Below are 72,089 nucleotides of genomic sequence, written 5' to 3'. Positions count from 1 at the left end.
AATTCAAATCACCACAGCCTCATGTTGCAACAGGCAGGAGAGAAGCTAAATGAAACCAACAGTACATTGCCAGAAACTGCTGGCAGTTGAAACCATATTTCATCATTTGCTGGAAACCAATAAATCAAGCCAGAGCGTGTCTCAACTTAAAGGTGTTCACAGCACAACATTTTTGTAAGTCGACAATAATCTCCTAACCTGACATCTCAAAACAGATCCCAAAACTGACAAATCTTGCAATCCACAAATATTCTGTGCCAGTGTCCAGATGGTTGCAGCAAGACAGTGGGATTAAAGACAATTAAAATGAGTGGACGTAGATTTCTTTTTAATTCTGCTTCTAAACAAATTTGAGACTCTTACTCGAATGCCTCATCAGAGGTTTTGGCAAGGCTGAGACAATAACCAACCACGCTCTCACCATCACCTCACCTTGCCCTTCTGCCCCTTTAAATCCAACATTTTATTCACAAGAGTAATGGCTGCAATTGAATAAGTATTTTTTTAGAACACAGTAAAATAGCCATCCATGTGTCATATTGAATGAAACTGATCCATTGCCTTTTTCATGAAGCTGAGCAAGGCACACTGAACCAAATATTGACTTGTGATTCATAGACTAGGATAGCAGGCCAAGTTAGGACTGCAGCGAGTTGTCCCAGGCCCAGATAAAGGACCCACGCTTAGGGCTATGAGCCTTGTCGAACAACAGAATCAGTGAATTTCCATTGGTGATGGCAGAAGAGATGAAATGGTAATGGACAATGACAGGTTGCAGGCAGAGGTTCCTTCAGCAAGAGGATTTGTGTTTCATTTAAGCTCACCTGAGGAAGGAAATGCAAAACCACCTCATGTATTCTTTTCCCTAGCTATATTACTCTATAGTCACTCAAATTGAAATGAGAGGCTCTTACAAACAACTGAAAAAGGAAAACACAAGACTGCAACAAGATCAGAATCAGAGCCAGCAATGCCCGGGAATTCCAGGTTCTCTGGACATGTCACTTGGAAGTTTTCAGTGAATGCACCATAACGCTGAAAGAAATCATAACAGAGCCACAATTGTTGCACAATTTTGAACATTTTAGAAAACAAAGAGGATTTTCAAAATTCTAGTTTGATCCTAATGTTATGGTTCAGGTCAGGAACTCCAAAGTGTTTTATGGAGCCTGTCTGGATCATAAGTTTTGCACTTGGATTTTGGCTAGGATGAGCACAATGCGTTTCATCTCAAGTATGATTCAAATTACCCACTAGGGAGCTTTTATCAAACAACGTTTAATTAAGGTTATGGTTAATCTGTAAGGGAAGAAAATTGGCAATAGTGTTCATCAAATACAAGCAAAAACAAAAGAAGCATGATAATATATAACCCTTAACAAATGTATCTAAGACGTTCCTATCAAAAAAACCTTATTTTAAACAAAACAAATCCCTTTTCACAGCTTTAACACAGCAAAGGCTAATGTTCATGTGATACTGGAACTGAATCCTTTGGTTGGAGAATTAAAACCCTGGCTTCTTAGCCTTGTAACTTCCAGCAGCCCTCTGGATATGCTCGGAACAGATTGAAGTCAGAACAGCTTCCCAGGACACCACGGATACTCTCTGGTCATGCCACCAACAGCAGATTGTCTACTCCAGGAAGGCAATAACTTGCTTTCAGCCAACAACCAGAATTTCCAAAACCAGAGAGAAAGAGAGAGACATTTCTTTTCAGCTTGATGTACCTTCTATAACTCAAACTGCTGCCAGCCAGAACAGAAAATGAAATCTTGAATTCACTATGAAGAAAAAAGACTGTCCAAAACATATGACCTGCCACAAGTTTTCTTCCTAACAATGCAGGGTCATAAAGGATCCCAAAGTAAAAATGAACAAACTCCATTTAAACCACTGAAGGAGCAATAAAATGACTTCTAGCAGCAATGAAACCAAAAGTATTTATAACTGCAGAGAACGTGATTTTTTAAAAAAAATTGTTAAAGGTATGCTGACATCGCACTAAATATTAGGTTAGCCCATAAAAGAAAGCAAAGCACCTTGTTGTGTCAAGTGAGACATCCTAAAACTCTGCACAGCCAATTAAACGGCATTCTCACCACAATTAGACTTGTACAATGAATGTAGCCCTTTCAGCATTGCTTACACCTGAAAACAAATTAATTAAAATAAATTACTTTCTCCAGTTGATGAATAGAACATCTAATTTACTTTTGAATGAAGCTGAAATGGTAGTCAGGACAACACCCTACTCTTCTTCAATTAGTTTCATGTGGCCTTTAGCAACCAGCTGATTATGGCCTTGATTTAGATTTTTATTCAAAGCACAATGAGTAGTAAATTCTACATTGATTTTTCTTGATCCTCTGCAATAATCGCGGCACAAAAATCCCAGAATGATTACTTAAAGCAGGGCATTTATTGACATTCTTCAAAAATTTCAATCTGAAACCAACAAACTGCCTTGGAAATTCAACCATACAGTTTCCAATAACAACACAGTCCCTCAAAACTGCTCTCAAGTATCAGACAATTCTTTGGTGAATTGTTATTAGAGTGATGAAAACTAAACTCAGATATACCAGTTAGATTCAGGGTAATGCTCTTTATATTCTCCTTACAATCCTATTTAATTCAGATCAAGTGGTTGACAGGCAACAACAAGAGCACTAGCAGGGTGGCAGACATGAGAACATGAATGCTGCCATCCTGACAAAGTTTGATCCTGAAGTCACTGTCACTTTCTATTGGGCCGCACCTCAGCAATTGTTGCAATCGTGTTGGAGGACAGATTACTGGAATGCAGTGACACCCTACATAACTCTTTAAACATCGGCATCCACAGCCATGATTCAGCAGCCCAGTCTGCATGGCAATAAGCAGACTATACAAAACCTCAAGCTGAGTTTCCACTCTAACTTCCACTGCAAGTGTGAGGTTATCCACTTTGGCAGGAATAATAGTAGGAGGGATTACTATTTAAAAGGCAAAAAGCTGCAGCATGCTACGGTGCAGAGGGACCTGGGGGTCCTTGTGCATGAGTCGCAAAAACCCAGTCTGCAGGCGCAGCAGGTGATCAAGAAGGCGAATGGGATGTTAGCCTTTATAGCGAGGGGGATGGAATATAAAAGTAAGGAGGTCTTGCTGCAACTGTACAGGGTACTGATGAGGCCACAGCTGGAGTACTGTGAGCAGTTTTGGTCGCCGCACTTGCGGAAGGATATATTGGCTTTGGAGGGAGTGCAGAGGAGGTTCACTTGGCAGATACCGGAGATGAGGGGGTTGGACTATGAAGAGAGATGAAATCGACTGGGTCTGTACTCGTTGGAGTTTAGAAGGGTGAGGGGGGATCTTATAGAGACGTATAAGATAATGAAAGGGATGGATAGAGTAGAGGTAGGGAGATTCTTCCTGCTTTGAAAGAATAGCAGGACTAGAGGGCACAGCCTCAAGATAAGGGGGGGGTGCAGTTTAGATCGGAGTTGAGGAGGAACTTCTTCACTCAAAGGGTAGTGAATCCCTGGAATTCTCTGCCCGTTGAAGCGGTGGAGGCTACCTCGCTAAATATATTTAAGTCACGGGTAGATAGGTTTTTGATAGACAAGGGAATTAAGGCTTATGGAGAGAAAGCAGGAAAGTGGAACTGATCCACTTCAGATCAGTCATGATCTTATTGAATGGCGGGGCAGGCTCAAAGGGCTAGATGGCCTACTCCTGCTCCTATTTCTGATGTTCTTATGTTCTTATGTTCTTAGAACTCCAGCATTGTCAGAAGCTGAAACATTAACCATCAGTTCCTGCATCAATGTTAAGCCCAAAAGTGTGTTGACGGAATTGGCCACCAGCTCTATGTTGGAAAGTATATTCTCTGAACTCTGTGCAAATCCTTGTGCCAAGCTAGTGCCAGATTCCTCGAATCTCTTTGACATGAAGCCATGCTTTTTGGCATGTTTTCCAGTGTACCGAGCATTTTATTGTGGACACCCATCAGCCTTCTACTTCAGCCTGGCCCAGCAAAGTCCGCATCTGAGTCCCCTGCCGCAGAACATTGTTTGAAATCTCTGGTGAGTTGTCAATTGCAGTATCCTTGCATTTCCTTGACTGTTCTGTTGACTGCAACTTATTTACATCTGGTATATAAGCACATGCATATCTCTCCTCTAGGATATCCTCTAAGATGTGTACAGTGTCCGTTTTTGACCTGCTGGCTACAAGCATGAACTCAAATGAGAGTGAGTTTTCATCACCACGTTCTCTTTGATCTTCTCCCTTACGTCATACAAGCAAGTTACAATTTTGGGCCTCCCAATTATGCAGGCAGCAAATGAACAGCATAGTTCTTGTCGTTGCATATAGAAATATATGTGTTACAGTGTGATTGTAACCCCAACAGGATTACAAAGAGGATCCTTACCCAAGGAAGGATATGCAACAAAGGATCATCAGATTGATCCCTGGAATGGCAGGATTGTCTTATAAGGAGAGATTGAGCAGATGGGCCTATGCTCTATAGAATTTGGAAGAATGAAATGGTATCATTGAAAAAATGAAAAATTCTTGCAAGGCTTGAGAGGATAGATGCAGGAAGGATAGATCCCCTCATAGGTGGGTCTAGAATAGTGATAAGCAACCTGGCTAGTGAATACATTACATGAATGGCCCTTCTCATTTCAGTGAACTGCAAGATTGAAATTGGACATATGCAGAAACAATGACCCCATCAATAAGTTTAAATACATTTAATACACACCATATATTTCACAAAAAGTTAGAACATGCTTAATTATTTACATATTAATAGAACTATCATCAACTTCAAATGGTAAAAATGAAAGAAACATTTATAGGTTGGTTGCAAGATGAGTGGGAACGCACAGCTCTCACAATCAATGTTGCGTACACTCAACATGCACTTCACTTCACTTCACTTGCCTTTGCTTTACATACATATCACTTCTGTCATGCTAGTAAGAAGAAAATGTATGAGGACAGAAATCAGTGGAATGTGGCAAGCCTGTACATGGCCAATGATCATCAAAATATCTTGTGGGCCGCAATCACAACCCCGATGGGCCACACGTGGTCCCCGGGCTGCAGGTTGCCCAACCCTGGCCAAGAACTGGGGGACAAAGTCTCAGATTAAGAATCTCAGAATAATTGGGACGCAAGTGAGAAGGAATTTCTTCACTCAGAGAATGGTGAATCTTTGGAATTCGCTACTCTAAAGGGATGCGGGGTCTTGGTCATTGAACAGATTCAAGACATTGATCAATAGATTTCCAGATATTAAAGATATCGAGGGACATAGGGATTGTATAGAAAAATGGCATTGCAGTGGAAGATATGGCCTTATATGTGGTGGTCAACTATAGTGTGGAATCAGTTTAAGTTTATTTATTAGTGTCGCAAGAAGGCTTCCATTAACAGCGCAATGACGTTACTGTGAAAATCTCTTAGTCGCCACACTCCGGCACCTGTTCAGGTACACTGAGGGAGAATTTAGCATGGCCAATGCATCTAACCAGCGTATCTTTCTGACTCGTGGGAGCAAACCAAAGCACTCGGAGGAAACCCATGCAGACACAAGGAAAACATGCCAACTCCATACAGACAGTGACCCAAGCTGGGAATTCATAGAATCATAGAACCCTACAGTGCAGAAAGAGGTCCTTTGGCCCATCGAGTCTGCACTGACCACAATTACACCCAGGCCCTACCCCATATCCTTACATATTTTACCCACTAATCCCTCTAACCTAAGCATGCTAGTACACTAAGAGGCAATTTTAGCATGGTCAATCAACCTAACCCGCACATCTTTGGACTGTGGGAAGAAACTGGAGCAACTGAACGAAACCCACGCAGACAAGAGGAGAATGTGCAAACTCCACACAGACAGTGACCCGAGCCAGGAATCAAACCCAGGACCCTGGCACTGTGATGCAGCAGTGCTAACCTCTGTAGAGATGATGTCTGATTGACTGACATTCTTCCTAATTAATGGCAGATCAAATAATGCTTAAACAATTTGAATATGGACAATCTGCAGTAGCTGTGAGAAGAATTGATAAGAATGTATATTAACAAAACCTGTTTTGGCAATGTCTGAAGAATGCCTCAAAGGCAGGAATGGGGCCAAAAATTTGGTTTAAAGGGACACTGTTTCCAGCAATCATTGTTGCAAGTGGAGTGGAATAGTGAACCACTGAAGACTACAGGGGGAAGGGCCAGGAACAGAGTGACTAACCATGAGTGTTCACCCAAAGGTGATTCACCCTTTTTAAACCAGGAATAACATTAGCTGCTTCACTTCCCTGGATGTTGGTGCTCAATCTGCTGAATTCTCCATGCGTGACTTCTGAGCAACTAACAATCATTCTAACTCATTGCAGCAAAGATGTGATTGGGGACTTTTTCTTTATATCATTATTTGCTATGGTACTGCGCCACGTGAGGAAATACCTGTTTAGGCCCATTTAATTCATTTCCCATTGCATTTGTGCCTTTTCCTTTGCTGTCATGTCCTGTCGAAGGAATAGAGCCAGCTTGACTCCACATTATTATCTCTTACACTGATATCAATTCCCAGGCTGGTAAAGACAGGTATATTTGTTACCTCTATCAAGCACAATACTAGTCTATCTTTCTCACAGTTTGAGGCCAGTACTCCTGCACAATTTAATTCATTTGCAGGCCTTGTTAATTCTGACAAGGCTTTGACTTGACTGAATTGACCACCATGCTCTATGTTTTGAACCCACAGTGCAGTTCAGTACAATTCTTCAGGTGTCTTTGGCCTGGGTTCTTCTTTCACTTGATAGTCCATGTTGCCATCATGCGACAGATGCCAAAGAAAGGAATACAACGCAACTGGTTAACATTGATTAAAAAAAGAAACAAAGAAATGGTTACATAATTAAAAGTGATGTACCTTAAAAAGGTAAAAGATACATTGACTTACATACTTCCATAACACCAAACAGGCATAAGTTAATCACACACTGCAACCCTACACCCATTTTTGGGAACTATCTGACCAAGCCCCCATTATTGCCTTGGCCTTTCTCAGAGTTCTGCTGTTGCTTCAAATTTCACTGACGCAATGGCAGAGTTGGCTGTGACTCACTCATACAAGTATTAGTCATACATCTCCATTGTGGAAATAAATTCATTTATTTGACTGGGCCTGAGGTCTATGTCTTAGACAGGAGAGTGCCAATAATTCTGCTCTGCCAAGTTTCTGGCGGCAGCGGATCAGAGATCCTGAAATCTTTGAAGAAAGCTGATGGGCTTATGATGGTGAATGCGAGGTCCATTGAGCAGCCTACAAGCAAGTTTCAGAATAATGACTCCAAGACTGAAGACGGGGGCTGAGATTTTCTGGCAGTTCATGTTAGTGGGTTTCTCCTGTCCTGCTGCAGAGATTTGGTGGAGCACCAAATTCTCCATCCTCTCTGGCTGTGGTGGTGGGGCGTGCATAGCCAGAGAATTCCAGTCAGTTATAAGTTGCTTTTCTGCTGAGCTCAGAATGAATTTTGCATAACATGGATGAAGTAGTCAGCTTCATGGCCTTGACAATGATGTCCAACATGCTCAAGCATCTCTTGACATCTCACATTGCTGGCATGGAAACTCACATGTCTGCTTTCTTGGCTTTAAGGTCAGTATTGACAAGGGTTTCCTCAGCATCACATCACTCCTGCACCCTGCTCTCATGCTGATGCCAAAGGCATAAAACAGGAGAGAGGCCTTAGCTGCACTGGTGATGTTATTTCCTCTCTGGACAGCAGTATCCCTGTTCCCCAGCCACCCTCTCTGCCATTACTTCATTGGTACCATACAACCGGCAGCACCGGATTCCCCCTACATATTCTGAGTTGCTGTATCTGTTGCAGGGCCACCAGGCACAAAGTAGCTCACAGTCTTCAGCCATGATAATCTAAAGTGTCATCAATGGAAATCTGCAACTTTCAACCTCCCAAACAGCAGCCTCTGTGAAAACATTTTATAGAAGCAGTAACTGAGTTTGGGGCAGGCACGAAGGGATTGCATAGGCTGATTCAGAATTATTTCTGTCAACAGTCAGACACAAACAGGATTCGGTCAGTATATAAATTTGTTTGGTGCTCAGGATTTGGTATTGGTACTATTTTGGTAATGTAGTGAGAGCAAGGACAATGAGCATAGGCTGATGGAAAATAATTCAGTTGTAGCTTTGAAGAGGAGTCATACGGACCCAAAATGTTAACTGTGTTTCTTTCTCCATTGATGCTGAGCTTTTCTAACATTTTCTGCTTTAATTTTAGGATCAGCAGTATTTTGCTTTTATTTCCAATGTAATAGTTGGGACAGTGGTCACAATGGTTGAGGAAGTGTTATTGTATTTAGGATGAAGCAGATGATTCACCTGAGACTCTCAAAGAACTCTGGAACCTAATGGTCCAGGTGGTCAGCATCACTCCTGTTCTTCCTTATTCACCTCTTCTCTCTTCCCCTCCTTCTGGTGTCCACCAGCCTCCTGGCCTTCCTCCTTCCCTCCTTCTCCCTTCTCCTATTCCTTTATCCACTACAGCTCCCTTTCCTCTTCCTCCTCCTTTTTCCTCCATCTGTTCTTCCATCTGCTCTTCTGCCCTTCTCTTCAATCCCTCCCCTTCTTCCTGCTCGTGTTCCGCTCCTTCTTCCTGCTTCTCCTCTCCCCCTTTCCCAGCTCACCCTGTCCTTTTCCTCCTGTCCCTCCCCTCCCCCTCCCCCTCTTCGTGCTCATCCCTCCTTCTCCCCCTGTTCCCTCTGCTGGTGAATTTATTTCACTTAGATGCCAACTAACAACTTAAACGGTCTATTTGCTATAGATTATGGTGTACAAGTTGTTAAAGGCTTTTGCATGACTTGTCTCTACTTATACTTTAAATGCATGCTTTAAATCAATGCTTCAGCTCAAGTAGAAAAAACTGTCATAGTAACACATGAGTGTTCATCTGCTGGTATCACCAGCAGTCATTTCTACACTGTTGTCTTTTCACAGGATGTATAGATGTGGATATCCTGTTCCATTTGTTGTTGATGAATAAATTAGAGCAGCCGGAATGTTTATCTGGAACTCAGGTACACTAACTGCCAAGGGGGAACTGAACTCTCGCTAGTTAGTATTTTGAATATTGCACAATGTGAAAAAGAAATCCATTTCGGCATCTTTTGAAATGATTAAATTGTCCCACCTGTGCCTGGCTGCATCCTTATCCTGCTAAGCTCTGAACTGACACCACTGGTTAAGGATCGAAAATTTTGCTGAACAGTGAAAAACATAACATTCCCTCCACACAAGTGCTAGGCAATTACAATCTCTAACAAAAGACTGTTTAACCATCTCCACTTGATGTTCAATGCCTTTGTTGAATCTCTCACAGTCTGCTATCCTGAGGGGTTACATTTGACCAGGCATTGAACTGGACCAGCAAGATAAATACTCAGGCAACAAGACCAGCTCAAAGGTTGGACATTCTGTAGCGACTTTCTCATCCTGATTGCTGAGAGTCTATGCACCATCTCAAAGGCATCCAAGCTCAAAGAGCTTGGATGAGTGCAGCTTAAAGAACATTCAAGAAATGCAACACCATCCTGGAAAAAACAGATCGCCTGATTGGCATCACATACACCATTATAAACATTCACTCTCTCCACCATTGCCATGAGGTGGCAACTGCATCGTCCTGCCATGGTTCCTTCAACATCACTTCCCTAGGCCTGTCATCTCTTATCACCTAGAAGGAAAGGAGATGCAAGAGAACACCATCACCTGCAGGCTGCTCTCCTGACTTGGAACAATTATCATTCCTAGATTAGGAACAGCAAAGGGAGGAAGACGCTGGTGGGTGTCGTCTATAGGCCCCTGAATAATGATCTGGAGGCGGGGCGGGCTGTTAACGCGCAAATAAGTGCGGCATGCAGGAATGGGACGGCTGTAGTTATGGGGGATTTCAATCTGCATATTGATTGGTCGCGGAGGGCTCGAGGAGGAGTTCTTGGAATGCTGCCGGGATAGTTTCCTGGAACAGTGTGTGTTGGAGCCGACGAGGGAGCGAGCTATCTTGGATCTGGTGCTATGTAATGAGGCGGGTAGAATTAGGGACCTTGCGGTGAAGGATCCTCTTGGGGAGCGTGATCATTGTATGGTGGAGTTTCTGGTGCAGATGGAGGAGGAGAAAGTGGGTTCCCGGACACGCGTACTTTGTTTGAATAGAGGGGAGTACGGTAGGATGAGAGAAGAATTGGCGAATGTGGACTCAGGGAGCGCGTTGGAGGGAGGGTCTGCTGAGGAGCAGTGGAAGATCTTTAAGGAGATCTTTCTTGGTGCTCAGCGGAAATTTATTCCGATGGTCAAAAAGGACCGTAGGAGGAGAGGTAATAAGCCGTGAATAACGAAGGAGGTGAAGGAAAGTGTTAAATTAAAAGCGAAGGAATTTAGAGTAGCTAAGAGTAGTGGGCGAGAAGAGGATTGGGAGAGGTTTAAATGTCAACAAAGATTGACAAAGAAGTTGATAAAGAAGGGTAGGAGAAACTATGAAGCTGGGCTAGCACTTAATATAAAAAAGGATAGCAAGAGTTTTTATAAATATATAAAAAGGAAGAGGCTGGCTAGGGTGAACGTTGGTCCTTTAGAGGATGAGAAAGGGGACCTAGTGGTAGGGGATGGGATATGGCTAAGGTATTGAATAACTTTTTTGTTTCTGTCTTCACGGAGGAGGACGTGAATAATTTGCCGGGTGTTAGCGATGGAAAGGTGGTAGGACTGGAGGGTCTTAATGACATTACTGTTGCTAGAGAGGCGGTGCTCAACAGACTGGAGGGGCTGATTGTGGACAAGTCCCCAGGACCGGATGGAATGCATCCGAGGGTTCTGAAAGAAATGGCGGAGGTGATAGTGGATGCCTTGGTGGTTATTTTCCAAACATCGCTGGATTCCGGGGAAGTGCCGGAAGATTGGAAAACGGCTAATGTTACGCCGTCGTTTAAGAAGGGTGCCAGGCAAAAGGCGGGGAATTATAGGCCTGTTAGTTTAACGTCTGTGGTAGGTAAAATGTTAGAATCCGTGATTAAGGAGGAAATTGCGAGGCATCTTGAAGGGAATTGCTTGATAGAGCAGACGCAGCACGGTTTCATTAAAGGGAAGTCGTGTCTGACAAATTTACTGGAGTTCTATGAGGATGTGTCTAGGGCAGTGGATAGAGAAGAGCCGGTGGATGTGGTCTTTCTGGATTTTCAGAAGGCGTTTGACAAAGTACCTCACAAGAGGTTATTGCAGAAGGTCGAGGGACATGGAGTTGGGGGTAGGGTGTTAGCGTGGATAGAAGATTGGTTGTCAAATAGGAGGCAGAGAGTGGGGGTCAACGGGTGCTATTCGGATTGGCGGATGGTGACTAGTGGAGTGCCCCAGGGGTCGGTGCTGGGGCCTCAGCTTTTTACCATTTATATAGATGATCTGGAGGAGGGAACCGAGTGTAGGGTGTCGAAATTTGCTGATGACACCAAGATTGGGGGAACGGCAAATTGTGCGGAGGGTGTGGAGAGTCTGCAGAAGGATCTAGATAGGCTAGGCGAATGGGCCAGGAAATGGCAAATGGAATTTAGTGTTGGCAAGTGCGAGGTGGTCCACTTTGGTAGGAATAATGGTAGGAAGGACTATTACTTACGCGGCGAAAAACTGCAGCAGGCGACGGTGCAGAGGGACCTCGGGGTCCTTGTGCATGAGTCGCAAAAACCCAGCTTGCAGGTGCAGCAGGTGGTCAGGAAGGCAAATGGGATGCTGGCCTTCATAGCGAAGGGGATTGAATATAAAAGTAGGGAGGTCTTGCTGTGGCTGTATAGGGCATTGGTGAGGCCGCAGCTGGAGTACTGTGTGCAGTTTTGGGCGCCGCGCCTGCGCAAAGATATTTTGGCCTTGGAGGGAGTGCAGAGGAGGTTTACTAGGCTGATACCGGAGTTGAGGGGGTTGAGCTATGAGGAGAGGCTGAATAAACTAGGCTTGTATTCGTTAGAGTTTAGAAGAATGAGGGGAGATCTCATTGAGATGTATAAGATGATGAATGGGATGGATAGGATAGAGGTGGAGAGACTCTTCCCGCTCAAAAAAGACAGTAGGACTAGGGGGCACAGCCTCAAGATAAAGGGGGGGCGGTTTAGAACGGAGTTGAGGAGGAACTTCTTCACTCAAAGGGTGGTGAATCTCTGGAATTCTCTGCCCGTTAAAGTGGTGGAGGCTGCCTCGCTAAATATTTTTATGATGCGGGTTGATGGGTTTTTGATAAGAGAGGGGATTAAGGGTTATGGGGAGAGGGTGGGAATGTGGAACTGAGCCACGACAGATCAGCCATGATCTTATTGAATAGCGGGGCAGGCTCGAAGGGCTAGATGGCCTACTCCTGCTTCTATTTCTTATGTTCTTATGTTCTTTACAGTCATTGGATCAAAAACCTGGAACTCCTTCCACTGTTGATGTACCTACTCAACTGAAGGGAAACAAGAAGATGGCCATCACAGCATTCCCAAGGGCAAGAAGAGATAAGCAATAAAAGTGGCCTTGTCAGTGATGCTTAAGTACGTGAACATATAAAAAGAAACATCTTTTTTGTAAATCAATTTTTCTTTCATTTGCTGGATGTGTTAAGGTGGCAGATCAGACACTGCAAGGTATATTATGAAGTAAGGCAAGACCCCAACAATGTTCTATTTTGGCATTATCTGAGAATAGGATGTTTCACTCCAGATGCGATTCTACTGATAAACTGGGGAGCTTTTATCAAAACAAACAGTATTTAACAACACAGTTTAACTATAATAAATGAACTAACTTCTGTTTTAACAATTAAACAATACTTAAACATGACACGATCCAATTCTCAACTGCTAACCTATCACTATTAGTTCCAATCAAGCAATATTTATCTTATAGACTCAGAATCCCTATTATACAGAAGGAGGCCAGCTGACTGACCTAACCTGCATTGACAACAATCCCACCCTATCCCCGTAACTCCACATATTCACCCTGATAATCCCCCTGAAACTAGGGGCAATTTAGCATGGCTAATCAATCTAACCGCACATCTTTGGACTGTGGGAGAAAACCGGAGCACCCAGAGGAAACCCACACAGACATGAGTGAATGTGCAAACTCCACACAGGCAGTGACCCAAGTCTAGAATTGAACATGGATCCCCGGCTCTGTGAGGCAGCAGTGCTAACCACTGTGCCGCTCTTTACAGGCATGTGTGCTTTTACTTGAATTAAGAGTCTTGAAGCTTTCAGAAAACCTCTGGAGAGAGAAACAAAAATACACTTTTTTCTTCCATCAGCCCTAGGCAGCAACTCCTCTGCATTTTAAAATGAAAACAAAATTGTTTTGTTCCCTGTAAGTTTAGCTCCTCCCATTAACCACATGACTCTGTCTCTGTTAATCAATCTAATCAAAAACTCACATGACTCTGCACACCTAGTCTAAAATCCTAGGAGAATATAAACAAAAGCTCCATTAACACTACAAAGCAACACTTCCCTAGCTAAAATCAGTTATTATCTCAATACTTCTCAACATTTGAACTCCATGTTTTCTGAAGACAAATCAATTCGAAACAAAACATTGCCTCTTAAAGCAACCCCACCTTAAACATAAATAATAGCAAAATAGCACAATATCAACATAGGTGGTCTAACAAACAAAAATAACATAATCAGCAAGTTGCTGTTTAATGTTTATTGTTTTCTTTTGCCATTCATGTTGCTTCCTTGGAGATGTGGTGAGTATCTCTAATTGCTGATGATGAGAAATAGAAAATATTGGAAATCTGCTAAAAGCCTCAGTTTACAGATAAAATAAAACTACATAACAACTGCTTGTAGTTAACCTTCACCTCTACTACAGATGAGAGTGATGCATTTTGTGACTGTAATTTTCACTTTCATTTTATTTGTTATCTTTCTGATATTACACATTCTGCCAGAGATGGTAAGAACACTCAGTGTTAAAATATATTTGAAAGCTGATTGTTGCTTTAATCTGGAAAGAGATCATCTTATTTTCTCCCTTCATTTTCTCAGCAGCAACTGAAGGCAAAGCAAGATTTCTGGTACTAGAGATATCCCCAGTACCACAAGAGCCATTTCTGCATCCACCATGCAAATCGTGTGCTCCCACTGAATGAACCTGTTTTCCAATATAGAAAAAGGAATTCATTCTGTGACTGTCTGGGTGTTGTCTAATTCTAATTTTTCTTTTTGTCTGGAACATTGTGACATTGAGTTATAATCCATGACCTTTGATACAATGACAAAGAACTGTGCAATGTCTGGTGTTAACTCCCTGTGGATGAGTATGAAACAATTCCATCTACAACCAAGTTTCACACCTCCCATTGATGAAACAAGGTGATCTTTCATTCTACAGGGATGAAATAAAGATTCCATTTAAAAGGGTTAGACAGAGGAACAACTGTTGAGTCCCTCTGGACAATATGTATTGAATACTCTTTGCACGCAAGAATCGTGCATGTTTTAGATGTCCTTTACATATCTTACTCCTTTGTGCATTGGTTGTCCTTTGTTCACTTTATCCTCTTGGGTTAGATTATTATCTTTTACACAATATACTTCTCCATATACTGGATGTCTTTTTCACCTTCCTCAATGTATATTTTACAGATTGAGAAGGCAACATTAAAACCAAATGCGCGTATGTTTGCTGTTTTAATGAAATATAGTTATTTTGTAATGTTAAGCTTTTTCTTACTTTTCAGGTATTATGAGTTGCAACATGAAACCATGACTAATAACACTTTACCAACTCCACAAGTACTTGACAGGTACAATGCACTGAAACGTTCCAGGTGTTGTGATTTTGGACTCTACAACGAACCCCAGAGAGTAAGACATTTCATTTTGAGGAATAACCTTTTTGGAAAAAAAAAGTCACTTATTATAATGCAAACTAACAAGGTTTATTGGACAACAAAGATTAATACTTAACAGTCCACTAGTCGAATCATGGCACAGTACACTGTCTTTCCCATAGATCATGTGACTTCTGGGAACTTACAGCTACTTAGGGAGCTGGTTACTGGGTCTAATTTTCATTTTTGTCCCAGCAAGCCCAAATGGTCTTGTGGACATCAGTGTATAACTGTCAGGTTTACCACCAAACTCAAATAAAATTTATTTGCGGTTATTTTTGGAACAAATCTTTGAGGCCAAATATTATCTACATGAATGTTTATCCTTACCTTGTCATGCAAGACTGTCTGCTCTAATTAACAAGGCAACAGCAGCCCCAACATGGCTGCTGCTTAGCTTTTCCACCACTGCCAGACAGGTAGCACCTACCTCCTGAAGGAACCTTGTGCTTATAATTGGGCACAGAGATCACCTCCTGGCCATAAGGCCATTTACATTTAAAAATCACATAGCAGGAGTGACACAGCTCAGGTGTGGGTTCAGGACCAAAAATTCCTTATGGTGGCAGATTTCCAACTCTGCAATGAAAATCATGAATAGAATGCACAAAATTCAAGGGAAGTGGCCGAGTATGGAATCTCCAGAAATCTGCTGGAAATAGCCATCCAGTCACAAAGCCACCCTTTGGCAATTATCTCTTGATTCCTGCCATTGAACTAATTTTGGACTTTCATTTCCTCTTGGACCTTAGAGATTCTTGCTTTCCTCACCTGTATGCCATGCAAGACCTTGTCAAGAGTCTTGCTAAAATCTATGTCGGCTATCCTCGAACAAGCTACCCTCAGCAACCTTTTGGTTAGTGACTAAAATAATCTAATCAAGTTTATCAGACATGACCCTCCTTTATTTGCAATGCCACAAGAGGTCCAATAATCTTACGTGGGTTAATCAAGGTCAATGGATCTTTTCATGACTTCACCTACTCACCATTCCACCATGCTATTCAATGCACCATACATCAGTACCCAAGAGTCACATGAAACACTAGATACCCCAGCTCAGCATCACACACTTACTGATACTACCAGCCTCAAACCCAGCTCTCATTGCCTCTACACACTCCAGCTAATCAGTTATGGTTGACATATCATCAACCAAACACAGTACGTCACAATCACTGAGATGTTGTCCTCTTTCAGCCCAACAAAGGGAGCAAGGCTAACTGCATCTCCTGAGTGCGTTACTGAGCACAAGTGGGTTGTTGCCAGGTAAAGAATCATGGATGGTTTGGTTTCCAGCTCACCAGAGGGTAAGGTTGCAGATGACAGCTAGGGACTCAGATAAGAACTTCCATGAGGCAAATGTGGATGAAGGTGCGCTCAGAAATGTTGTATGCATTGATTGTCCAGCCGGAGAGCTTTCTGTTATCACCATGGAGAATTCCAGTTTTAAATTGGCATAGAGAACCGTGCAAAATTTATCCTGAATGGATTTTCTGCTCCATCTCCCTATCATGGTGCAGACCCAGAAACAGTACCTCTGCATCCATTACCTCCCCTCCCCCCTCCTGCCCCTGACCATCCCAACCCACCCCTGTGACAGCATATAGATATCACCTCTCATTTGCATGTCTCCAGGTTCAATTTGAACTCCAGAGCTTGAGTGCAAAAATCAAGGCTGACACTTTAGCGCAGTACTGAGGGAGCGAGGGAAGTGCTGTTCTTTGGATGAGATATTAAACTGAGGTTCCAGTCACCTATCAGGTGGATGTAAAAGATCCCATTATGCTATCCCAATGAAGAGAAGCAATGCTATCCCTTGGTATGCTGGCCAATATTTATCCCACAAACAACATCACTGAGCTCATTATGGCCTTGCTGTTTGTGAGGTATTGCTGTGTGCAAATTGGCTGACGTCTTTCCTACATCAACAATGCCTACATTCAAAAGTCTTTCACTGACTGTAAAGCACTTTGAAATGTCCAGTGCTTGCAAAAAGTGCAATATATAAATGTAGGCCCTTATTTTTCCTTTCAACACTCCAAAAACACTTCACAGGATGTCCATAGACGCTACAACAGCAGATGTTGGGTGACTGGCTCTTTAAATAACAGCAGTGCTGGCCCCTCTTGCAGCTGGAAGTTAGGCATTATATCAGCCAGTAAGGAAAGGCAACATCATGGCAATACCACTTGACTTTTTTCTGAAGCATACTGAGGGTTCTCCTGTGATTGCTTTTCTTGGGATGGTATATCACATGATTCGCTGTAGGATCATTGATGAGAGGGTGTGGAACTTCCATAGCACCCTTTCCAGTGCATCATAGTTCCAAATTTTGCTCCTTTTTACTTCCTGTCCATCCATCTATCCATCTTCAGTAGAGTTAAAAAAAAGTGTGAAAGGTGAAGGCAAACAAAAGAAAATGAGAAAAAGAAAAGACACAAATTTCATGTGGGAGACAAACAGAAATCGAGAGTATTTATAAAACATAAACATCTTAGGGACCTGGGAAGCTGAAAATTATTTCATGGCTCTTAGTCCAAAAATGTTTCAAACTAACAAATACTATCATATATTATCCAGAACCTCATTATTTTGTTTTTAAATTTATTTATTAGTGTCATGAGAAGGCTTACATTAACTCTGTATTGGAGTTAATGTGAAAATCCCCTAGTCGCCATACTCTGGCGCCTGTTCAGGTACACTGAGGGAGAATTTAGCATGGCCAATGCACTTAACTAGCACAACTTTTGGACTGCGGAAAGAAACCAGAGCACCTGGAGGAAACTCATGCACACATGGGGAGAATATGCAAACTCTGCACAGACTGTGATCCAAGCTGGTAATCAAACCTAGGTCCTGGCCTTGTGAGACAGCAGTGCTAACCATTATGCTACCGTTTTGTCCTATTTTTTGCCAGAACAAAATTGGATTTGCCAAATTTTCTAGAGATGATGTCACAATTGAGTTCACTTCTTCCAGTAACTCTAGTCTTCTCCATCTAAAATTGCCTTCACTGTACACCCCACCAGCGCCATGCCCCCACCTTCAGAATGATTTCTTCACTGTTCCTCTTGTCCAGTGCTCAATGTTTCTGCCTCCATGCATTTACTCCCAGCACTGGCTCTGTCTCATCTGTATTCTCATCCCAGTCTAGCCAATCTCAGATCTGTATGTGCAGTCAGACTGTAGGTTTGTGTTCTGGATTGTTTCCAAAATATATATTCCAGTATCTCTCAAATAGCATTATTCTTTCATCGAGTAGCATCAGTTCATCTCCCTAATTTTTTTTTCCGGGGGAAATAGAACATTAAAAATATTTCTGCTTCATGCGGCATTATTGTTACTTGATTTGTGTTTACATTGATTTTGCCTTCAGCTACACTAGTTAAAATGAAATTAGAAGAAAATTTACTTGCTGAAACCATCAAAATCATTCTTTTAGTATATAGCAAAACTGACAGAGTGATGATATGTTGTAATTAGTTCTCACACTGCAGCTTATAAGCTGAAACAGACATTTATTTATTTGTTCTTGGGATGTGGCATCGCTCGTAAGGCAAACATTAATTGAATTGGCCATCCCGAGATGTTCTTGAGAAGGTGGTGGTGTGTAGCCTTCTTGAACTACTGCAGTACATCCGGTGTAGGTACACCCACAGTACTTCTAGAAAGAGAGATCCAGGATTTTGATCCAACAACAATGAAGGAACCATGATATAGCTCCATGTTAAATGGTGATGAATTCACTTGAAGGGGAATTTGCAAGTGGTAGTGTTGCCATGCGGCAACTGGTCTTGTCCCTGTAAGTGTTGGAGGTTCCGGTATGGAAGATACTGACAGAGCTTTCATGACAGCTGTCTACCTTTACTGCTCACCCTCAGTAAGCATCTCTGAGTAACATTCAAAAGCACTAATTGTGCACCGAACTTGCCTCTAGCCTAATTAGAGTGTTCGCATTTAAAGGGTGTGTCGAATGGCTGACGCAGAGGTGCCACTCATTTGGGCCTAGGAAATTACCCAAGCATCAACTTCACAACCCTAGACTGAAAAATCAAACCTATTAACTATCTTTTTCTCTCCACAGATGCTGCCTGACCCGTTGTGCATTTTCAGCAACATTTTGCATTTCTACTAAATAGAAAAGACTTCTTTTTATTCTACTGATCATCCAGAGTCCCAAACGAATGTGAGAAAATCATTTGTGTAATGCCTTTTCCATCCTCAGAAAAGGTCCAAAGTACGTTTGAGCCAGTTAGTCATTTGAAATGTAATGTTGCCACAGGGAGTGTGTTATCCAATTTACACTCAGCAAGGCCCAACAAACAGCAACATGATAATGACCAGATAACCTGTTTTGGTAATGTCAGTTGAAAGACATTTCCTGGGTAAGACACCAGGGAAAGTCCTTGCTCTTGTTTAAAATTATGCTATGAAATATTTTCCATCTACCCTACAGGGCAGACAGATTCTCAGTTTAATGTCTCATCTTGAAGACTGCACCTAAGACAGCCCTGGACTCCCTCAGTACTGTTTTGAAGGATCAGCCTAGGTTTTGTGCTCAATGTCCGGCATGAAACTTGAATCCACCTCTTCTGATTCTGAGGCACTAGTTTTACAATGGAAAGTAGGACAGAACCCGCTGTTATGTCCAGACACACGTTAAGAGATCTGATGGCAACTTTGGGTGTGACATGTGAAAATGTTTCTTTACTTAGGGAAGCAGAACTGACCCAAGTTCAGTCTGTTTTGTTGATGTCTATGCAGAGTGGCTTGGCTGCACAATACTGAAAAGTAAGTCATTTTCCCTGAAACAATTTGATACGTTTCAGATCTCCTATGAAGTTGGCATGCTGGGCCTCATTTGAAGAAGAAATTTTTTTCATCAAGTTTTGTGAATGAATCCTGGTATGTTCCCATGTTAATTAAGAAGCTGCAACAACAAAATACATTGGCCCAGGTTTTCACTACAATGGAGAAATTCTCCACCATGGCGAAAATACCGGAACAGCCCAAAAATGGTAAGTCCAACTCCTGAACATAAGAACATAAGAAATAGGAGCAGGAGTAGGCCATCTAGCCCTTCGAGCCTGCCCCGCCATTCAATAAGATCATGGCTGATCTGTCGTGGCTCAGTTCCACATTCCCGCCCTCTCCCCATAACCCTTAATCCCTTCGCTTATCAAAAACCCATCAACCCGCATCATAAAAATATTTAGCGAGGCAGCCTCCACCACTTCAACGGGCAGAGAATTCCAGAGATTCACCACCCTTTGAGTGAAGAAGTTCCTCCTCAACTCCGTTCTAAACCGCCCCCCCTTTATCTTGAGGCTGTGCCCCCTAGTCCTACTGTCCTTTCTGAGCAGGAAGAGTCTCTCCACCTCTATCCTATCCATCCCATTCATCATCTTATACGTCTCAATGAGATCTCCCCTCATTCTTCTAAACTCTAATGAGTACAAGCCTAGTTTATTCAGCCTCTCCTTATAGCTCAACCCCCTCAGCTCCGGTATCAGCCTAGTAAACCTCCTCTGCACTCCCTCCAAGGCCAAAATATCCTTGCGTAAGTACGGCGACCAAAACTGCACACAGTACTCCAGCTGCGGCCTCACCAATGCCCTATACAGCCACAGCAAGACCTCCCTACTTTTATATTCAATCCCCCTCGCTATGAAGGCCAGCATCCCATTCGCCTTCCTGACCACCTGCTGCACCTGCAGGCTGGGTTTTTGCGACTCATGCACAAGGACCCCGAGGTCCCTCTGCACTGTCGCCTGCTGCAGTTTTTCACCACGTAAGTAATAGTCTTTCCTACCATTATTCCTACCAAAGTGGACCACCTCACACTTGCCAACATTAAATTCCATTTGCCATTTCCTGGCCCATTCGCCCAGCCTATCTAGATCCTTCTGCAGACTCTCCACACCCTCCGCGCAATTTGTCGTTCCACCAATCTTGGTGTCATCAGCAAATTTCGACACCCTACACTCCGTTCCCTCCTCCAGATCATCTATATAAATGGTAAATAGCTGAGGCCCCAGCACCGACCCCTGGGGCACTCCACTAGTCACCAACCGCCAATCCGAATAGCACCCATTAACCCCCACTCTCTGCCTCCTATTTGACAACCAATCCTCTATCCACGCTAACACCCTACCCCCAACTCCATGCCCCCTTACCTTCTGCAATAACCTCTTGTGAGGTACCTTGTCAAACGCCTTCTGAAAATCAAGAAAGACCACATCCACTGGCTCTCCTCTATCCACCGCTCTAGACACATCCTCATAGAACTCCAATAAATTTGTCAGACACGACTTCCCCTTAACGAAACCGTGCTGCGTCTGCTCTATCAAGCAATTCCCCTCAAGATGCCTCGCTATTTCCTCCTTGATGACGGATTCTAACATTTTACCTACAACAGATGTTAAACTAACCGGCCTATAATTCCCCGCCTTTTGCCTGGCACCCTTCTTAAACAACGGCGTAACATTAGCCGCTTTCCAATCTTCTGGCACTTCCCTGGAATCCAGCGACGTTTGGAAAATAACCACCAAGGCATCCACTATCACCTCCGCCATTTCTTTCAGAACCCTCGGATGCATTCCATCCGGTCCTGGGGACTTGTCCACAATCAGTCCCACCAGTCTGTCGAGCACTGCCTCTCTAGTAACAATAATGTCATTGAGACCTTCCAGTCCTACTACCTTTCCATCGCTAACACCCGGCAAATTATTCACGTCTTCCTCCGTGAAGACCGAAACAAAAAAGCTATTCAAGACCTCAGCCATTTCCCCATCCCCTACCACTAAGTCCCCCTTCTCATCCTCTAAGGGTCCAACGTTCACCCGAACCAGCCTCTTCCTTTTTATATATTTATAAAAACTCTTGCTATCCTTTTTTATATTAAGCGCTAGCCCAGCTTCATAGTTTCTCCTACTCTTCTTTATCAACTTCTTTGTCAATCTTTGTTGACATCTAAACCTCTCCCAATCCTCTTCTCGCCCACTACTCTTAGCTACTCTAAACGCCTCCGCTTTTAATTTAACACTTTCCTTCACCTCCTTCGTTATCCACGGCTTATTACCTCTCCTCCTACTGTCCTTTTTGACCATCGGAATAAATTTCTGCTGAGCACCAAGAAAGATCTCCTTAAAGATCCTCCACTGCTCCTCAGCAGACCTACCTTCCAATGCACTCCCCCAGTCAACATTCGCCAATTCTTCTCTCATCCTACTGTACTCCCCTCTGTTCAAACAAAGGACACGTGTCCGGGAACCCACTTTCTCCTCCTCCATCTGCACCAGAAACTCCACCATACAATGATCACTCTCCCCAAGAGGATCCTTCACCGCAAGGTCCCTAATTCTACCCGCCTCATTACATAGCACCAGATCCAAGATAGCTCGCTCCCTCATCGGCTCCAACACACACTGTTCAAGGAAACTATCCCGGCAGCATTCCAAGAACTCCTCCTTGAGCCCACCGGGTCCAACATGAGTCGACCAATCAGTATGTAGATTGAAATCTCCCATAATTATTGCCGTTCCATTCCTGCACGCCGCACTTATTTGCGCGTTAACAGCCCGCCCCACCTCCAGATCATTATTCGGGGGCCTATAGACGACACCCACCAGCGTCTTCCTCCCTTTGCTGTTCCTAATCTCCACCCACAACGATTCCACGTTCTGCTCTTTGGTTCCTATATCATCCCTTGCTACCACCCTGATGCTATCCTTAATCAGCAGAGCTACACCCCCCCCGCTTTTTCCTCCCGCCTATCCTTCCTAAACACTTGATACCCCTGGACATTCAGCTCCCAGTCCCTGTCACCTTGCAGCCACGTCTCTGTAATGGCCACCAGATCATATCCATTTGTGCTGATCTGCGCCACCAGCTCATCCACTTTATTCCGAATGTTTCGTGCATTCAGATAAAGTGCCTTCATCCCAGCCTTCACCTGGACCCTGTTTGCCAGAACGCCACCAACCATACTCACTCCCCCTACTCCCTTTATTATTGGGACATCCTCGGTCTCTACCCTTACCTGTACCCTCTCCTTAACTTTAGACCTCGTAATGTCACCTACCCTCGCACCCTTCCCCCCCCCCAATTAGTTTAAAGCCCTGTCTACAGTCCTATTTACATGATTAGCCAGGACTCTGGTCCCAGCATTGTTCAGACCAACCCCATCCCGTCCGAACAGGTCCCACCTACACCAATACTGATGCCAATGCCCCATAAATTCAAACCCATTCCTCCCACACCAATCCCTGAGCCACCCATTCACTTCCTTAATCTTATCAACCTTATGCCCGTCTGCACTCGGTTCAGGCAGTAGCCCAGAGATAACCACCTTGTCGGTTCTACTTTTTAATTCCATTCCCAGCTTTTCATACTCCCTCCCCAGAACCTCAGTTCACATTTTGCCTACATCGTTGGCACCCACATGTACCACAACGACCGGATTCTCACCCTCCCACTCCAGGTTCCTCTGCAGCCCAGATGCGACATCCCGGACCCGAGCACCAGGCAGACAACACACCCTTCTGTGCACTTTGTCATTGTGACAAAGGACAGCGTCAATACCCTTCGCCCCACTATCCCCAATTACTACTACATTCCTTTTCACCTTCTCTTTTCCTATGTCCTGCTGCATCACTGTACTGTGTGCAGTTTGCTCATTTCCACAGGGGTGTGTATGGGAGCGGGGCATGTCTTATACGTGCACAGTTTGTGGAGACAGCTGCCCAATTAACTCATCAGCTGCCTACACTTCACTTGCTTAAGATTGTGAAACCTGAAATGTGCAAAGTAGCAAGGGGACCCTTTTGGACCTACTACAAGGAGATGCTGGCGTTGGACTGGGGTAAACACAATAAGAAGTCTCACAACATCAGGTTAAAGTCCAACAGGTTTATTTGGTAGCAAAATCCATGAGCTTTCAGAGTTTGCTGCTCCTTCGTCAGGTGAATGGGATTTCAGTTCTCAAACAGGGCATATAAAGACACAAACTTAATTTATAAAATAATGGTTGGAATGCAAGTCTTTACAGGTAATCAAGTCTTAAAGGTACAGACATTGTGAGTGGAGAGAGGGTTAAGCGCAGGTTAAAGAGATGTGTATTAGTGAGATTTTGCAAGCCCAGGCAAGTTGTGGGGGTTACAGATAGCGTGACAAGAACCCAAAATCCCAGTTGAGGTTGTCCTCATGTGTGCAGAGCTAAGCTAACCAGTCTCTGCTCAGCGACTCAGTGCTGTCGTGTGTCGTGAAGGCTGCCTTAGAGAACGTTTACCTGAAGATCAGAAGCCGAATGCCTGTGACCACTGAATTGTTCGCCAACAGGAAGAGAACATTCTTGCCTGGTGATCGTCGAGCGGTGTTCATTCATCCATTGCCGTAGCATCTGCGTGGTCTCCCCAATGTACCATGCCACAGGATATCCTTTCCTGCAGCACATCAGGTAGATAACATTGGCTGAGTTGCAAGTGTATGGATAATGCACCTGGTGAATGGTGTTCTCACATGAGACATTGGCATCTGTGTCGATGATCCGGCATGTCTTGCAGAGTTTGCTATGGTAGGATTGTATGGTGTTGTGGTTACTGTTCTCCTGAAGGCTGAGTAGTTTGCTGCAGACAATGGTCTGTTTGAGGTTTTGTGGTTATTTGAAGGCAAGAAGTGGGGCGTAGGGAGAGCCTTAGTGAGATGTTCGTCTTCATCAGTGACATGTTGAAGGCTCTGGAAAAATGTTATAGCTTCCCTGCTCAGGGGAAATACTGGACGATGAAGGGTACTCTGTCCACCGTATCCTGTATTTGCCTTCTGAGGAGGTCAATGCGCTTTTTCACTGTGGTGCGTCGGAACTGTCAATTGATGAGTCAAGCACCATATCCTGTTCTTATGAGGGCAACTTTCGGCGTTGTCTGTTGCGATCCTCCTCATCTGAGCAGATCCTGTGTATACGGAGGGCTTATCCTTCGGGGATGGCTTCTTTAACATGTTTAGGGTGAAAGATGGAGAAGTGGAGCATCGTGAAGTTATCCATGGGCTTGCGGTACAGTGAAGTGCTGAGGTCCTTGATGGAGATGCGTGTGTCCAAGAGTGCAACCGATTCTGGAGAGTAGTGCATGGTGAATCCGATGGTGGGATGGAACTTGTGGATGTTATCGTATAGTTACTTCAGTGATTGTTCACCATGAGTCCAAAGGAAGAAAATGTCATTGATGTATCTAGTGTATAACATCGGTTAAAGGTCCTGTGCAGTGAAGAGATCTTGTTCGAATCTGTGCATGAAGATGTTGGCATATTGAGGTGCGAATTTTGGTCCCCCTGGCTGTTCTGTGTGTCTGAATGAAGAACTGGTTGTTGAAGGTGAAGACATCGTGGTCCAGGATGAAGCAGATGAGTTGTAAAATTGCAAGTGCAGATTGAGTACTGAGGCAATTGCAGCAATGCCATCATCGTAGGGAATGCTGATGTAGAGTGCCGAGACGTCCATTGTGACAAGACGTGCTCCTGTTTCAACTGCTCCATATGTGCCGAGTTTCTGTAGGAAGTCCATAGTTCTTGCTCAAAGCTGGGGATTCTTTTTACAATGGATTTCAGGACGCCCTTGACATAGCCAGATAGGTTCTCACACAGGGTCCCATTGCCCAATACAATGGGATGGCTGGGTGTGTTTGCCTTGTGTGTCTTCGGGAGATAGTAGAGATCTCCAACGTGGGGAGTGCATGGGATGAGAGCACAGAGAGTGCTCTGAAGGTCTGGATCAAGTGTCTTGCTCAGTCTGTTGAGTTGACGTCAATTATGTCCCTTACTGACTTGTGGCATGTGGATGGAAGGAAGAACTTTATGCTGGAGAAGGGCATAAAGCACTCTTTGCGAAGGAACACAAAAGATGAGCATAGCACACTCACACAGAGTCCATAGAAGCCAGTCATTATGAATAGCCACAGGTCACAGGGACGGCAGAGAGTCAGGAGGGAGAGGCTACTGCCCAGGCACTGGGAAGAAGGAGAGGCCAGACAACTAGATGCTATCCTATGGGGAGGATCAAAGAGCTTGGGCAACATATCTCAATACAACAGAGAATCAGTGCCAAAAGTGACTAAACTAAGCCATGAGGTGGTGATAAGACAAATGTCACATTGCCCACAGCAACTCAAGCCAAATCTATCAATCCCCATTCCATGCCTGTAACTGTGAAGATAATCATCACCCTCAACTTGTATTCCTCAGGATTTTCCCAAGGATCATCAGGAGACCTATCTGGTATATCCAAGTCAGGTATTGCCATGCAGCCAAGGCTGACTGTGTAGGAAGGGATCATCACCAGATAGGTCCTTGTGTGGAACAGATTCTATGCTTCATCTGATATCAGCCTGTCTCTAACGATATACTTCCACATAAAGAATCACATGCACTGACTTCATAATTACTTGAGGGACTTGCATCCCATACTAGGGAGAGAATAAACATCAATTAATTGGACTCAAGTCACATTCACATGACTGAAACCTTCATCATTGTTACAAATCAGTCCTCATTCATGGAATAAAGGAAGATTCAGTATCCAGGATTTAATTTGCTCCACTCAGAAACACAATAAACAGATTCCTCCCTTTTCCTGTCCTTCACAGATGGAAACTGATTCTTATATCCTTAAGAATAAGAACCTTTCCCTAGTTAGTAACCCCTGCTCTCATTTATAACTGGAACATTGTAACAGGATTCCAGCATTATTAAAAGTTGTAACTATGGGCCTTATCCTACTTCACACAAAAACAGTAATAAGTCATTCACAACCTAATCCCTTTACTCAAATATCACTGACTGTATGTGACAGGCCATGCTGCCAAATTGTCCAGAATCAAACATGCCTACAATGCTGAAAGTGACATCAAAATTTAAACCATATACACGCTGATAGGAAAGAATATTGAAGCATACATGCAGATTAAGACATCTGATTCATGACGAACCCATAACTGTACAACAAAAGGTCAGGTCCTGATGGATTTCATCCAAGGGTCTTAAAATATGTGTCTCACAAGATAGTTGATGCACTGGTTTTAATTTGCCAAAACTCTCTGATTTGGATAAGGTCCCATCAGATTGGAAGATCTCAAATGTAGGTCCATTATTCAAAAAGGGAAGGAGACAAAAAGCAGGAAACTACAGGCCAATTAGCTTAACATCCATTGTACGGAAAATGTTACAAGCTATCATCGAAAAAGACATCACAGGGCACTTGGATATGTTCAAAGTAATCAAACAGATTCAACATAGTTTTGTGAAAGGAAAATCATATTTAACAGTTTTATTTGAATTCTTTGTGAAAATAACTGCGCATAAAGCATAAAGAGGTTAAATTTCCAGAAGTTTGCTGAAGTGCTACATCAAAGGTTTTTGCAGAAAATAAAAGCTCAATTAACGGGGAGTGATATATCAGCATGATAGAAGATTGGCAAGCTAATAGGAACAGGGTGTATGTATTAATCGGTCTTTTTCAGGTTAACAAGATGTAATGAGTAGTGTGCCACAGGGATCAGTGCTAGGCCTTCAACTGTTTGCATTATACTAATGACTTGGATGAAGGGATTGAAGCAATGGGTGCCAAATTCGCTGGTGACACAAAGAAAGGTAGGAAAGTAAATTGTGAAGAGGACATTAGGAGGCTTAAAAACATTATATATATAGGAGGGCTGTCTTATGAGAAAAGGTTGAACATTCTAGGCTTGTCACTGTTACAGTTTAGAAGACTTGATTGAAACTAATAAGGTTGTGAGGAGTATTGACAAGGTGGAGGTAGAGAGGATGTTTCCTCTTGTGGGAGAATGTAGAATTGGGGTCACTTTAAGAATAAGGAGCTGTCTAGCTAAAAATCCTTTCTCTCAGAGAGTTGTGAATCTTTGCAACTGTCTTCCTGAAAAGACAGTGGTAGCAGAGTTATTAAATATTTTAAGGCAGAGGCAGATTGATTCTTGGTAAGCATGGGATGATAGGTTATTGGAGGTAGACAAGATGTCATTTTGAGGCTACTGTCAGATCATCCATGATTTTATTAAACACCTGAGCAGGCTCGAGAGACTGAATGGCATACTCCTCTTTATTCATATGTTCCTATGAAAAAACTTGCACATCGTCCATTCCAGCCAATAGTCCAGATTCTGACCTGGGCATCTAATCCTGACTTCAATATATCTCTGTTTATTGCATGAAGTACATCCTGTAATAGCTGGAATGCAAATGCAGCCAACATAGTGAGCACAGCAGATGACCAACTTTATCTGCACTATTCATTGGCCCATAACTTTCTGGTCCCCCAGCATTGCATTTAGGGTGTACCCCAGTGATGCACTAAGGAATCTGCACAGGATGTTCCCACTTAAGCGTTTGTCTGATAAATGTCCAGAAGTACTAACTTCCCCTAGACAACTGCATTGGGTTGGAAATCATTTGACAAAGTGTCTTATCCTGATAGTTACTCTGAAACAATTAGAAGGAAAACAACACCTCCAGCCCCAGAGTAACTTCTGCCCACCCAGCCTCACATGGACACCACACACACACACACACACACACACACACACACACACACACACACACACACACACACACACACACACACACACACACACACACACACACACACACACACAATCTCCCCTCAACAGATCGCTATTCCTCCCCAACACCAGGAGGGAGATTGCCACTCTTAGGAAGTTACAGACCTAGGTCTCTTGAGCTGTTGTGCCTACACATAGGCCAATGGGTAACACTGCAGGGAGATGTATGCCTTGCATCCAGCACTCATGCTTGAGATGCACCTGCTGCTGAATATTTGTTCTTGTAGTTTAATCACTGAGCCTTACTTAAAGTCAAACTTACATGGAAAATGCAAGACACAAAGAGATCTCAGTGTTTGATTCTTTGAACACTGCAACCTTATGTAATACAACAGAGTAGAAAGAAGACTTCCAAAGCATAAAAGTCAGTCAACAACCCTGATCTTGATGACAACACATTGTCCTCAGCATGTCACTCTCGTTATTACTGATAAGATCTGTCATTGTAACATTTTGAGTACTCTATGTACAACCCTTCATTTTGAATACTCTAGCATACAAGCATACAGGGGGCTCTATCTTTCCACAGAATCCTACCATGCAGAAGGAGACCATTCAGCCCAGTGGGTCTACACCGACTCTCTGACAGAGTATGTTAATCATGTGCAACCCCCTTTCACCCCACCCTATCCCTGTAACCCCACATACTTACTATAGCTAATCCACCTAACTTGCACATCTTTGCACGGTAAGGGAGAATTTAGCATGGCCAATCCTCCTAACCCACACATCTTTGGACTGTAGGAGGAAACCAGAGCGCCTGGAGGAAACTCATGCAGACATGGGGAGAATGTGCAAACTCCACACAGACAGACATCTGAGGCTGAATTCGAACCCGGGTGTCAGACACTACGTCGTAGCAGTGCTAACCACTGCACCACCGTGCATCTCAGAGTCCAAGTTTAAAGTTTCTTTATCAATGTCACAAGTAGGCTTACATTAACACTGCAATGAAGTTATTGTGAAAATCTCCTGGTCATCAGACTCCATCATGATTCTGGCTAATGGCAATTCACAATCAGCAACAGCCAGCTATTCAGGCACTCTAGAAATCTCCATGTCCATTTGTTCCACAGGATGGATGTGTCTTAGCCAGGCTGACCCATCAGCAGCCTGGGTCTTCGCTATGATGTCCTTTGGCCTTTTTGAATAACTAGATGAATTAATATTAACCTAATGTGTAGTGCGTGTAGGGAAATTGCTCTTCGCTCTGTGCAACATTCACATGAGCAGTGTACACATACAAGCCTCAATGCTGAAGCAAAGGTACGTGTCATATCTCACAGCTTAGCTTTTAGATTTTCAGTTACACACACCCACTTAACTCAAACTATTACTAACTTTGGTTGCAGAGGTTAGAACATAGAACATTAGAACATGGAACATTACAGCACAGAACAGGCCCTTCGGCCCACGATGTTGCGCCGACCAGTCAAAAAACAATGACCCTCTAACCTAAACCAAACCCTTACCATCCATAAACCTATCCACGGATCTCTTAAACGCCCCCAAACTAGGTGCATTTACAAACTAGGTTCTCTGAAATCACTCTTCTTCAATAACTTTTGGCCAAATATATTGGTCTGACTGCTTCCAGTCTTGACATTTTTTGAGTCTGGAAGCAACATTTTGCCAGCAATTTAGCCATGCCTGAGTTGACAAAGCTAACTAACATAGTTTCTAAGCTGACCAAAGTGATATTTTTGCTCCTCATATTAAAAATGCTGAATTTTCAAGTCTTTGCTCCTTTTGTGTTCCACCTGTGACCATGTTTGTATCAACTATGAGTGGTGCAAGCAGTTGCTCCAAGCATGCATTTTGCCTTTTCCACGTGTATTATTTACACTTATAATGTGATCATTGGATTACATATAGGCACAATTGCACTTCAATCTGCTTGTACAAATGGCTGTGCAGTCTAGAATAGTATTCTAGCTTTATTGCACGCAGACATCAGGCTCCCAAAAGTTTACGGGAATTATATGCCCGTGTGCATGTAAACAATGTAATGCATTTTGAAAACTTCACTGTGTGGAAGAGGTCATTCATCATTTTTAGTCAATCAATATGCCACTATGTGTCAGTAGCATACAAATCAGCACAAAGTATCAATGGCCCTTTGTGTGAGTCACAGGTTCTGATGTTGGTGTCTTAACTGTGTGAATGAGTGTAATACTAAATAAAGCTAGTTATTATATTTTGGAATTCTGTTTTCCAAATTTTTCTATGTTAATCATTTAATGTTTATACCCCAAATGCTTTTAATGCTCAGGAGTATAATATCTAGAAAAACAAAGTAAATTACACAACCAATAAATGTCCATTGGTTTTGGTGTACCTAACTTGTTGTTAAAGCAAGTATTCAAAATGATAGTGCATATGGGTAAGTTGCTCTTAAAAAGATTTTATTTGACAAAGCCTTGGGCGAGATGTCTCTGAGCCATTAATGTGCACTCAGTGGTGTAGAGAATCATACAAAGGCTGAAAAATCACTTTACCTCACTCTAATGTGCTGCAAAAAAGCGTTCCTAAGCAACGTTGCTTGTTCTTAAGTCTTCACAAAAATGCAATATAACTGAAATCAATGTGGGTAAGGGAGAATTTTGCTATTAAGCAGATCTTGCTGCAAAGTTAAGCTGCCTGTTATACCAAATCCCTATGCGAGCACTAATGACTGAATAAGCATTGAAAGATTTTTGAATTTAAGATTTCGCTTTATGAAAATTAAACATGGATCATTTTGAAGTCAAAACCCATATCGAATGACGCATCAGCCTTCCAAGCCAGGAAACGTTTATGCTTCTTTTCTCACCAGGTCAGCAAGGAATTTTTTCTTCTCCAGCAAGGCCAGTCATAAACATAAGAACATAAGAAATAGGAGCAGGAGTAGGCCATCTAGCCCTTCGAGCCTGCCCCGCCATTCAATAAGATCATGGCTGATCTGTCGTGGCTCAGTTCCACTTTCCCGCCCTCTCCCCATAACCCTTAATCCCCTCTCTTATCAAAAACCCATCAACCCGCTTCTTAAAAATATTTAGTGAGGCAGCCTCCACCACTTCAACGGGCAGAGAATTCCAGAGATTCACCACCCTTTGAGTGAAGAAGTTCCTCCTCAACTCCGTTCTAAACCACTCCCCCTTTATCTTGAGGCTGTGCCCCCTAGTCCTACTGTCTTTTTTGAGCGGGAAGAGTCTCTCCACCTCTATCCTATCCATCCCATTCATCATCTTATACATCTCAATGAGATCTCCCCTCATTCTTCTAAACTCTAACGAGTACAAGCCTAGTTTATTCAGCATCTCCTCATAGCTCAACCCCCTCAACTCCGGTATCAGCCTAGTAAACCTCCTCTGCACTCCCTCCAAGGCCAAAATATCTTTGAACCTGAAAACACTACCTCAAGCCATACACAACTGCCAAGAATAGGCTGCTCGATCACCAGGATTTAAATAAAGCCCAGATAGAGCTTGACTGATCCGTTCGATTTTTGAACACAGAGAAACAGAGAAGTGAGGTAGGGGTGAAGGAGTGAGGGGTGATGGGGTGATGAAGAACAACAATTCGCATTTGCAGTGAAGTGTTTAGTACTTTGGTGAATAGGGAGAATGTAAATGTCTTGCCCTGGAACATTTGATCCATCTGAACATGCCAACTGCCATCTTGGTAAAATGATAGACTATGGAAACCAAAATGTACAGTCAGCAAATTAAATTAGAGCACTTCAATTTTATCTCCTTAACAAAGAAGTAAATTCAGCCAATACCAAATTAGAAAATAAGTGAATGACAGCATTGGATTTGCGTCCAATAATAAAAAAAATGCTGATCTCCATTCTTTCATTGAAGCTCCAAGGCAATTAGACATTTGCTGAGCGTACTACAATGCCTCAGTCTAATCTTAAAAGCCTTAACCTCATTGTTGCTGAATAACAGTTCCATTGTAGATTTGAAATAAAAATACATTTTTTTAATGAGGAAACAAATAGGGGGAAGTGTATTCCATCTCACAATGCCTTTTCCTTATGAGTGTCAATCCCCACCTCAATCATTTATATCTTACATTATTTTGATTTTGAATATGTATATTGTGACTGATATGGCATATTGCCCTTTGATGTGTAATGCCTTATTCCAGAAAGCAGAAATATATCAAAAGGTAGTAATTTTAAATTTCTGTAGGTCACATGGCACACCCCTACCATCAATCAGGTAGGGCTCAGGCAGATGACTCAGGAAATAGGCTCCACCTTTATTGCTGGTTTCCATCTGACATTGTTCAACTTGAAACTATGGTCCAGATTTTCATCTCGGTGGGCAGCATTCATGGTGAAAGCGGCAGAAGGGCCAAAAATCCTAAATCCCGCCCCCGAATGTGTTAATTCCCATTTTCCTGTGGGCAGGGCTTGTTTCACACATGTGCATTTTAACTAAAGTATAGGATTAGAACTGAAAGAGCAGGTCTGAGTTTTGTGGATTTGTTTGGACAACCAGGATACCCTATCAGAGAGGTAAGGTATTTCTTTGAATCTGATCCTGGGGTATGCATAAAGAAAGTCAGCTGCCCTTTGGTAGATGTACTGAGCCTTTTGGTGAAAGTCAAATGTTTTTGGAGGAGGTATGTTTCGTTTGGAATTGTTAAAAGTAGGCAGGAGCATGGGTAAAATGTGCATGATCTCATTAATTGTCATGCTGGACAATTGTCAAAGTGGACTGTCAAAAGGACCTATCAAAGGGAGCTACTAAAGTATCAAGAGGGACTGTCAAAAGTGGGAGCTGTCAAGGCATTTAAAAGCCCTGTCCTTTAAATCATTGAAAGATTGTCTGGAATGTTTAAAAGAGTAATTGCTTTCTCACTCTGTATGTTGGCATTCGCCCAAGCATTTAATTTAGTGGTTTACTGCTGCATTATTGATTTCACAACCATCCATACAAATAATCATACTCAGTGAAAAGATTAAAAGATGCAGTCTAGGAGAGAAATCATACACACTGTTAGCTGCAAATAAGTGTTCAAGGAAATAAAACTTAGTTGTCAGTTCTCAAGCAGAAACCTTGTAGATGATAGCCCTGACAGACTGTAACACTATGATTGCCTGTCCAGGCAACTAAATGGCCTACAGATAACAGAGGGAGGCAACCACAGGGTATAAGATTGTTTATCTTTTGAAGACTCATAGTTTGAGTATTCATTAAATCTGGACATCAGGGTATAATTGATATCTACAAACACAGACACAAGCTGGGATGTTAAGGACAACTTGTAACAACGTTACATTAGATCAGCTAGTATATTCAAACCTTTACACTGATTTGGTATTATAATTAAGTAACCGTGTATTGTGATTCGTTTTTAACTTTTGTATCCTATGTAGAATGTAACCCTAATCAATAGTTGTGAATGGACACGGATAATTTCTATATAAATGTATCCTTCTGATTGATATATGCAAATTATTTATAATCAAATCTGGAAGTATATCTGTTTATGCAATTTGAGGTCCTGGATTGCAATATCACTTGACACGCTGGAGCCCTTGCTAGCTCATAAAGAAACAACTGATTTTTAATTCCAAATTCTACATCTGGCTACATGATGAAAACAGAATCTGTAACAAGTTGAACAACTACAGTGAGGCATCTACCATTTCAGAGCTTGATTTCTATGTTTCTAAGTGATTAAAGATTCTTTGAAATGGGAATTTGAATTTCAATACTTGCTGTTATAAGCAATAATGTACTTAAATGAAACGTTTGTGATAGAAAATTATGTAGTTGAAAGAATATTGAAGACAGGTAAGGTAGATAAGAGAGTGCAAAAAGGAAAACAACACAACAAAAGAAGCAGACCGTTGTGAAACATGGCATACAGTACAAAATGTACAAGGAGAGAGGGTAGGGAAAGGAGCAGAATACATCCATTTTAGGAAATAGTTTGTGCAGCTTAGCTAATTCAGCTGCATGACTATGAAAAAGAACAATTAACAGTTTATAACTCCAGAAAACTACACTGTATGGCCTACAGATAAAGAAGGAAAAAGGGATGAAGCACAAAAGACAGGCTTTAAGATTAACACAAAAGCAGAAACTCTGATAAAACCACAAGGGGACAGAACAAACAAGGGAGACCAAGAAGCCCAGAAGTGACAAGATCTAACTAGTTTGCAATATGGAAAAAAGGAGAAGAATTGATATTCGATCAACACAAGGTTTATTTTGAAGTAATGTTACATGCACCCATTGTGACACAAAAATGTTTAAATGTAATGCTTTGAGCTTTAAACGAGAGAGTGTCTCTGAGCTTGCCTTGAAAGACTTCTTCCGCACGCATGTGGTAAATGCTTAAATAAATTTCCCTTGTTACACAGGTCTGAAGGCTCAATCATTATTAAACCCCGCAACAAATCTAAATGAGGTAAAGGGGTTTTTATGAATGACTTTTTTGCAAAGTCTTTTGATTTGATTTGATTTATTATTGTCACATGTATTAACATACAGTGAAAAGTATTGTTTTTTATGCACTGTACAGACAAAACATAGCATTCATAGGGAAGGAAGCGAGAGAATGTAGAATGTCATGTTACAATCATAGCTAGAGTGCAGAGAAAGATCAACTTAATGCAAGGTAAGTCCATTCAAAAGTTTGACAGCAGCAGGGAAGAAGCTGTTCTTGATTTGGTTGGTATGTGACCTCAGGCTTTTTCCCGAAGGAAGAAAGTGGAAAATAGAACGTCCGGGGTTGCATGGGGTCCTTAATTATGCTGGCTGCTTTGCCAAGGCAGTGGGAAGTCAATGGACTGGAGGCTGGTTTGATAATGGATTAGGCTACGTGCATGACCTTTTGTAGTTTGCTGCGGTCTTGGGCAGAGCAGGTGCCATGCCAAGCTGTGATACAACCAGAAAGAATGCTTTCCATAGTGCATCTGTAAAAGTTGGTGAGGGTCATAGCTGACATGTCAAATTTCCTTAGTCTTCTGAGAAAGTACAGGCATTGCTGGGCTTTCTTAACAATAGTGTTGGCACGGAGGGACCAGGGACAGGTTGTTGGCGATCTGGACACCTAAAAACATGAAGCTCGCGACTTTTTCTACTTCTTCTCCATTGCTATAGACAGTGCAAGTTCTCCTTTACGCTTCCAGAAGTCAATGACAATCTCCTTCATTTTGTTGACATTGAGGGTGAGATTATTGTTGCTGCAGTAGTTCACCAGATTCTCTACCTCATTCCTGTACTCTGTCTCATCGTTGTTTGAGATCTTATCCACTATGGTGGTGTCGTCAGCAAACTTGAAAATTGAACTGGAGGGGAATTTGGCCATACAGTCAGAGGTATATAAGGAGTATAGTAGGGGGCTGAGAACACAGCCTTGTGAGGCACCGGTGTTGAGGATGATCATGGAGGAGGTTTTGTTGCCTACCCTTACTGATTGTGGTCTGTGAGTTAGGAAATTCAGGATCCAGTCACAGAGGGAAGTGCCGAGGCCCAGGCCATGGAGTTTGGAGGTGAGATTCGTGTTGAAGACTGAGCTGTAGTCAATAAATAGGAGTCTTCAAAAAACACTTAAAACTTGAATTTATATCATCTTTGCATGATTCCTGATACCTGTCCATGGTGGATACTAGGTGATTCGGCATGCTGTATGAAACGGCAAAATGTGTTGGGTTAGGGGCATGGGGTGGTATGTGTTGGAACTAAGTTGGATGCAATGGCCATGGAGTGGGGATAGGGGCATCAGTTGGCAAAGAAACTATAAAGATCTATGAAGGATGTGTACAGGGCAGAGATTGCTGTAGGATGGGGCAGGAGGTGGGGGCTGGAGGGATGTGTTTTATTTTGCTTTTCTTTTAAAACTTTTGACACACTGCCAAAGCACCAAGGCAGGCCTACCACCCAGCTCACCTCCACGCCTGGCAGCCTCAGCAGTTGTCTGGGGTTGTCAGCTCCAACTCCTAAACTAGCTCACATTATCATCCCACCAGACCACAAATCCCACATCTGGGTAGACAGTTTTAGAAGTCAAATCCATGGAGCAGGAATTCTACTGACTCTGCTCACCTGACTCATGGGTGAAAATTTGAGCCTATGTCCCTGCAAATTAGGTTACCCCTGTTAAAAAATGTGACTGGGTGGATGTGGTGTGGTGTAAAGGAGATTCCTGGGCTTAGAGTTTCTTTGGCCCAAACATACAACCTACCTGCCACTGTGTACATTGGCAGGCTGGCAGATACAGGGCCCATTTCAGAGCCTTAATTACCATCAGGATCCCAGAAGGCTCAGGGCCAAAACATTTATTTTGTGCTGGAGTTAACAGTTTCATTCTCCTGAGACATTGGCACTGACAGGGCAGAAAACCTTGCTCGTGCTATGTTTTCCATTCTCTTCGTCTGACAAATATTTAAGATGCACAAATCATAAGAAAAATGGGAGGTGAAGTCAGAGAACAGCTAGGTCCCATAAGTCTCAAATCAACCACAGCACACGGGGCTTGTCATGCAGGTGAAGAATCTAACAGGGTTTCAGTTTATTTAGCACCTCATTTAAAACCAGCATTTCCTCAATGCTACAAAATCAATAATATGTTCAGGTCTCCAGAGTGGGATCCAACACAGGTGACAGAGAGACTTCATCAAGGAGCATTCTGGGAGAAGTCACTGCAGTCACCTGGTGCGTAGAGGAAGAACTGGTGTCATCGAGGAGGAGTTAAGCCCGAGATACCACATTTGTGTTTCCCTCATACCCTCTTCTTCTAACCAAAAAAAAGGACACTGTGAGGAGGACAAGTAAAGTAAGAACAAGGTGTGGTGTTGTCCTGCTGCAGTAGTAGAGGGCTCAAGGAAAGCATTGATTAGTAAGTAGAAAGGTTTGGGTAAGTATTGAATATTTTTATCAGTTGTAATCTCAGAGGTAATGTCTGCGGCTTATAGTTGTAAAGGTTATATTCAGTCGTAACAAGGAGCAGGAAAAACGGGGCCTAGAAAATTGGACATAATCTGAAACAAAACATCTTTCAAAAGTTTAATTTAAAGAGGTAAAACATGATAGGAGAGCTCCAAGCCATGGTCTGCTGTTCGTGCTCCATGTGGGAGGCTGGGAACATTTCCAGTACCCAGGGCCAACATGTGTGCAGGAAGTGTCTGAGCTGCAGCTCCTGGAAGCCCGCATGGAGTGGCACCTGGGGACACTGTGGAGCATCGAAAGGTGGAGAGTACCGTGGATAGCACATATACAGCAGACTCAGACTCCGCAGATAGCACACTGCAGACTCAGACTCCGCACACAGGAAGAGAATGGGTGACCGCCTGGCAGAGCAAGAGAGCTAAGCAGGCAGTACATGAATCTTTTGTGGCCATTCCTCTCAAAACAGATATGCTGTTTTGGGTACTGTTGACGGGAAAACAGCAACAGCCAAATCTGTTGCACCATGGTTTGTTCTGCCACAGAGGGGAGGAGTAAAATGTATGGGGATGCAATAATTAAAGGGGATTCAATTGTAAGGGGAATAGATAGGTATTTCTGTAGCCACAAACTCGACTCTAGGATGCTATGCTGCCTCCCTGGAGCTCAGGTCAAGGATGTCTCAGTGCGGTTGCAAGACATTCTGAAGAGGAAGAGCGAAAGCCAGTGGTCATAGTACACATTGGTACAAATGACATAGGTATGAGATCCTAAAAGCAAAAGGTACTAATCTCAGGATTACTACCTGTGCCAGAGTACATTAAGAACTCTCACAACACCAGGTTAAAGTCCAACAGTTTTGTTTGGAATTATGAGCTTTCAGAGTGTTGCTCCTTCATCAGCTGAGACATCTGATGAAGGAGTAGCAGTCCAAAGGCTCACAATTTCAAATAAACCTAATGGATTTTAACTTAATGTTGTGAGAGTTCTTATTGTGTCCAACCCAGTCTAACACCAGCATCTACACATCGTAGTCAGAGTAGAAACAGCAGGATACATAAGATGAATACATGACTGAAAAGATGGTGTGAGAGGGAGAGTTTCAGATTCATAGGGCATTGGGAATGGTGAGGGAGGTGGAGCGAGTACAAACTGGATGGATTATACCTGGGTGGGTGGGGGGGGAGGTATTTGATAGGATGCTTGGGGAGGTTTAAGCTAATATAGCAGGGGGATGGGAACTTTTGCAAGGATTCAGTGCAGGGAGAACTAAGAACAAGAGGAAAAGACAGGAATGAGATAAGGAAAGTGATAGGCAGAAAAATCAAGGGATAGAGTCAAATAAGGGACAAATAAAAATCAGGAGCAAAGGGAAAAGAAATGTTAAAAGTTACCACTTTAAGGTTTTCTACTTGAATGCTCAGAGCAATCGAAAAAAGATGGACAAATTAGTTGCATAAATAGATAAAAGGGATATAAAATAGTTGGCATTACGGAATCATGGCTCAAAGGTGATCAAAGGGTGGTACAGTGGCACAATGGTTAGCATAGCTGCCTTACAGTGTCAAGGGCCCAGGTTCAGTGCCCACTTGGGTCACTTCTGTGTGGATTTTGCACACTCCCCCTGTCTGCATGGGTTTCCTCCAAGGCCTCCAGTTTCCTCCTACAGTTCAAAGATGTGAGAGTTAGGTGGATTGGCAATGCTAAATTGCCCCTTAGAGTCAGGGGGACTAGCTAGGGAATATATGGGGTTATGGGGATGGGCCCTTGGTGGGATTGTGGTTGGTGCAGACAGATGGGCCGAATGGCCTTCTTCTGCACTGTAGGATTCTAAGGATGGGAATTAAACATTAAGAGCTAAACAGTGTTTAGGAAGGACAGAGAGAAAGGAAAAGATGGTGGAGTTACTTTGTTGATTAAAGATGATATCGATACAATACTGAAGAAAGATATTGGCATAGATGATGTGGAATCTGTATGGGTAGAGTTAAGAAACAATAAGGGACACAAAACATTGATGGGGGTGGTATTCAGACCACCAAACTGTCGTGATAACGTTGGTAAAAGCATTAGACAGGAAATCAGAAATGCATGTGTTAAGAGAACATCTGTGATTATGGGCAATTTGAATCTGCACACAGATTGATGTGGAGATGGCGGCATTGAACTCAGATGGGCACAGTAAGAAGTCTCACAACATCAGGTTGAAGTCCAACAAGTTTATTTGGCATCATGAGTTTCAGAGCCTTGCTCCTAACTCACTTGATGAAGGGGCAGAGCTCCGAAAGCTCATATCATCAAATAAACCTGTTGGACTTTAGCCTGGTGTTATGAGACTTCTTACTGTGTACTTCTTAGGAGAGCCAAATTAGTCATAGTACAATAGAGGAGGAATTTCTAGAGTGCATGTGGGATGGTTTTATGGAGCAATATGTTGAGGAGTCAACAAGGCAGCAGGCCATCTTGGACTGGGTGTTGTGTAATGAGAAAGAATTAGTTGGCAATTTAGCTGTGAGAGAACCCTTGAGGATGAGTGACCGTAACATGGTACAATTCTTTGTCAAGGTGGATAATGATATCGTTGATTTTGAGATCAGTGTCCTGAATCTCAAAGAAGGTACTATGATGGTATGAGGCATGAATTGGCCATGATGGAAACATTATTATTGACAGGAAAGACAGTGAACAGGCAATGGCAGGCATTTAAAGAAACGAATAGGTGAACTCCAGAAGTTGTTTACTCCTGGTTGGCACAAGAGTGGTAAGGGAATTGTGACCAAACCCTGACTTACTAAGAAAATTAGAACAGTATCAGATTCAAGGAAGAAGCATATGAATTGACAAGAAAAAGCAATAGGCCTGAAGATTGGGGGCAATTTAAAATTCAGCAAAGGAGAACTAAGGGATTAGTTAAGAAAGGAAAAATAGAGTATGAAAGAAAGCAAGCAGAAAACATAAAAACTAACTGTAAACATTTCTATAGATATGTAAAGAAAAAAAATTGACAAAAATGAATGTAGGCCTCTTATTGTCAGAAACGGGAGGATTCACAACTGAGAATAAAGAAATGGCCGAGGAATTAAATTTCTACTTTGCTTCAGTCTTCACAAAGGAAGACATGAATAATGTATCAGAAGGGCTAAGAGAAACATGTTTTAGTGAGAAACAAAAGGAAATCAGCATGAGTAGAAAAATGGTTTTGGGGAAATTGATCGAATTAAAGGTGAATAAATCTCCAGGTCCTGATTATCTTCATCCCAGAGCACTTAAGGAAGTGGCTCTGGCAATAGTAGATCTATTGATGGTTATTTTCCAAAATTCTTTGGACTCTGGAATAGTTCCTACGTGTTGGAAGGTAACTAATGTAAGCGTGATATTCAAAAATGGGAGTAAAGAGAAAACAGGGAACTATAGACTAGTGAGCCTAACGTCAGTACTGGAGAAGTTGCTGTGGTCTATTATCAATGATTTCATGACTCCACATTTGGAAGGCAGTGATATAATCAGACAAAGTCAGCATGGGTTTACAAAAGGGAAATCATGTTTGACAAGTCTATTGGAATTCTTTGAGGATGTAACTAGTAGAGTTGACTGAGGAGATCAGTGAATGTGGTTTATTTAGACTTCCAGAAGGCTTTCCAGAAGGCTGTTCTTACTGAACAGGCTACTATGTAAAGTTAAAACACATGGGATTGCAAAAATGTCTTGAAATGGATAGAAAGCTGGTTAGCAGATAGGAAACAAAAAGTTGGCATAAATGGGTCTTTTTTTGATTGAACATTCAAGATGATAATGAGTGGGAAGTGAATAAAATCTTCCATACCACCAGTCTTGGGAATGAAGTTTATATATTAGTGTCATAAGTAGGTTTATGTTAACAGTGCAATGAAGTTATTGTGAAAATCCCAGATGCCACACTCCAGTGCCTGTTCGATACACTTGATGGAGAATTTAGCATGGCCAATGCACCTAACCAGCATGTCTTTCAGACTGTGGGGGGAATCTGGAGCATCCAGAGGAAACACATGCAGACATAAGGAAAATGTGCAGGCCCTGCACAGACAGTGATGCAGGTGGGGAATCAAACCTGAGTCTCTGGCATTGTGAGGAGCAGTGCAAACCCCTGTACCATCCCTTTTGTTAATAGCAGAAAACGTTTATTCAAGCAAAATATAATTAAGTTTTGCAGTTTTCAGGGTAAGATGTTTAAGATTACTGGTATTATTTGAGAGACAGTTAGACATTATGACAAAGGAAATGTAAGGCCGCATCAACCTGACGTAGGTTCCTTTGATGACCACAGAAATCTAGGTCATGAAGGTCCTTGTATGCTGATAGTTTTGTATGGAGCAATTTGGTTTCGAGCAAGAAAAAACGTCAATGGTAGGATTCTGTTTGAATTTCCTCCCCTATTAGGAATTTTTAGGACCTAATTTTCTAAGAAAGAATGTGCTGCTTTGGTTTAGTGCTCGCCTTCCTTTATACACATCCTTTGTAAAGCATGTCCAATCTGTTATCTGGATAGAGAACGTGGGATTGACACAGGTTGCCAAAGTGAAAATGATTCTATTCTACCACACAATCATCCTTCATCTTAATTAGCACAAGGGAACAAAGAAAGGAATCAACGGCTGCAGCCAAACGAGTTTAGATCAGTTCAATGATTACAAGTTAATGGTAAGCAAAGGCGAGGTAATAACAGTTATTTGTCAAAGTGGAAACTACTGCATGACAACAAGGAACCTTACATTATCCACCGCACCATTTCTGTACTGTGTCGTGGAATAAAAGCATATTTTTCCACAGTTGGTTTAATATATACTTAAATAAAGATCCATATGCTATTTTAAGATTCACTGAAAATTGTGTTTTACATCTGTTATAAGGAATAGCAATGAAACTTCATGTTAAAATAAGATTAAAACTTACAAAGCTTGTTTTTAAAAGGTTTCAATTAGCTGTGATTTTTTTTCCCTTGCCCTCACTCTTCTGCCTTAACTTTTCTGGAGGTGTGGCAGCATAAGAACAACGCTGAGGAAAGTCCTGGCAATATCTTTAGCATTTGTATGTGAACACTCTTCATTGAATGAATCTAGAGTGAACAATAGCTACATAGGGGGGATTTCCAGATTGCCCCTCATCATGCAGTGTTATCAGTTTCTTTTCTTTTGACATTCGGCAAGGATCCTGATCCATTTTTGGAGAGCCAATCTGTCCCAAAAATGAATGTTTTTCAAACAGCTATTCCTGAAGAATATTAATCATCATCGTCACACTTGAGAATTTCAGGCTTTGTTATTGCTATGGTTCAGGTTAAAAACTCCAAAATGTTTCATGAAACCCTCCTGACTCATAAGTTTTGCATCTTGAATTTGGCTAGATACGCATGAGATGCTTCACTTCAGGTGTGATTCAAATGATCCAGTAGGGAGCTTTTATCAAAATAAAGTTTATTTAAGAATACACATAACATGTATGGTAAGAAAGTTAGCATGAACTTTTATCAATTACCAACAAGAAACAAAACAACTACTATAATGTGAAACTCTCAATGAATATCTCTAATATGTTCCAATTAAAACAAAACCCATAGACAACAAAAAACCCTTTTCACAAATTTAATGCAGCACGTATTAATGCTCACATGATACTGGGATTGAGGCTGTTAGCTGGATTCTGCAGTCCAATGCTCTTGAGACTCATAACAGTCTGAAGACAAGACAGTTTTCCAAAGCACCAGAGACTCTTGGTCCAGCCCACAACAACAGATTTTCTACTCCATGAATGCTTTCAGCTAAACAGCAGAATTTCCTAAAACCAGGGAGAGAGAGAAAAGGCCCTGCTTTCAATCTGATGTCCACTCCCTTCTAAACTGAAACTCAAATGTGCAGCTCAGAACTGGAAATGAAAAAAAATCTTCTTGTCACCTGACCTGCCAATAATAAAAAAAAACCAAAGTAAAAACAAACAGCCCCATTGAAGTAGCATTAAAAGGGCATCTGACAGCCAAGCTGGCAACAATGACAGCACTGAAGCTGTAAGCTGCAGAAATCATGTTTAAAAAAAACTTTCTCATAGGGACTCACGGCTATTGCATTGCAAATTTCAAGTCTGATTCATTTATAATTGAATTAAATCTATGTTAAAGCTTTATAGTGTAGGTTAGAAAGGAAATATCTGCACTCTCAGAATGATGGTCAGTGTGTGAAGGAAAGAAAGGGAGAAAATCAAAATTTTGCTCCTACGCTCTTAGCTGTGATAATTCATAGGCTTTTAATTTTGTACATTGTGAGTAAGTTCCAAGATTAGCACAAATTTGTGTCCTTTATACAATGACTAATGGATAATTTAGGATAAAAGCACGGAGAGTACACTTTGCTTCCAGTGTTCTGGAAGTGGTAATCATCCTTAGACAATCAAGACTCACTGCTGTTCCCAAGACAGGTGCAGCAGTAAAGCTTCTATTTACAAAACCAAAACTATATTAACCGTATGATTACTGAACTGCATTTGACAAAAGCACATTTTTATTTTGTGCTCTTTTCTTGCAAAGAAAGCCATCGACGTGCAGGTTTCTACAAAGTGGAGCAGATTGAGGGGGTTGAAGCTTCCATTACTTCAAATAAATACCTTTGAGATGTGATGTTCTGCATTAAGAACTCTCTAGACTGCAAAGCCCATGGTTTGACTCCAATGTAATTGTCTAACAACTGGACCACATTCTTCACCACTAGATTTATAGACTTTTTAACCATCTGAACAAGCACTCCAGCATCTGATATCAAGCTTGGGACCTATATATAAAATTATAATTCAGAGTATAAAGTTCATCCCCCAATAATATAGATGCCTCTATGTGGAAGGAAAGATGCGGATTATGAATTCATAATGCAATTGCCCACAAACATAAAATATAATAAACATCTCCAATGCATCAAGTAGAATGATAATTCTGATTTTACAGTTGAGGTAAAAGAATCATTACTAATTCCATAAATGTATCTTATTTGTTTTTTTTATTCCCCTCCTGATTGCATTAAGTCCATGCTAGAGTAAATCATAGACTGCATCTGATCGAAGTGACCAGTTTTAAACAACAATTGTTGGTGTAGGGCTTCTTGATGGTTTGGGTGTTCATTGTTAAGCATTAATCTGCACTTGCAACTGTTCATTTGCCGCAAGGTTTGCTGGATTGTAATCAGCAATATTGACCAATTATCCTCTCCATAACTCAAAAGGCCCAAGGCCAATTGCAACACGCTTAATACATACTTATAATAAATTAACATACCAGGGATCAAACATCAAATGTAGTTTATATGATTCAGTGATAAATATAGGCATTGAATATTGTCTGTACAGGTAGTATTTCTAATACAGGGAACAACCCAACACCTGTATCAGGTCATGCATGGACCTGAGTCCAGTTTGATGCTCAATTAGTTGAGGCTGGCCACTTCTTGGAGGTGGGAACAGGGTCTGGAGGGTTATTTTTTATAAATAATTAAAATCAGCTAAAATTATTTATGGGTTGTAATGGCTATCCATTAAAGGTCCTCAGACTGCTTGATCTTCCCATTCCTATTCTTCAGCCTGTTAGCATTTTCATCAAAAAACCCAACAGTCAGGTAATTGGAGGTTTGCAGGATTTTGGACTTTGTCCCCTCCCTCACCACATCCACCCCTTCCAACCTCATCTACCCCTGCCCTTACTTTGAAAGCACCAGTGCTTTCCAGAGGCTTTGGAAGACTTACACATCATCTGATAATGCACCTTTCAATACCCACCTGCACCCTTCCTCATCCCCACGGACCACTGAAAAACAAGTCCGATATGTCTGTTTAATTTTTTGGCAGGGAGTGGTGTACGATTAGCTCAGAAGGGTAGATGGCGAGAAGGTGATGTATAACACCACCAGTGCCACAGGTTCCATCTCTGTACCAGCTGAGGTGGTTCTTGTGGCCTGCCTCATCACCTTGCCTCATTGATGTCTTAGAATCATAGAGATTACAGCATGGAAACAGGCCTTTCGGCCCAACTTGTCCAAGCTTCCCCTATTTTTAACCACTAAGCTAGTCCCAATTGCTCGCACTTGGCCCATATCCCTCTATGCCTATCGTACCCATGTGACTATCTTAATGCTTTTTAAAAGACAAAATTGTATCAGCCTCTACTACTACCTCTGGCAGCTCGTTCCGGACACTCAATGTTCTCTGTGTGAAAAAAATTGCTCCTCTGGACCCTTTTGTATCTCTCCCCTCTCACATTAGACCAATGTCCCCTAGTTTTAGACTCCCCTACCTTTGGAAAAAGATATTGACTATCTACCTTGTCTATGCCCCTCATTATTTTATTAACCTCTATAAGGTCACCCTTAAGTGTCCTACACTCCAGAGAAAAAGGTCCCAGTCCATCCAACCCGTCCATATAGCTCAAACCATCAAGTCCTCATAGCATCCTACTAAATATTTTCTGCACTTTTTCTAGTTTAGTAATATCCTTTCTATGATAAGATGGCCAGAACTGTACACAGCATTCCAAGTGTGGCCTTATCAATGTCTTGTACAACTTCAACAAGATGTCCCAACTCCTGTATTCAATGTTCTGACCAATGAAACCAAGCATGCTGAATGCCTTCTTCACCATTGTGTCCACCTGTGACTCCACTTTTAAGTAGCTTTCAACCTGTACCCCTAGATCTCTTTGTTCTATAACTTTCCCCTAACACCCTACCATTAACTGAATAAGTCCTGCCCTGGTTTGACCTACCAAATTACCATGGTATAAGAAATGATTTGCAACCCTTGATCAACAGGAATGCTACATGGAGAAATGTATCACAGTTTCTCAATAATAGGTACATAAAAACACAAGGGAGCATTGTATTTTAATTTCCTCTGTGTAATAATAACATAAACAGTTGAAAACAGGATGGCTAGATATTGCTGGAACAATAATATAATGGCTTAATTACGTGGAGGTTATGAGTTTAACAAAAAGAAAAAACATGTTTGCACACATAGATTCAAATTAACAATAACAAGGTTTATTGAAAGAGATTTTTCTGCACGGCACAGAGTATAAAATCAAATTAAAGTAAAACAGCGGCCACTGCAATGACATCAACAATTCACTTGATCAACTTTTAAACCATGCAACCCTTTTAAATACATAACAGCTGTTAAAGATGCATGCCATTATTAATCCAAAAATCAGCAAATAAATTCTAGATATTTAGAGATCGATCATGAGTATTCAATCTTTAGAGCTTCCTGTTCAATTTATGAATGACAAGTGTCTCAATCCCAATTATTTCATTAATAACCTTCCCTCCATCACAAGGTCAGAAATGGGGATTTTCACTAAAGCTTTCATGTTGATCTCTTCCGTTTTTAGCTCCTCAGATACTGAAGAATTCTATATCTGTCCGTGCGGAATTTGCACATTCTCCTCGTGTCTGCGTGAGTTTCCTCCGGGTGCTCCAGTTTCCTCCCATATTCCAAAGATGTGCGAGTTAGGATGGGTGGCACGGTAGCACAGTGGTTAGCACTGCTGCTTCACAGCTCCAGGGTCCTGGGTTTGATTCCCAGCTTGGGTCACTGTCTGTGTGGAGTTTGCACATTCTCATTGTGTCTGCATGGGTTTCCTCTGGGTGCTCCAGTTTCTTCCCACAGTCCAAAGATGTGAAGGTTAGGTTGATTGGTCATGCTAAAAATTGCTCCTTAGAGTCCTGGAATGCGTAGGTTAGAGGGATTAGCGGCTAAATATAGAACACTACAGCATAAACAGGCCCTTCGGCCCACAAGTTGTGCCGATCAATATGTAGGGATATGGGGTAAGGGCTAGGTGGGATTGTGTCTGGTGCAGATTCAATGGGCCAAATGGCCTCTGTCTGCATTGTCGGGTTTCTATGATTCATATCTGCATGCAGCAAACCTGGACATTGGAAGCATTGGACAATAGAAGAGAAAAGAGCTGATGTTTTGAGTCCAGATGATCCTTTGACAAAGGATCATCTGGACTCGAAATGTCAGCTCTTATATCTCCTTACAGATGCTGCCAGACCTGCTGAGGTTTTCCAGCATTTTGATTTGATTTGATTTGATTTATTATTGTCACATGTATTAACACACAGTGAAAAGTATTTTTTCTTGAGAGCTATAAAGACAAAACATACTGATCATAGAGAAGGAAACGCAGAATGTAGTGTCACAATCAAAGCTAGGTGTAGAGAAAGATCAACTTAATGCGAGGTAAGTCCATTCAAAGGTCTGACAGCAGCAGGGAAGAAGCTGTACTTGAGTTCAATTGGTAAATCACCTCAGACTTTTTTTTATCTTTTTCCTGGTGGAAGGTGGAAGGGAGAACGTCCGGAGTGCGTGCTTCTCTTTTGGTTGGACAATACTAGGCTGAGGCAAGGGTACAGAGTAGTTTATTTGATTCAAGAGAAAGAAAAGAACTGCTTATCACTTGACAACCAGGGCAGTTTCTGACTCTAAAACCAAAATTGAAAGTGAGTACTTCAATTCTTCTGGGACTTTGATTTGTCAATCAATTTTCCCCCTCACAATACAGGGTTAAAAAACATCCCAGAAAGTATCTGAGGCCCAGAGTGGAAATAACAATTGAAGCAGCAATAAAATGAATTCTAACCAGACACTCAGCAATGAAACCAAAAAGCTTGCTTACAACTGCAGAGAACATGACTAAAAAAAAAATTTTTTAAGGATACACTGGCATCACACAATGCAAATGTTATTTCCTCCTAAGAAGCGATAGAAACAGAGATGTGTGTCAAGAAATGTTGTGGGAATTTGTTATCATGAAAACTGAATTCATGTGGTCCAACCAAGTTGGCCTAGCCATTATGCACTTCTCTTCATTTCAGTTAGAGACCATGTTGATAATATTGTTTGGGATTGAACATTCCCTCAATAGTGTATCATAAATGATGTGAGGATTGTGTACATGATGGTATTGATATATATATGTATATATTACATGGATTGATAAGTGGCAGGTAATATTCAGGCCACACAATTAGAAAGCAATGACATTTTTCAACGAGAGAATGTCTAACCTCTTCCTCTTGACATTTAGTTGAATGAGCATTGGGAAATCTTTCATCATTAAGGTACTAGCTTCACATTGACCAGAAACTTAACTATAGCTGCTGCATAGAAACATAGAAACTCAAAGCAGGAGCAGGTCATTCGGTTCTTTAAACCTGCTCCACAATCCATCTTGATCATAGCTGATCATCAAATTCAATAGCCTGATCCCCTCTTCTCCCCATATCCCTTGACCTCTTTAGCCCAAGAGCTTGATCTAATTTCCTCTTGAAATCAGACAATGTTTCGGTCTCAACTACTATAGCTGTTGCATAAATACTATGGTGGCAAGAGGAAGCCAGAGTCATGGAATTTTGCAGTGCATGACTCACTGCCCAACTCTCCAATTTCTTTCTACCATCTACAATGCACAAGTCAAGAATGTGATGGCATATCCACTATTTTCCTGGGATGACTGCAGCTCTAATAATGCTCAAAATGATATGCATCATACAGGAGAAAGCAGTCCATTTTATTAGCATTCCACCCTTCACCTCAAACATTCACACCCTCCATCACCGACGCACAGTATCGGCTGTGTATACTGTCTATAACGTGCAACAAAGAACTCGCTATGTTCCTTCAACAGCACCTTCCAAATCCATGATTTCTAACACTTAGAAATACAAGAGCATGGAAACACAATTACCTACAAGCTTTTTTGTCAAGACGTACACCATCCAGACCATATCACTGTCACTGGGTCAAAATTCAGAAAGTTCCTTCCAAACAATATTTTGGGAGTTCCATCACTCCACAGACTATGTAGTTAAAAGAGATGGCTCATCATTACCTTCTTAAGAGAAACAAGGGATTAACAATAAATGCTGGCCTTACCAGTGACAATTACATCCCATAAATGAGTAAATAAGAAATAAATTAAAATATTTGGATATTAATTGGCTATTAAACTCACTGCAGGAATATTAAATTGATCTTTCTCTGCATCCTAGCTATGATTGTATCACTACATTCTGCACTCTCTCCTTTCCTTCTCTATATACGGTGTACTTTATCTGTATAGCACACAAGAAACAATACTTTTCACTGTATACCAATGTATGTGACAATAATAAATCAAATTTTAAAGAAGTTAAGTTTTGTATTTAAAAGAATAAGCACCCGTACTAACAAAATGATACTTGCAAATGCCTGTCAATCAATCTTTTTACCCAGATGTGGACAACGTAAACTGTTCAACCTCATTCCTGCACATGGCCAATTGACTAGCCCTATAGGATTTACTTTTGTTAGACAACACGCAGACGGAATTTTTTCCCCAACATCTACTAGAAATGGCCCAGAACTGCTCAGTAAATCATGTTGTTGTTTATGATCAAATTGTGTAGTGCACCTGCCTGATGTAAAAATAAAAGCCCAAGTTATCTGGTATATAATCAAGCACCTATTAAAAAATCTCTGATGAGCCTTTGGAATTTTAATGGATTTTGCATCTACTAATGACGCAAAGAATCTCAGATCGTCTTATTACAAATGCGGGGGTAGAAATTGGCATGCAGCCAAAATGAGTGCTACATGGTTGAGTTCTGCTGCATAATGTTCCATGCCACAAATGTGCACAACTACGTCCAAAGCAATATTTATTGGGCACTTGACAAATGTCCCCTGCAACCTAGTGGAACAAACTTAGACATCATCTAAATATGCTAATGAATGCCCAGCAGCTAAATCAGGGCTGGTATGTGAATTTGGTGCGAGTGCATGCCTGAAACATCATTTGATAATCTACCTAGCAAATTGTAGCACAAACAATCAGCGCATATATTTTCGAAGCAATATTTAAAAGGATACTCACCTCATTAAAGTAAATCTCTGATTCATCATTTTAAGCTTCTCAGGAGTTTGGGGTCATGATTGATTGTTTTGACAAGGATTTGCCTTTGAAGTACTTTTGCATGGTGAGTTTATGGAGGGCAAGTAACGTTTCACAGAATTGGCTTTCTCAGTTGCCGAACATAAAAATGCTTCCTGAAATTGTGCTCGAGGCTCACAAAGCAGGGCCAACAGCAGCAGTAAAGGAGGCAGGAAAGAACTGTACATTGCTACAGGAAGAGGTAAGGAGGCATTAAAGCACATGGTTCTTTATAGGGCATAATGGACTAAAAACTAGTTCTCTCCCGTTTTAGGCCTGGGGTCCTACTGAGGTAGGCAGTAGAAATATTTTGTGCTGCCTCTTTATTTGCCTGACTGAAGCATTCAGCTGAGCATAAGTTGTACTGCTTGCTGGCTGAGCATTTAACGGGGCTTAGCTAGCAGAGTGATGGGCTGGTGCATGTTCCAGCTAACCTACACCTCTCAAACAACCCATCCCACTTAATGGGCATTGCACTTATTACAAGAAAGAAGCAGCTGACCGTCTGAGTTGAATTAGAATTCAAATAAAAGGCAAAACAAATGGAATTCCAAGAGGACTTCCAGGTACACAATGCTGGAGGCTTCAGTGATAGGGTCAACAGGAGGAGAGTGGCCGTAGGCCAAATTCTTCTGTTAATACGGGATCCAAATAGAAGACAGGCAGATGTGAGATTTTGTGGCACCAACCCCTGTGCTGGTTCATCACCACAATTTCAACCCTGATCACGAACCATTTTCAGTGATAGCTTCCGAGCAGCCAGTTGAGGGCAATTGTATTCAATGAATGGGACTGCTAATCCCCCATTCTCATATGGACGGGGATTTTCAGTCAGAAATGCAGGGGGCCCACATCAGCCTGGGCCACATAGGTCAACATGATGGGTTGAGGGCAGGAAGGGAGGACCAGTCTCCCACCCAATGCCTGCAAGACCACAGCTGTGGTTATTGGCTATCTACTGAAGGGATTGCCCCTCCAGGTTCATGGGCAGACAGCTGTGGCTTTTTCCCGCCTCCCACACAGCACTCTTCCCTCCCGCAGTCTTCAGCTTCAGATTAGCATCTCCCACCTTGGTAGGTGAGGCTATCAATCACAGAGTACCAAAGAGCCTCCCATTGGCTCTCCAGCTTCAGGTGTCCCAATGGATGGTGATTCTGCATATCAATCATTAATTGGCTACAGTCTTCAAAATTTGTATGTGTAACTAAGTCATGCTGCATGAAGCCAGGGCCTTGAACTAGTCTGCATTTCCAATTCCTGATTGAAAATCTTGACCCTTATTTCCACAGGGGAAACCGAGAGGTGCACACTCTCTGAAGGGAAGAGGAGCAGGTGACAAGAGAAGCGAATTCCACGGGCCTGACCTCAGGCAACTGACACTCTGCCAGTATCCCTGCTGTTGTTTGTCAGCCAATCCAACCTACTGTGCCCATGCTGAGGTGGTACTTTTTTTGAAATTAATTCATGAGATGCGGGCATTGCTAGCCAGGCTAGCATTTTTATTGCCCTTCCTTAAATACCCTTAAGTGATGGTAAACCACCTTCTTGACTTGCTGCAGTCCACATGGTGTAGATACAATCACAGTGCTGTTTGGCAGGGATTTTCAGGATTTTGACCTAGCAACAGTGAAGGAATGGCCTTACAGCCCCTTGTCAGAGTGGTGAGCAAATTGAAGGGGAACTTGCAGGTGGTGGTGCTTCCATGTATCTGCTACCCTTGTCCTACTCAATGGTGGATGTCATGGGTTTGGAAGGTGCTGTTGAAGGAGCCTTGATGAGTTGTTGCAATGCACCTCGTAAATGGGTCATGTTGCTGCCATTATGCATCATTGGTGGAGGGAATGGACATTGGAGCTGGTGAATGGGGTGCCAATCAAGCAGGCTGCTTTATCCTGAATGATGTTGAGCTTCTTGAGTGTTGATGGAACTGCATTCATCCAGGCAAGTGCAGAGTATTCCATCACATTCCTGACTCGTTTCTTGTAGATAGTGGACAGGCTTTGAAGAGTCTGGAAATGAGTTACTCATCAGCAAATTCCCAGCCGCTGACCTACTTTTATGGCCACGGTATTTGTATGTCTAGTCCAGTTCAGGTTCTGGTCAACGGTAGCACCCAGGATTTTGATAGTGGAGGATTCAGCAACGATAATGCCATTGTATTTCAAAGGTTGATGGTTAGATCCTTTCTTGTTGCAGATGGTCATACCCTGGCACTTGTGTGATTTGAAAGTTTAGATCTTGCTGCATCTGGGCAGGGATTGCTTCAGTATCTGAGGAGTCGCAAATGGTGCTGAACGTTGTGCAGTCAGAGAACATATCCACCTCCGACATTATGATGGATGGAAAGTCATTGATGAAGCAGCCTAGGACGCTACCCTGAGGAACTCCTACAGTGACATCCTGGAACTGAGATGATAGACCTCCAAAACAACCTCAACCTATTCCTTTACGCCAGGTGTGACTTCAATCTGTGGAGAGTCCCTCCCTTGCCAACGACCATCCTGCCCCACCCCCACCACCACCCCACCCCAATTCCCATGACTCCAGCTTTGCTAAGTTCCTTGATCCTACATTCAGTCAACTGAGGTCTTGATTTCAAAGGCACTCATTCACATCCCGCCTCTTCACTTCAGCCCTTTGGTTTGTAATGAGGTCCAGAGATGAGTGGCTCTTGTAGAACCCAAACTGAGCATCATTAAGCAGATTGTTTCTGAGCAAGTGTTGTCTGATAGCACGGTCGATGACCCATTCCATTGCTTTATCTGAAGCAAGGCCTTCCAGACTCAGAGCTGTTCAAGCACATCCTGTAAGTTCATCTGCAGTCTTTCACAGTGAAAGTCAGCAGCCTTCCACCACTCATGTTTAGTTACTGGGATAGCACCATATAGGAGCAGTAGATGATGTGGAAGTGGCGGCATTGGATTGGGGTAAGCACAGTAAGAAATCTCACAACACCAGGTTAAAGTTGAACAGGTTTATTTAAACTTTAAATAAACCTGTTGGACTTTGACCTGGTGTTGTGAGACTTCCTAGGAACAGTAGACCAGGGAATGCAGTAGGGTGAATAGTTGACTTTTGTATGGGAAGTGTAGATATCCATGAATTTGATTTAAAATGAAAGTTGTTAAGGCATCATCAGAATGCAACATTGATCTTTACATTGGGACCCCAACATGCACCTAAAATCAGGTCAGATCAAGTAGTGGAAAGGCTCACATCCACTGGGGCATTGGTGAAATCTGTTTGTGTTAGAGGTGCAGGGGTTAAACTTAGCCATTGTAGTTTGTATAAGGAATCATACTCCCATGATCACATTATCTTGATTCCCTATTTCTAATTTTGGCAGCAGCATGATTGTCACTAACAGGATCTATTCATTATTTCACCAGCTGAGTGGTCCAGATGGAGCTGCCACCATTAAAGAAAATATAGCTTTAAATATTTGATATGCTTTATGTGGTCTTGACTGCATCCATCTATTCAGCTATGTTGCACAGTTCCACTGACCTCAATTGAAAGCTAAGAAAATAAAGCCCCTACAGCCACAGCAAGCATCTGAATCTCATTTTGAATGGCACAATCCTGAGTTGCATACATATGGTACTATGAATTAGACTTTAAAACCCTGTTGGGATTAAAAATAAATATATAACGTGATTCGAGAGCTATCTCCAAGGCTTATTTCTGACTGTTGTGAAATGCAAATCCAAGTTGACTTTTGCTATTTTCTGTCAGGTGTTTTATATAATTTTAGTCTTAGCCTGGTGAATGTAACTGCTGTGTTTTTTTTCAAATCTCAATAATGTAAACATCATCCTAAAAAAATGGATTACGTTTACTATCCCAACCTTTGGCTAACACTCAAAGTCCAATTTGTTTGCTGAACCTTTGAACCTACAAACAAGACAACAAAGGACAAAGCAGGTTGGAACAACAGGATCACAATCACTGCATTTACTCAATGTCTAGTTAAATAGTACTTTGCCTTCACGGTTGTCGGCTACTGTGTTTTGGATGTTGCTGAGCCTTTTTTTTGGTGTTAGCTTTCAGCCAAACCAAACCAAACCCCTATAATTTCACCATTGCAACACATGCAAGAATTTTCAGTGTGTTCTGTGTGATCGTACATGTTGATGTAATTTCCATAAATAAGGTACTGGAATGAAGATGATAAAATCATTTAGTATCTTTTACAGCAGCGCTGCTGGGGCGGAAAGAAACGGTTAAAGTTTAATCAACACCTGTAAATCAGGAACGGCACTGTAATTAACATAAATCATTACAGAGAACATTTTGCTGCTGATTCACCCACTTTAAATGGATTATTTTTGTCGAAGCTGTCACTTTGGGATATAAAGGGAATGAAAACTACACGACACAGCAACTCCAGGTAAATCAATCAAAGTTAAATTAAAGGATGGAAATGAAGAGAAACTTTGCACAAAAAAATGTCACAGCTGACCTGTTTGATACATTACACGTAATCTTATTTACATTTCACTGTGCTGTGCTACGTTTCTGCTCTATATGTTTGTTGTATTTTTCTTGGCTGCCCTTCATTTGATGGGGAAGAAGCATAAATTTTAACATTAAAGTGGCATTATTGAACAATAATTGAAATTTGAAGAGCCTGTATCTTGAAGAATTCAGTTTAGCAGAGATAGTGAGATAGTCTGTTATTTTGTGATCATTCGACTTTTCCAGCTACAATATAAAAAGTTGAACACAAAAGGAATGAGTTTCCTGATATTTTGCAAATGCAATGCATAGTATCTCAGCAAATTGGGGCGGCCCAGTGGCACAGTGGTTAGCACTGCTGCCTCACAGCATGAGGGATCTGCTTTCAATTCTGGCTTTGGGTGACTGTCTATTTGGAGTTGACACATTCTCCCCATGTCTGCGTTGGTTTCCTCCCAAAGATGTGTATGTTAGGTTGATTGGCCGTGATAAATTGCTCCTTAGTGTCAGGGGGATTAGGCGGGTAAATACGTGGGATTACACAGACGAGACCTGGATGGGATTGTTGTCAGTGCAGGCTCGATGGGCCAAATGGTCTCCTTCTGCACTGTAGATTCTATGATGAAATTGCCCAAAGGATGCTGCAGAAGTGTTGGGTTCCAATGACTTATTACACAATAACTTATTTAATACTCTGAGCAGCTCCTACATGCATCCAGTCTATCCATGCTCTAGGAAGAACTCCCATGTTTCTGCCATGTGATCCTTTAAAATAGCCATGTCATCAAATAACTACTCAGTACAATATAAAAGATTAACAGACTAACAGCATAAGGTGAAACAGTTATTGGCTGTTGTATAGCCCATCATGTCTTGTCCCTCCCCTCTTCCATTTAAAATGGAGATTAGCGTAGGTGGAACCCACTTGAAATGGAAATCATTGATGAACTGAATGATGGGAAAAGGCTGCTACGTAATACAAGATCTCAACTAATTCAAGCAACAGGAGTTCCCAGGTATTCAGACCATAATTCAGGGGTGGCACGGTAGCACGGTGGTTAGCACTGCTGTTTCATAGCTCCAGGGACCTGGTTCAATTCCTGGCTTGGGTCACTGTCTGTGTGGAGTTTGTACGTTCTCCTCATGTCTGCGTGGGTTTCCTCCAGGTGCTCCGGTTTCCTCCCACAGTCCAATGATGTGCAGGTTATGTTGATTGGCCATGCTAAAATTGCCCCTTAGTGTCCTGAGATGCATACATTAGAGGGATTAGTGGGTAAGTTTGTAGGGATATAGGGGTAGGGCCTGGGTGGGATTGTGGTCGGTGCAGACTCGATGGGCCAAATGGCCTCTTTTTGTACTGTAGGGTTCTATAAGACAATGGAGTTCACTATGCCAGAAAAAAAAACTCATGCAAATTTTTATAAACACAGGAACATGCATTTATATAGTGCCAGTATTATTGTCTCAACAGGAGAGTTTCCAAACAAAAGGAGCTTCATAGGGAAATCTGAGGACAGATTATCAAAAGCTTAATCAAAGAGATAGGTTTCAAGGATTGTACTGAAGGAAGAGAGAAAGGTGGAGAGGCAGAGAAGATTAAAGGAGGGAATTATGCAGTTTTGTGAACTAAAGGCAAGGATGCCAATAGTGGCCTGATTAAAACTGGGGATGCACAAGTGGACAGAATTGAAGGACTTCAAAGATCTTGGGAGCTTATAGGGATGGAACAGGTTAATGAGATTAGTGAACAGTACCAGAAGCCATTATCTGGAACTCGAAACATTTAATTTTAATATAATGTAACATGAAGATGTCATAACTTCCCATCTTTTTAAACATAATTCTTGAGAAGTGCAAGATCAATAGAAAAAGGTCACAAATCACAGACACAATTCAACATTATGTCCTTTTTAGAGGCATGCAATATGCATACCAGTGACAATTTCAGCAGAGAAATATGGACTGTATTTGATCAGTACGTTTGTTTGGACTGCTACTAATTTTATCTGGGCCTACGTTTTGGTGGTTGTGAGGCCCACCTGAAATGACCAGAGGTTTCATTTAGTATTAAAATTAAAATCCTTTGCCTTTTCTGGAACATTTCTTAAAGATTAGTCAGAGTTTTCACTGCATGAACTCTGACATGCTTTTCATGTTTTGCAGTTGCCTAAGCCGCGGTCATTATAAAAGAATGATTAAAAGTTGCAGAAGGAACCATCAGATAATCTTCTTTTCCTTCACATTATTTTAATTTCGGGGGCCAGGAGGAATGGAATTAGTCCAGCTTGCCACATTTATTCCACTGAGGCCTGAGGAAGCATTTAGTACTCTCCTTGGGCATTTCTCATCGAGCAAACTTGTTCATTACACTAATCGTTTTTCATCTGATATGAAGCACTATTGAATTTGAGCCACAGAGTCTGTCATGCTGGTTGGAAAGCATGCCCAGTGACTCAATGACAATCATAAGACTTGACATTCATCTCGTTCAATTGTCAGAATTAGAGAGTGTGGGTGGGGTGTGGGACGAGAGGTGAGACCTTCTGTCACTTGTTTCACTCTGGTTGGTTAGGAATACATCCCTTGCTAATTAAGATATCAATATCGTGGTCAGCACCCCCGCAAACGATCAGTAATAGATGGTAGGTTTTAATCGTTTTTTGAAGCTGTTCAGCAGCAGAGAGAAAATTATCTCTCCCCCCATGTCTCTGTAAAATTAGCAATATTTCTGTTAGTTCATTTAGATTCTGTTCAAACCCATTCAGTTATTTACTTACCTAGCAGACGGAGATGGATGCCTTTACAGGCACAGATATTAAGAGAGAGGAGAAAATATTGAGTTAACTTGTGAAGTTGTAGGAGCCAGCAGCAGGCAGAAAAAGGTGTCACTTTAAACTTTCCCACCCACCTGCCGCAGGAAGCGTAGTGGAGCGGGGCGGAGGCAGGGGTGGGTGTTGGGGGACTGTTGGGACGGGGGCACTGGGGTGGGGGGAGGGGTTGGACGGGGAGGAACTGGACAAGGCCGTGGCGGGGTGGGGGGTTGGGGGGGTTGGAGGGGGCTTGGTAGGGGCAGAACATACAAAGGCCCGTTAACCTCAGACAGGATTATCTGGTCTTGGGGGGAGCATAGCCAGAAATTCCCAGTGTCTCTGAGAACAAAGAAAAGGGAGAATGAAACTGGTCACAATAGCTCATGCCCAAAGTAGGATCTGTTGGAATCAAAAGTTCTTAACGGAACTGATAACCCCACTGCCAAAAGGAGATAAGACTCGATGCTCCAGAAATACCTCTGAAATCTGAGGGTTGGATAATCCTAGAAGTGAGAATATCAATGATATATCTGAAGCCTCAATATATCTGTATTTGGATATCAAAACTGACCTCTTTTTATATTAGAACAGAGCAACTAACAGAGGATATCTAAACTTTGTTTTCTCTTTATGCAATCCATTAAAATCTAGGCACTACTTTGGTAATTGCCTGAGCAATCTCTTTCCTTGGAGATCTATTTGTTTGGTTCGATGGTAGTTTGCAGGGCACATTGTAAATGAAATAGGTCTCCCAGCTCTTTGGACTATATAGAATTTACAGCACAGAAATGGAGGGGAGGAGGGTGTAGTTCTCCAGCCCCATTATCCCCAGGTGCAGATCCTGCTGGAACGGTGAATTTTGAGAGATGCCTAAAATGAGATTTTGCGGAGTTTCCAATGCTCCTTCACCAGGCATGATCAGGATCTCTCCCAGAAAGGGAGAGAATCTGATTTGAACTCATTTGCACTAATTTTAATCTCATGAGCAATTAAAGTCAAACATAACAGCCTCCTGGTTTGCTCACCCCCCCACCCACCAGCAAGAGATCACCTGGGGTCAATCACTGCAGGTCCCTAAAAGCAGGGGCAGTAAGGAAGTAAATACCACCACTCAGCAGTCACCTCCGGGGCGTGTATGGGCAAAGCATCCACTGTCAGGGTTTGAGGTGGCAGGGGGACCAGTTAAGGGAGCTGCAGGTTGCGGGGCGAGATTGGGTTAGAGAGGTTCAGGTCAGGGTCTCCTCTGGGATTGGTGTCATGTGGCTAGTCTTTTCTCTGTTGCTTTTCAAGGCTTTGAACTATTTCTCAGTATGTCAATGTCATAGAGCTGTCCAGTTGCAGGGGCTAGCCCTCTCTCTACTTCCAATGCACATCCCTTTAATTTTTACAACCCTCTTGAATGGCAGTTGCTGGCTCCTTCAAAGGAGGAATGATGATTGTTTATTTATTCAGCACTTCACGGTCCATTAATCCTGAAACGCTTTCTGAAAAGCATAGCTGTTCATTCTGACCTGATACTTTCAAGGTCTTTTTCTTCTCTGGAAGTGCTTCCTAGAAAGCACAGGTGTACAGTCTGAGTTCATTTTTAAAGGGGATTTTTTTCCAACTCCTATGCCTCTGCAGCATGCCTTTACTGGAGGCTGGTCTTAACCAGTTCAAACAATTGGCACCACTCAGACATTAAAGTGCAAGGGTTCTTCAATGAGGACCTTCTTGAAGCCGTTATTGAATTCTCTGGATAGATATGATGACCATGGTTTGGGGCGGTGGGGGGTGGTTGGGGGTGTGGGGGGGCGCTTGGAAGCCAATTGCAGCCATCAGCTGGTCAGGGATATGGCTGGATAATGCCCTGGCACCACCAATATGGGATGTTGCTCACTTGGAGAACAGGCAATTGGGGATGGGGGCCGGTGGGGGAGGGGTTCTTTGCTGGCAGGAATGGAGGATTCCTACAGCATTATTCTGAGATTGGGGTGCTTCTTTGATCCGAGGAACGGTTCTTGCCAGTGTGGTTAGGTCCCACACATCCTATTCTTAACACCAATCACCCAAACTCCAAAACAAAAGTCTAAGTGTGGGTTGATTGTGATTGGGATCATACCAACTTACTTGATACGAATTGCCTGACAACACACATCTAAATTTTTTGAGGGAATTGTGCCCCCAGGGTGCTCTAGTTTATGTTCCAAACAAACATCTGCCCACCCTACCTCAATCAGGATTCTCTTCTATTTATTTCTCCCTTATGTTTACATCTTGCTGTCTTGGATGCATCAAATGCAGCAGAGTCCTTTTGCAGCAACAGGAGAGTTCAAACCTCATCCTTCATGAGAGGCAGATCGATGCTTAGATGAGGAATTGCTTCTACTGCTCAAATTGGTTGTGGACATGGATAACAGTGGAGGATTTGATGGAGCTTGTAATCCCAGCTTTTGCATGAAGATCCAGATGAGCTGTTGGCTAGTTGTTGGTGTGGACTGTATGTTCATGTGTACATCATGATGACTAGTACACAAGACATGATGTGTCAATAGCGTGGCCACACACTCAGCATGTAAGAGCTGCTCAAGGATGCTAAGTGAACTGTTTAAGTTGTTAGTCCTTTGTCATCATTTCCACGCAACCCAGCATCTTTACACTTGACACACAAATTGGGACAGAATTTTGATATTCGATCCTCAGAAAAGTCATAAAGAAAATTATAGAAGGAGGCATTTTGACAGGCTATCCTTTCATACCAGCATCCCAATGTTCAAATTCTTCTGTAAAAATCTCAGCATTCAAACTGGAAAAACATATTGGCAGGTATTGGGGCACAACAGTGGCCAACATTTGTAGTACAGGGCAACAGAATTCAGGAGAAAAATATTCCACTAAAAAATGTAAAAACTAGCCAAGAACAAGACATTGTGGGTCGTCCTCAAGAATGAGAGGACAATGCAAACCGTTATATAGATGATGAATTGAGACTGAGTACTCACACCAGAGAAAAATCTGGAGGGAGAATGCTTCTCATTGCCAAGGGGTTGTTGGTGTTTCCTTGACCCTCGGGGCCTGTGCCACTGCAGATCCTGTTGGGGGAGGTGGGTGAATAGCAAGAGCTATTTAAATCAGGCTTCAAGCTCGTTAATTATATTTAAAGTTGTTAATTTGAATATGAGTCAGGTTCCTGCCCATAGCGGGAGGAAACCTAATTGGGGCTGGCAACACGAGCGCCAAATCCGTTTTTCACACTGACGCCCAATTTTCCGGGCCATCCCGAGTTGGGACCAGAGCTAGCAGGCCCAGAGGATTCCTACCCCCCTTCTGATCTGTGCTGCAATTTAGAGCTCTATGATTGTGTTCTACCTTTCCAATTTTATCTGAACAAATCTTTTTCACAGTGTTAAATTATGTCATAACATCATAATTCAATATCTCCACTGATTGATGAACCATCGCCCACTTGAAATTTTGTCACTCAAGTTGTTTTACATGTTCTGACTGCATCGTGATTTTTTCAAATGTATAGGATTTAAAACTTTTAGCTTGAATTGACACTGCATGGGAGGAATTTAATTTCTGGGTAGTTGCCTACTACCACTAGCAAGAAACCTGATCCATGCTGAGCGCTGGGCCTTATTATTAATGCATACCTGGAAAACAACATTCCCCAAAAATGCTCCCCCATAGTGGCTTAACATCACTGGGCCAGTCCAATCTTGGCCAGACTGGACTAGCAATGGAAACCGTGACCCAGGTTTGTGTGGGTGATGAGTGCGGGAGTGCTTTGGATGAGTGGAGGAGGTGGGGGCGATTGTAAAAGGGAAAGGGGAGCCATAGCAGTATTTTTTTCTTCCTGTGGAGGGCTAAGGAGTTCTTCCTGGGCCCAGAAACATAATTTCAGCTCTGACCTCTCTATCATGCCTATTCAACTTGCCAAAAGATTTTGACTGAGCTGCATATCCATCACATCTGAACAGCCTAGGAGGTCAATTTACACAGAGTGACAAGGTTCTCACCCAAGTCACACGTGGGCTTTGGATGTATGTGAGTGATTGGTGAGGGGCATGAAATGTAATGATCATTTTAGCTCCACTATCATCCTCTTTCTGCCAAGTGGAGGGCATTAATTGGCCTCTTGTGGATGTGCAATACCAGATTGTCAGCTCACTTGGAAATGGAATAGATTACTTAAGAAATCATGATTGGCAGAGCAATAAAATGGGAGCTAATGACCGGGTGAACAAAGTTGCAGAGTGAGAAATGGAGGAGAGTGATTACACTGCAGGTAAATAACACAGTAAAGTGTTTTGAGAGGCTCTCAGAAATAAAACAAAGTTATTTTTAATGTACAAACAGAAAGACGCTTTTATTTCAACCCATCATCATTCAGTGCTTTCTGCTTCTACTTCAGAATTTTTTAATCTAAAGTAAGTCGGCAGGCTCTATGTACTCCATCATGCATGCTATCCTATTCATCCAGAATTTGCTGGTGTCCTTAATATACATTGCTTGTGAGTACTACTATTATGATCATTATGAGTATTACAGAAACTGTCGTTCCACTAATAGCATGAAGTTTACCATTAATTATTTTGGAAGGACAGAATCCAGTGAAACTGTCAATGTACAAGGAGGAATAAATTTCATATTAGGTATTTCTTGAAGATTTCCTGCAAGGTTGAGAATGTGGTGTTGTTTTCAGTGAAGCAGAACTGTTTTCTTACTGCAAATGGGCTGCTCATTTGGCCGCATAATGAACAAATTCATAAAAAGCAACTTGAAAAATGGCATGACTCACATGAAATATTGAACTTGGCAAGACCTTGTACATTACTACAGAATGTCTATTTTACAACAAAAACTATCGGTCACATTTCCTTACAACACTCATTGATGTCTATACATATTGGGCTGAAACTTCCCAAGTCTGAAAGCGGAGTGTTCCATGCCGGTGAGTTCGGCAGCGCAATCTTCCAACGCTATTTCTGACAGCTGGAAGCTTTGCACAGCGGAGGACGGAGGCAGGGTGGGGGGGAGGGGGGTGCGGTGTAGGGTGGAGCCCAAGTATGCCAGGAAAGCATGCTGCAGAGCACTCAGGCAACATTGCATTGGAGACTTCTTTCCATTCCAATCATTGGCAGCATTGCTGTTGAAGAAACTCAGCAGGTCTGTCAGTATCTGTGGACCGAGAATAGAGCCAACATTTTGAGTTAGGTTGACCCTCTGTCAAAGCTGAAAGGCAAATGTGGGATGGCTTCCACTCTACCTGTTCCGATGAAGCCACTTCGAAATAACAAATTGATATATCTTCCTTCTTCCCAAATCCAGGTAATTATAAGCCAGTGAGCTTGATGTCAGTGATGGGGAAACTGTTGGAGAAGATTCTTAGGAATAGGATCTATATACATTTGGAACTGAACAATCTTGTTAGTGACAGGTGGCATGGTTTTGTATGTGGGAGGGGAGGTCATGTCTCACTAAGTTAATTGAGTTTTTTGTGAGTTAACAAAAATGATTCACGAGGGAAGGGCTAAGGATATTGTCTACATGGACTTTAGTAAGGCATTCAACAAGGTCTCTCATGGCAGGTTGGTGCAAAAGATTAAATCTCATGAGATCAGGGGTGAACTAGCTAGATGGATTCAGAACTGGCTTGGCCATAGAAGAGAGAGTAGCAGTAGAACGGTGGTTTTCCTGAGTGGAGATCTGTAACTCGTGGTGTCCTGCAGGGATCAGTGATGGGACCTCTGCTTTTCGTAATATATAGCTAGTCTGATTAGCAAGTTTGCAGATGATACTAAGATTGGCAGAGTTGGGACAGTGATGAAGATTGCCAGAATACAGCAGGGTACAGATAGACTGGGTGGAGAAATGGCAGATAGAATTTAATTTGGGCAAATGCGAGGTGGTGCATTTTGGTAGATCCAATTCAGGTGGGATTTATAAAGTAAATGGCAGGACAATCAAGAGCATAGACATAGAGAGACCTGGGAGTAAGGGTCCACAGGTCCTTAAAAATGGTGGAACAGATGGAAAAGATGATAAAGAAAACATATGGCATGCTTGCCTTCAATTGGATGGGGCATCGAGTATAAAAGTTGGCAAATTATGTTATGATTGTATAAAACGTTGGTTAGGTCAAATTTGGAATACTGTGTCCTATTCTGGTCATCACACTACCAGAAAGACACGGAGGCTTTGGAGAGAGTGCAGAAAAGGTTTAACAGGTTGTTACCTGGTATGAAGGATATTAACTCTGAGAACAGATTGAATAAACAGAGATTGTTCTCCCTGGAAAGATGGAGGCTGAGGGACAACCTGATAGAAGTTTATAAAATTGAGGTACAGATAGGGTGAACAGATGGAAACTTTTTCCCAGGCAGAAATGACAATTACAAGGGGACATAAGTTCAAGATAAGGGGGGAAAAGATTCAGTGGAGATGTGTGGAAGAAGTTTTTTTTTAACATAAAGGGTGGTGGGGGCTTGGAATGCACTTCCAAATGAGGTGGTTGAGGCAGTTACATTAGCCACATTTAAGACTTATCTTGATAGGCATATAAACAAACAGGGAATTGAGGGATATAAGTGATGGGTTAGATAAGTAAAGACAATTGGCGCAGTCTTGGAGGCCAAAGGCCTGTTCATGTGCTGTACTGTTCTTTGTTTTTTATCGTGTCTTTCCATCCACTATGTTAACAGGGCTCTCAGTGATGTCCGACCCATTGCCTAAGCCACTGCTCTCACCCCCACCCATCTCAAAACCAGGATAGGGTCCCCCTTGTTCTCACTTTTTACTGCGCCAGCCTCTGCACTCAAAGCATCATCCTCAGCTATTTCTACCAACTCCAGCATGATGCTACTATTCAGCACAACTTGCCCTCACTCACCCTGTCAGCAGGGACTGATCTCTCCCAGGGCACATTGGTCCACTCTTCCATCACATCCAAGACTTGCACCCCAGCCAATGACACCTTCCCAAGTAATCATGGCAGACGTAACACCTGCCTCTTCACCTTCTTCCTGCTCACCATTCTGGGGGATGGGGTGGTTACTTTTCAATTGTAGCAGCATTCCACATGCACCTCCTTCAGTCACTGCTCCCAATGTGGTATACATCAAAGAGAGACCAAAAGCACCCTGCCCACATGTCCATCCTTGAACTTACGTCCAATTGAAGCCCATCAAAAACTAGAGGAACGGTACCTCATCTTCCAATGGGGCAAGTAACAATTTTCTAGACATAATATTGTGTTCAATAACCTCAGTGCATGAACTCACTCCTCCACCCCATTTATTTTATTTATTTTTCCCACACATTCATTACTTTTACTTTTCCACTTCTGGAGTCTCTCTCCCCTCCACCCTCCCAACATTCTTCAGGTTGTCCTCTAACAATCCATATCCTTGTTCTGCCATTCATATATTCTCAGACTTTATCATCACCATTTACATTTCCTTTGCCCAATTACTACACCCACCCCCAAATATGAATCTTGCCTTCAGCTCTGACAAAGGGTCATTCTGACTCAAACATTAGCTCTATTCTCTCTCAATTGTCCTGTTGAGTTTCTCTAACGTTGTCTGTTTTGATATCACTGTTTAAACCTAGACAGTTAATCCATTTTCCAGGAAAAACTTAGCACAGTAGTAGAAAGCAGCAGTCCTTCAGAAGAACAAGGCAGGGGCAAGGTCAAAACACAAAAGGTCAGATTAACAGAGTGGGGTCTCCTGCAAGTTCAAGCCACATCAGGATTTTAATATAGTCCAAGGTCAGCAACAGATATTTACCCATTTTTTTTTCACTAAGCCACCCTCCTTACATTCACCAAGTTGGCTTCCCTTTCATAGCACTCAGTGCTCTGCTTAATGATTCCACATTGCACTGATTCCTGATAGGGGGTTTTCCATCAGTCTGCTGTATGACTTCTGGGTTGAGATCTTGTGACTATCTTTATAGGGGGAAACCATCCATGGTGAGAGGCAGATTTTAATTACCCCTTTAAACACAGAGAGACAAGTTTAGGGAGTAATTTCCAGTGTTTAGACCCTATAAAGGTAAAGGCCCAGCTGCCTATGGTGGAATGGTGAATCAATAATGAGAAATCATTCATTTACAATTGTTGTTAAGAAAGTGAGGAGAAAAGCTTAAGGGAATGCATGTATAGAATTGCTGAACAGAATAATGCTTAATGCAGGAACTACCTGAATTGGGACCACTGCATCCTTTGAGACAAAAGTGGACGAGCATCTGAGGCTGATGCAGGTCAATGACAGCAAAGCAAGTCGGCAGGATGATTTTGAATTGCTGCGTCAAGCAAGTTAGACTGTGATGAAACAAATGGCCTCCTTCTGTGCTGTAACTTTCCTTTATAACAGAGATACAAATTATCTGAATAAAACATAATTCTTTATGTACTTACATTTTTATTGACTCACTGATGCATTAATTTGTGAAAGATCAGAAGTAAATTTAAAAAATGCAGATTGAAATAACAATGGAGCAATTAGCACTTGAATGATTGAGTCTGACTTCTTAATTGATCATTAGCCATCCATCCTTTCAACCTCCCCTTGGTACTTCAATTCTGAATTGGAACTCTGCTGACATTTTCTTATGTCTACTTTCTTTTCTGCAAAATGGCATGCTTTTGGCAATACTGTACGACTTCAGCGAGGCAATCTTAAAAATTCAGCCAACTGGTAAAACCAAAGCAATACTTTGGGACCTACTAGCACAGCAGGACAGAATAGCGTAGGATCAGCTTTGTGAAGGGCAAACTTCGCATAAAGACCAAGAAGTATCCCTTCAATACATAGCTACAGTGACTTGTTGCACAGACTTGTTTAGGCCATGATATTGGACTCATTCAAGTGGCAATCAGATACTGTTAATGGGAAGATGATAGAGTTGGTACTCTGGAAAAAGGAGATCAAATGAGTTGTGAAGCCTCATTAATACAAATTGTGACCCCATGAAAATTTCTTTGGTATTGAAACAGAATACATGAAATAAAAGGCAAATCCAGCATTTTAAATTGCTTCATTCAATATTCAGTACACTTTATAAAGTTCTTTTGAAGAGCCTTCAAAATCAATTCAAGTAATTAAACTATGAGGGATGTGTATTTTTTAAAGTCAATTTGATATTAGGATTACTGCATAAATTTGAAATTCTTCCAAATGAATGAAATTAATATGAATCTATAATTGTGTCATGGGGTTAACGTTAATATACATTATTTTAGTCGTATAGTATTAAATCAACCAAGTTTTAAATAACTGATGGAAACTGTGGGATTGAAAAATTGCACATATATTGATATGCCAAGAAACAGTTTGGCTGCTTAGGACAAAAAAATTATGCAATAACTTTGGCATATAAGATGATCAGAGGATTTAGATAGAGTGGACAGCGTGAACCTCTTTCCTTGGATGAAGATGGCTAGCACGAGAGGACATAGCTTTAAATTGTGGGGTGATAGATATAGGACAAACGTCAGAGGTAGGCTCTTTACTCAGACAGTAGTAAGAGCGTGGAATGCCTTGCCTGCAACAGTAGTGGATTTGTCAACATTAAAGGCATTTAAATAGTCATTAGATAAACATATGGATGATATTGGAATAGTGTAGGTTAGATGGGCTTTAGATTGGTTTCACAGGTCGGCATAACATTGAGGGCTGAAGGGCCTGTACTGCACTGTAATGTTCTATGTTCTATGTTCAACACAAAGAGTTCCAATTTCCAATTTTTTAAAAGCATCTCCTCAAGCAAGGCAGGATCTTAATGAATTCCAAATGTACCCCCTCTATTACATCAACATGCTTCTAATTATGTGATGCTCAAATCAGCACACAATACTAAGGACCAAAGTTTTATTCAGATTCATCATTGCATCTTGATTTTTATTTTGATGGTGACTTAATCAACTTGTTCTTGCAATCAGGTATGGATATTGTAAATATCTGAATAACCAATTCCTGTTCAAAGGAACACAGGCAACAAGAAACTTCGTGCTATGTACTAATTGTAATGAATCTGGAGTGCAGCCCAGGTTTCAAAATACACATGGGGCAGAGGTGAATTTACCCTCAAAAAGACCCAAAAGAGCTCTCAAAAAATTTAGGGTGAAAAATGAGATAAATGTCATCACTTTATATGATTATATTGCGTTATCATTCCTCCAGAGTCAAAATGGACTTGAACACTTGAAAGTGCAAACATCCCTGGGAGTGGGAAAATAATGGACAATTCTGTTTGAAGGAGAGGTGATCATGAGAAAGACAGAAGGCAGGACATTCTGGCTATTCGCACCAGTGGGATTGTCCCGTCCCACTGCAGTGAACAGACTTTTGGCTGAGCGTCAAATTCTCTGTCCTCTCTGGCAGCGATGGTGGGGTATGAACAGCTGGAAAATTCTGACCAGAATATGTGAGGCGTTAATCTTCCAGTCATGGATTTCATCAGTTCCATTCTTGCTTTTCCAGCTCCTCCAATCTCAAGTTCCCTCCCTCCCACTCTTTCTGTTCACCAGACAACAAATCTATGATTGGAGGAACAGCAAGGCCAGAAGGGAGATAAATAGTGATTGGAAAAGCTATAACACTTGTTCGGGCCAATTCCACTGCTGCCATTAAGGAGACTTTTGACTGCACCGTTACCAACTGCTTTGAGAGGAAACTGAGGAAATGAAGCCAACGTTGATTTTTTTCAAAAAGAAGGGCAGCATTGTCTGGAAACCCAGTAATAAAGCTGAGAGTAAGGCCCTGGGGAACTGCAAATTACTCTCGTACTTGCCCAGGCTCAGCTACCATCTGCTCTGATGTGTCCAGATTCTGGCTACTCTTTCACTTTTTTACAGTGAGACAGCTGGATGAATTATGAAGGGAAGTGAGAAATGGAGAACACTTTCAGAAGCACTTTCAGAAACATGAGGGTTGGGGGGGCCTAAAGTTTGGTCATGTGTCATTTGGTATCTAAAATTTATTTATTAGTTTCACAAGTAAGCTTGCATTAACACTACAATGAAGTTACTGTGAAAATCTCCTAGTGGGCACACTCTGGCGCCTGTTTGGTTACACTGACGGAGAATTTAGCATTGCTAATGCACCTAACCAACATATCTTTCCGATTGTGGGAGGAAGCCCATGCATACACAGAGAGAACGTGTAGACTCTGCACAGACAATGACCCAAGCCAGGAATCAAACCCAGGTCCTTGATGGTGTGAGCACTAACCACTGTGCCACCATGCTGCTTATGGTTAGCTTGGTGCTGCAACATTATCTTGTGTGTATTCCTCTTGTTGCACAGTTGGATTCTTGTTGACAGCATCCTGATATGTCCTTCAGTACTCACTTTAAATTGAAGGGCAGCACGGTGGTGCAGTGGTTAGCACTGCTGTCTCCTAGCACCAGGAGATCTGGGTTCAATTCAGGCCTTGGGTCTGCGGAGTCTGCATGTTCTCCCTGTGTCTACATGGGTTTCCTTGGGTGCTCTGGTTTCCTCCCACAGTCCAAAGATGTGCAGGTTTCCTGTATTGGCCATGCAAAATTCTCCCTTAGTGTCATGGAGATTAGTAGGGTGAATATGTGGAGTTAAAGGGATGGAGCCTGTGTGGGATTGTTGTCAGTGCAGACTCAATGGACTGAATGGCCTCTTTCTGCACTGTAGGGATTCTATGGAAAGAAACTTGAAATTGGCAGAACAAATCCAAAGAATGTTGGAGTGTGCTAATTGCTTGCAATTAATTTTAAAAGGGGCTAAAGATGTGATACTCATTCCCAATTAATTACCTTGTGCCAAGTTGTTGGAATCTACAGTTTAGAAATGGAGCATGGGAGATTTATAATAAATTTACAAACATGTTTATTATAAACAGTTTTATTAGAAACTGAATATCAGGACCTGGCTTGCAGATTCCAAGAAAAAGATGCAATATGTTATATATAGTCTCTGAATTTATGCTAGCTTATCTATCTAAAAGAGAAAACTCAAAAAGCATCAACACAAATACAGAGGGAGATGTTACCGTGTGACTGCATCACATGGAAGTTATTGAGAATAAAAATAGAGCCCTTGAAAATGAAAATGTAGTTAATGAAAGTTAAAAAGCAGTCTTTGAGAAAATTTCAAAAAGAGATAAAAAAAAAATTATTTTAATCCCTCATGTAGCTCAGTGCTGAATGGGCTGTTGGGTAACCACACGCCTCAGAAAGGGATCCATGTTTATTCAAATACAACACCAATTAGAGTTACCGTCCACTACTTTAAGCCACTTGTAAGATGCACACTGACTGCAACAAGCCAGAGATATGTCCCAAGGTTCTCTAATGCTAAACTTAAAGTCTTAGTGCAGGAATTGTATAGGAAGGGGGAGGCACTCTTTCCTCATACCTTCAGGAAGCATTCCAGGTTGCTCTCAAGTTAGTGGCAGGAGCAGATAGCAGTTGAGGGCAGTGCTGACTGGCCAGCCTCAAAAACGTAGTGCTGCAAAACATTTAATGACCTAAAACAAGTAATCAAGTACATTAAATGCATCTGCAAATGCCATATTGTATCAATTGTACCACTAGCCCCACACCCTCTTCACTTGCCAACCAAGCACTTTTGCAAGCCTCACACTCATCTCACTGCTTTGCAAACATTTCCAACTACTCAACTGTGAAAGGCACATGAACCAAAAACATTTGTTAACACACTTCCCACTCCACTGCAGGATAAGTTGGTCATTATAGGTAATGGCAGCAGTGAAGTGGCAGGGGATAGACACAGCAGTACGTACTCACCCTGATAGGGGAGGTGGTGCTCAAAATTACTGGCACATCCTTCAGTGAGGACATGGCCAGCAGCAAGGCTGACACTATCAATGCCAATGATATAATTCTGCCTCACTCAACACGTGTCTTCAGTCTCACATTCGTTGTTTAAGTATCACAGGAACATACAGGTGGTCTGCTGACTTGACCTGATCAGGAAACTGAGATTTTGATGAGATCTGGCTTGTCCAACCTTTTCATATTGGGGACATTTCAAAATATTTCTCCTTCGGGCCGAGGGGGGGGGGAGGGGGATATGATCAAATTTTGCTAATATTTTGGCACAACTTTAAAGATGAATTAAAAAAAACTGAAGCACTAAAAGTAATAAATGTAGATGAGTATTGGAGGGTAATAGGGAGAGATCGAGTGTTTCTGGCTCACTCCATTTCAGGGTGTTTATTCACTAACCAGCACTCATTGAGAGAGTGAATGAGAGTGTGAGATGGTGTGTGGGGGTAAGAGTGAGAGAAAGCCCTGATACAGGGAATGAACCAGATTGATGGACATATTCTTCCTCTGCATTCACCCCGCCCCACATTCTCACTCCCCCACTCTCTCACATCCCTATCACACTCTCCACCCCTCTCACACTTTTCACCTGCTGTTGCACTCTCCAGCCCCAACACTCTCACCCCCAACACTCTGTCAACCCCCATCACATTGTCCACTGCTCTCACAGTCTCCATCCCCTCAAACTTTCTACCCCCCTCTCATACTCGCCACCATTCTCTCAGACTCTTTCTCTTCCATCACACACTCTCTCTTTCCCCCTCACACTCTCTGTCCCACACAGTTGGCAGAATTTTATGATGTCACTAGGGCAAGGTTCATAAAATCCCAGCTGAGGCCAACGGAGAGTTCCATTCTGCGAGCCTCATGCACTCCAATTCTGGGGCAGGTGAGGTGGTAAAATTCTGGCCACTCCACTCTCTCACACAACCTTTAGTCATTCACTTATTCAGACAGCAGTCAGCCTCACTCTTGCTGCCTCATGCTCTGCTCTAGCATGCCTGGACTCTGTTCCAACCCACCTGAACCCCATACCAGCTTGCCCAGGCCCCACTCTGTACAGCTCGGGCCCCACACCACATTGTCCAAGCCCCACTCCAACCCTCTCCGGCCCTGCTCCTGATGTCCTGCTCTGGATGCCCAAGGCCCACATTAAATGCCTGCGCCCTGTTGCTCAGAATCTGTGCTCCCTTTGTCAGCCTATCAGAACAAATATGAGAAAGAAATAACATGTGACTGGAAGGGCAACTCCCTAAAGATTCTTCCTTTCAAACTTATCTATTTGACTGGCATTTTCAAAATTGGCTCTGGGGCTACACAGAGAGACTTGGAGGACCACATTTGGACTTTGGATCACACACTGGGCAAACCTGTAGAGACCGACAATTATCTTGCATTTGAGTGTTGTACTTGCCATTTTTCTTAACTCCACTCTCAGAACTTGAATGTGCACACATTCTTGATGCTACAGGACTGTTAGGCTAAATATTGTTGGAAAACTCTTTCAGCTGACATGTATTCCTTTTCAATGTCTCCATTTGACCTCAATATCACTGGTTCA

Source organism: Carcharhinus amblyrhynchos, chromosome 1 (assembly GCF_965287045.1).
Source record: "Carcharhinus amblyrhynchos chromosome 1, sCarAmb.v2.hapA, whole genome shotgun sequence".
Taxonomy (NCBI): domain Eukaryota; kingdom Metazoa; phylum Chordata; class Chondrichthyes; order Carcharhiniformes; family Carcharhinidae; genus Carcharhinus; species Carcharhinus amblyrhynchos.
The sequence above is the reverse complement of the archived record's forward strand: the minus strand, read 5'-3'. Positions refer to the sequence as shown.